This window comes from Balaenoptera physalus (genome assembly GCF_965194825.1).
Source record: "Balaenoptera physalus genome assembly, chromosome: 10".
In the NCBI taxonomy this organism is placed as follows: Eukaryota; Metazoa; Chordata; class Mammalia; order Artiodactyla; family Balaenopteridae; genus Balaenoptera; species Balaenoptera physalus.
In genome coordinates, this window is record NC_138889.1 from 86,847,699 (window position 1) to 86,918,521 (window position 70,823).

The window sequence follows — 70,823 nt, forward strand, 5'->3', positions numbered from 1 at the left end:
CCATAGTAGTTAATAAATATAAAGAACTTGAGTGATAGAAAACTTAGACAAAGAAGTAGATGGTCTCTGTTTAAACAATTAAAGTTCGCACTGTGAAATTATGTCAATAGACATAATTCAGGATTGAAATTCAAACCGACAGCTACATTCATGCTAGGACACTGGGGGAAAACATGTATTGAAGCTTGGTGAGAGATTTTTACAAAACATCGGTCTGAGACAAAGTATAAAAAAGCTAACTCAGATTTCCATTGCATCAGGTAAAACCCTTTGTTAATTATGAACATTGGTAGGTGTGTACATTTATAACAATATAAACATGTCTTTGTGGATATATTGAACTCGTTTTCATATGAAATACTAGTTTTTTGAATCATAGTTCCATATTCTCAAAGCTTTTGACAAATAGTAGACAAAAAGTAAAAGTTAGAAAAGTAACTTGCATATTTAAGTAAAGAGTCTCAGTTTTTAAAAAAGCTGTTGAACATCTATTAGGAGAAACTGAATTTTCAAGATACATTTCCAAATATATTAGACTATCTTGAAGCAGTTATATCTAGCATTTTTGAGCAGTTTGCTTTTAATATACCACAAATTATACTTTATTTGTTCTTGACAACATTGCAGAAAACAAAGCCTAGGTTTTTAAAACTGTCCAACCGATATGATGAATGTCAGTCACTTAAAAAAAACCCACTGTAGCATAAACACATACTGTATACAGCTTTTATTCAGAAATAGAATAATTGAATCAATGACAGTGATTTGCCAGGATGTCAAATCTCTCCATCATATCCTGTCACTACCAGTATTTTTTGTGATCAAAATCAAAAAGACAACTATTTTGTCACCTGCTATTTCATTAGTACTAAAAATCAGGTTTCTCCTTCTATTTTTTTAGAATGTCTGGTTTATTTTTTTCACTTCTTTTAATTCGAAAGACACAAATTCTTCCCCATTTTCTTTTCAAAATAAAGTTTAAGAATTGATCTGTCAGTTAAAATTAAAGGGCTTTCATATTAAGCAAAGGTGCTTTTAAAATTTAAAGCAACTTCAAAAAATCAATTTAGTCCATAGATAATAAATAATATGCAGATACTCCACAAAAGCTTTGCTATGTCCTTTGAAAGCATTATGAACAATGTGAATAAGCTCAAGTGAATATTTTAGTCAGGTTATTATTTTAATAAGGCTAACCTTTTTCTTACCGTGTTGTGATTCGTTTTATACAAACACACAACGGAACAATTACATAGCATTTGACTCTGAAAAGGAAATGTGAGGTCATCGGATATGAAAATTGCTTGTCAAAAATACTTAGTAGGTCATTGATTTACTACCCTAGCTACCATGTCTATAAAATTAACAGCCAATTACTAGTTAGTATATGCTTTGCAAATAAATACTATAAAAATTGAATGTGCATATTTGAACCCTTATTTTAAATATAAAAGAAACTTTTAAAACTCAGTGAAAGTGCATTTTGAACAATAATAGTACCTGGGCTTTCCAAAAATCAGATTCAAGTGCTTTGTTGGTCTGATTCACTAGGCAAACTTTGTAAAAAATAAGCTACTGGAGAGGGATGTATATTTTTGTTTTGCTCTGATAAAAACCCACTCTAAAAATGTGTTTTCTTTCCTTCTGGAAACATCAATTGTCCATATGCTAATAACTTACTACATAAAAATACTGGTCCTCAATAATGCTACTGTAGGTATACAAACCATTTTGGTATCAAAGATTTTAAGTAACAATGCCAAACAGTGTTTGAAACGTCCTCATATCTTTTAAATGTTTCTAAAACTTCTAAACCCTCTATGGTATTTATTTCTTACGCTAGATTTGCCTTTCTTTAACATGAGGTAAATATTTTGACTGCTAGAGTCTGCTCAGGTGCTGGGGTTGTAAGACCTTCCGAATTTCTTTTTAGTAGCCACCAATTTCCACTTTTCTCTGCCATTTATTCTTTATCTCCACCTCCAGGACCTGCAAATACTAACAAACACTAGACAAAATAAAAGTACTTCAAAAGGAAGCAACACTGCAATCAATTCCCTATCTTTTAAAGAATCAACACACGAATGCGCATACAAAACAAAAGTAGGGGGAGAGCCCTATTCATTTGTTTAAGCCCATTATGAATGTCATTTCTAAAGCATCATGTTAATGCTTTCCAAAGATAGTCACCATCAACACCACCAAATTTAAGCAATTCTAACCCTAAGTATTTACACTTTGAACTTCAAAACTGAGCAGTGAAGTCATTCAGAACCGAGGCAAAAAAAAAAAAAATTTTTTTTATCAATAATAAAAAACAGATGAGGTTTATTCTTGAGGAACAGAAAAGGGAAGAATTTGTGTTTGTTTGGCCTTGGTGAGCCAAGCGTTATACAAAGAAGAAAACCCTTTTAAAACAAAAAAAAAAATCTCATTAACATTAAGGCCCAGAGCAAAAAGAAATAAGCAGAAGAATATGGACACCATTCTACGATGACAAAAATTCACCAAACAAAGCTGAATCTTAGAATAATACTGTATGAATGACTCCTAGGAAGCCTAGTTATGACTTTTTTTTAAAGGAGGAAGAAATGATTATGTGAGCCATGTCAAGAAGCAGCTGCTTCCCATTTAAGACAAGGCACAGCTTTGGGGTGGGGAGGAGGGATATTCTGGGAATTCATTATAGTAAAACGCATTTGTTTACTTGGAGTAATTTGAATGTTTCTTACTCAACCGTTCAGCTCGAATTCTGTTCACCTGGTCTCCCTAAGTCAGTCAAGTTTGGAGAAAAATCATAGGCTGTAAGTCTCACGATTCTACCAAGGACATCACAAATAGATGGCCACCATCCTGGAAGATGGCGTCAAAGCATCCCTGAAGAGTTTCCATTCATAAATATATAAATATACCTATCAATAAATAAATAAACAAGAATTAGTTCAAGAATGAGTAAAAGGCCACCTCGGGGCAGTGCTTCCACACAGTATCTGCCGTACTGTCCCCAAGGGCATGCCTGGAGCTCCATTCAAAAGGACAGCGCGTCTCCCTAGGGTGAGGGCACAAGGCAGAAGGCAAGGCAGCTGACCCATCCTGCTGGATCAGAGGGCACCTGCAGCTGAGTGGCCGCTTCAGACTAAACCAGGCTGCTGAGCCACCGCGCCCTGGCAAGCCTGACCCTCAGAGGACACGTGTACGTGCCTAAGTGCACACAGGCAGCTGGCTCCTCTGCGGCCACAGCACTCCCCTCCTCCCGGCCTCAGCTCCTGCACCCAAATGCCACACCCGGCGCTCCTAAGTCTCTCCTCTCTGCACAACAGAGCCGTGGGCCAGGACTGGCTGCCTGACCCTGGCCCAAATCAGAGTCACTTGGAAACCGCCCCTTCTTGCAGGGGAGAAGTGAGCCAGCCAGCGGCTGCCACACTCACACATAGCCTTCCTCTGACAGTTCCCTGGGCACATGGCCCTCAAGGAATGTAGGCTGCAAAATGTTAAGAGGTAGAAATATCTGCACGGGCGACTGTACCGATAGTGCGTACGTGCGTGCACTGCCGAAGTGTGCACGCGTGCAGCACAGGCTCACAGTCTATCAAACTACATGCACACGTATAAAAACTGCAGTCAGCATGTCTCAGTGTGCAGGCAACTCTGGTGGAATATTAATATGCAGCATGCCAGACAATTATTTGTTCACAAGTAATTCTTTAACTAGAAAATAGTAGATGTTAAACTAGAAGGTTATTTTTTAAAGCCTCCAATTAATTTCTCTATTTCTGATCATTTGCCTTTGGGGATTTAAAACAAAACAAAAAAGGAGCAGAGTACAATTCAGTGGAAGTGTGTCTTTGTCCCCAGAGGGTTTTGCCTGTGCAGGCATTTTAATCTAGATTGCCAGCCCCCCAGCCTTTGACTGAAGCTTGCAGAAGAAACTTCTCCATATTGACTTATATGTTACACAGAACAGACAGAAATAAAAGTCTCAGACAGGCCTTTTTCACCCAACAAAGGCTTATTTTTTCCCATCCTTTGCTTGGGCTCAAGCACCCCTGCCCTGCGTGCCGCCACTTTAAACATGATCAGATCTGTGCTTCATTGCAAATAACAACTGACCAACAATGGGCCCTGCTTCATAGATTTGGGAATGTTTGGCTTAAGCTGCCAATGACTGAAGGCCTTTAACTCCCACCGGCCAGTCACAGTCTGCTTTGTTGTTGTCTGTTGATGTGTCTGTGCTCATTATTCCTTGACATGCAACATCCCCCCTCCAGCCTCCACCCATCCACAGCCGCACAGAAAGCTAGATTCAAATGGGAACAGCTGTAGTGGTTCAATGGGAAGTGATGCCCCCTGTGCAAAGGGGAGGGAGACAGAAAAGGGAGAGGGCCTATTTGAGAAAGGCAGCAGCTTTCAGGGAGTCTTGTATAAGAAACCTACTTTTGAATATAGTTCAGTGAAATCGCTGTTGAGACAGGCTGACAATGGAAATCTGCCCAGATTGAAAATGCCAGCCCTGAATCAAAAGACAATTCCTAGTTAATAGGTTGTTGCATTTTAAAATTATTTCTCGACTTTGAGCTTTTGAATTAAACAGCTAACTGGGAGATGCTACCATTTTGTATATGTACTCTGGGTATCAATGGGCACAGGTCTACACACAGCTTTAAGTGGAATTTCTTTCTAACAACACATTTGCGATTTATGACACCTATAAGAATTATTTCTTTAAGGATCATCGGGATTTAAAATAGAGTATGTATGAAAGTAACCATTCGTTTAGAATGTTAATCTAACAAGGAAACAAAATTTGTAACACCACACTATAAGGTTAAAAAGAAAATAGTATAATAAAGGAAATACAAAGGCTTTGGCATGGTTTTTACAATCAACAATGGTTAATTTTGATATGTAGTTGTGAACAACTTCAAAACACTTAAGTTTAAAACTCTTGCAAGCACTTTTAATTGATTAGGAATGAATTCTAGATGCACAAAATGATTGGACTGTGAACAGTAATACAACTACATCTAAGAACAATTAACTTTTGCTGGCCAAAGAAGAAACTTATGATTGCAGGAAAATGTGTATAAAACATCTATAGAGTATTCTTGTCAAATATAAATGAAATTAACTTTATTATAGAAATCATTCTGAGGATTTCTAGGGAAGACAAATACTTACATTTTGACATAAAACAAATTGGATTATATCGAAGACACACTCTACCTTTTAGCTATCAACTTTTTTCTTCCTTGAATTTATATCTTACCCTTTTTTTGCACATAAACTTCATCTGTTAACAACCTTTGGAAAACCAACAGATATTTCTTACATAAATCTAGTGCATGTTGTTCCAGGTTTAATTATATGCAAAGGAATGATACAAACGTGGAACATCAGTCCATAAACTATGAACAGATGGGTAGAAGTATTCGATATATCTTGATAAAACTCAAATTCGTGGCAAAGCTTGTTGATCATGATTTCCTTTTTTTTTAAAACAACTTCATGACCAACAGAGATCAAACATCCATCCAGTCTACGTTGTTCTTTTTTTCATTATAACATACAAATGCCCATTTACAAATAATACACCAAAATGAATAAAAGTTTGGATACCAAAATGAAGATTTGTTCCAACTGATATCGTGCCTTCTGTATACAAAGGTCCTTGTTTCAAGTCCATTCCCCAGTGGTTCAACACAGGACACAATTGCAGAACTGAAGTGCTTCTAACAGCCATTTTTCTTTCCTTCCTGAACGTCCAACTGCTGTGTCCACATAGTCATTGACTGAATTAACACAATATATCCTTTCCTTTTGTTTGTTTGTTTTTTGATTGTTTGTTTTTTTTACTGTAATCTTGGCCAATATTGAGACATATCAGGTTCACTTCCAGGAACTTGAACTGGAACTGACACACCAGGGGAAATGAGTCCTAGAAGTGGATGAAAGAAATAGCCATGTAGATATTCCCTTCGAGAGACAGGCATGGAGTACGAATTTATAGGTTAAAAAAAAGTCTCTAGTACTTTCTAACATTTAACTGAATCTAAAAAAGAAAAAACTTTTCAAGTCCTATAAACAAAAGTAGCACCTTCAGAAACCAGAAAGCATGTTTACACACATCTACTGAATCCCAAAGCCCCCCATGCTCCCCCCCAAAAAAACTCCATTTGTTTGTATGTTTGGAACTTTAGCAATAAAACCATCCTGGAAAACCAGAGTGGTACTTCTTCAGTTGCAATGAAAGGCATGGAGGAACTAGGAGGGAAGTGAGAAGTCTTCCAATAAACTCAGGGGGCCTTCACTGTTAAACTTTGGCTAATATAATAATTTCTCCTTAGAAAAGTTACATTTTCAGGCCTTGTCTTCATATACAGCTTCTGCAATCAAATTCAGGAAAAACAACTTCTTTTTTTGTCAGTATGGCATCAAGTTACTAACTAGCTTGACTGAATTCCCCTTTTAATCAGTCTTCCCCAAGGAAGCGAGCAACAGAGAGTTAAATACACCATCACACAAGGCCAGGAGGTTCTTTTTAAGTAAACTTTGAGTGAAGGGAGATCACCTGGCAAAAGAAGCTGCAAAGGCCACCTCTGTGCAGCCTGTGGAGAGCAGCGGCTCACCTGTGGAAGTGGTGCCCGAGGTGCCCATTGGCTGACTGTTCATGTGTGTCTGCATATGTGGGGGGGTGTAGGTGTCGTAACTCCGCCCATTCACCGAAGGGCTGGTGGGCAGCATGCAGGAGTACGCGGAGGTCTGGCTGGGGACTGGGGGCTGGGAGGAGAAAGGTGAACTTGTGGTTACTGAGAGACACTTTGCATAGCCACACCCCCAGCTCCCTCCCCCCGCAGGAACTCTGCCAGCAAGTCTGATCGTTAGACACCCGCAAGTAAAGCGCCGGAATTCCACGTGGTAACACTAAGATCGGGCTTCCAACCAGTCCTTCCATTGTCCACTGCTGGAGTAAAGTTGCCTACACACCACACTTTTTGAAGTACCAAAAATTCAGACCATTGTCCAGCTAGACGGTTGGCACTATCCATAAAATTAATAGGATTTTTGTCCATTTTCATCTTGGACCTCTGCTGGCACCTTTAGAGAAACTATAACATGAGGACTTCCATAAAGACACACCCTCTGTCTCGCAAATTCAATCCATTTGAGAATCCAGCGACACCTCCACGCCTCAAACCCTGTATCTCAAGCTGTGAGGCAGAGGACAGTGGCAGGAACTCTCTGTAAAGTTTGGTTTAGGGACCTTGAAAGCCTTTCATGGTTGGACTTACGGATTTAAAGATTCTTGAAGAGGCAGATCAGTGATGATCTCAGGTTAAAGTAGTCAGAAGTGTCAGTAAATACCTAGCCCCATCTGGAGAATTAGCTGTGACTTTCTTACAGACAACAAAACTGAGATTAGGTTTTATCCACAAAACTGTGTTGCTACCCTCGAAGTGTTTAGAATCATGGCATTGAAAAGATAAACCTTTATCCTGACTAAGTAAATACACAAGGCTGAGACAAAACACCTCATGAGCTCTCATGGGGCTATGCTGGGGCAGCAGGCTTGAGATGAATTAATAGAAGCATATTGTCAGGAACAGGGGAGATGATAGTACTGCTCTGATCTGCAAACTATAGAAATGTTTAACATTCCAAGATCCACATCCTCAGAGAGGGTGATACATTAGAGAAGGTTCAGAGGAGGACACCCACCCTTTGTAAAATGGTTGAAGATTTTGGTCAACAGGATAAACTGATGGACAGACAGGCCAGCCCTCACCCCCCCACCTCCAAAATTCAAAGAGTAATTTTCTCTGAATAGTAGAATTGTTGATATTTTAATTTTCTTTATGCTTTATGAATATATATATATATATATATATATATATGGTTTGAATGATATTATAAGTTGTATAATTTTTAAAAGTCAGCATTTGAAATAAATTGACCCACACCAGTCTAAGTGGAAACAACTCTAACAGAATAGCAGCATCTATTTCATTGTTTCTAATTGTTTTCTCATATACAATTTTTTTGTCTTCATAGAAACCTAGATGTTGCTACAGTTTACAAAACTGAACAAGACTCTGTGGCCTTATTAAAGTCTGAGGATGACTGCTAACATCGGGTTCAAAGAGGCAAGCAGGCCTTCAGGGCCCTGCCAGAATTTCAGCTTGCATTTTCTTCTAATTCCCAAAATGACTTCCTCCAGGCAACTTCGACTTCTAGAAAATTCCAAGGCAGTTGTAGCAACCACAACTAATGGGCTGTTAATCCCTTAATTTACATTAATTGCTCTACGGCCAATAATATCCAGATGCAATAAAAATAGACGTGTGAATAATTCCTCTGAAGTTGCTTATCTAGCTGCTCCTGTATTAGTCTTAAGACTGGGAAACACTTATTTTGGTGTGATTTGGGTTAGAAAAATCCAGCAGAAGATGTTCAGTGGAGAATAAACGATTTGTGCAACCCCAAATTTGTTTCCATCAGGGGCTCATGCTGGCCAATCTCACACTATCTGGCATCTCTAATTGCTGCACAAATAGGACAGGAGTCCTGGGGAAGTCACTGCAGAAGGCTCACCAGAAGACCAATTATTTTTCCCCATCAAGAATCCCTCTAGTTCCAGAGTTCTAGTACACCCCACCTGCCTTAGACAACTTCCATCATAAAGGGTTAACCTAGTACAGGGCCCAGCACACGTAGGGGCTGATAAATATTTGGGACGGAACTGAGAGTAGGAGCAGGTTGTTATACCAAGTGAATAGCATCAGCCTTTCCAGGCAGCTGGGAATGCCACAACCCCATCACATCATTCACAGCAAAGACACACTAAATTTCTAGCAAATGCCTTCTATTCCTTTTTTTTATTCTAATATACAGAAAGAAAACTAGCTTTCCTCCATGTTAAGCGTATCGCACCATGCAAATATGAATCCCAATTCTGGTCCTTTTTTTCATCCTCACTAGTTTATCAGAAACATCCTAAATAACAACCACAGTGCACATAAAGACTATGCACTTATTAATATGAACACATGAATATAAACCCAAGTGTTATATATACTAACCTCTTACTATGTAATAACTTGCCAACATTATTTTCATTTTCTGGTACAAGTTTCTGGTCCCCAAAACATGCCCCATTCTCACCCAACATTATCAAACCAACATTCCCTATGAGCAAAAATTAACTTGACGGCACATCAGGTTTTTATTTTATTAAAGGCATGAATCAATTAATCAATCAACTAAAAGACTCGATTGACTGTTTTCATCTCAGACTTGACTGATCAAGCCAATCACTATACTGAGAAAGGCTCCCAAGGGTACACACAGGGCCAGTGAGGTCTGCAGGCCCCAACCCATTCCTCACTTCTTCTCCCAGGGACCCGTTAAGCAGGCAGCCGCCAGCCTCACTTACTTGCATAGGCAGGTTATTTGCCATGGTGAAGCTGGGCATGGGCGGCAAAGCACTGTATGTGTTTGTGAGGGCTGTGTCTGTTCGGCCCAACATGGAGCCAGACGTGAAGGAGGAAACTGCAGGGAGAGGACACAACAGACAGTCATTGTGAGAGTCAGAGCCAAGGGCAAACAGGTTGAAACACATTTGTTAGTAGTATTAATGTTTCAAATTACCAGGCGTGGTGGGTTGTGGGATTGGTTGGTAGACACTGGTGCTGAAACTACTGCTGATCGGAATATGACTAGGTGTGTTGCTGGCCTGTCTTCTCTGATTCCTCAGCTTTTCTTCTCTTCTCCATTTGGCCCTTCGATTAGAAAACCAGACCTGGAAATCAGATGGAACAGGTTAGCCCTGAGCCTGCTCCCAGCTCCACCCCATCCCAGACTCATCCACTGTCCTCCTCCCCCAGCCCCCAGAGGCGAGTGGAGGCAAAGCATTTAGCAAACTGAATCTGTTACTGTTTATACAAACAAATGGTGCTCCTTAGAAGCACCTGTGTCTCTAGAAAAGGCAAATGGTATGAATCACAAAACATGAACACACAGTCCCTGGGTACCTGTATTCTCGCTTCAGGTAGATCTATTTTGGCCGCTAGTCTTTCTCGGGCAAACACATCTGGATAATGGGTTCTCTCAAACTCTGAAAGAGTAAGTTGCATTTTTCTGTGTTGTGCCAGAACTATACAAAATGTGTCAACCAAACCCTGGATCAATCTGGTTTCCACCTCCCGACTTCTATCACCTCCAACCAATTCCCTTTAAAATGCTACTACTACTAGATTGATTGTACTTGGAAGAACTATCCCATCAGAACCAAGTTCTATTCTCTTTGAAATGACATTCATTCTTCTGTGGCCTGAATTAGCCAAATCATCATTTTTTCTTCATGAGAAGTCAGACTTTTCATCTGTGAATCACACTGGTACATGAAAAGAAGAAAGAAAATACACACACACACTGAAAAGATGCCCAGGAAAAGGAAAAAAAAAAGGACAGAAAGAAAAAAGAAACCTTTTCAGGCCTCTGTGCAAGGGCCTTGGCTAAATTTAGCTCTTTGTACTGAAGATGTGGCATTTACTTTGATTTACTGCTTCTCTACTTTGAAAAACTCCATCACCTTTCTCCAGGGCCTCAATTTGCTCTTGGGTAAAGGATGTTCTATTTCTTTGCAGCTTCCGCTTCAGCTGAAGTCGCATTTGGGCCTCATCTGAATCTTCTCCATTGGAACTGATGGAGTTGGTATTCTCTCCCCCTCCTTCCTGTTGCTGGCAGCCATCTGGAACAAAAAGAATAGGACAGTAAGAGAAATTTGGAATGACTTGGAGTCTCCAAAAGCGGCGTCATACAGCCATAAACTCCAAAAGCAATCTCATCTGAAAGTCTCACCAAAACATTCCCAAGGTAACTGTCAGCCTTCTTTTAATAAAAGACATTAGTGACATATGTTACCTGACCACCATTTTCTTTCTGTTTTTATCAAGACGAGACTGTACAATTTAGATACTTTTGGAATGGCATTTCTTTGAATGACAAAATGAGTGCTGAAGTTTCCAATTAAAATGATCTTTTATAACTAACCTTGACCCTCCAAATGCCTCGCTCAGTTCCCTTTCCTTAGAGAATTTATTTACCTATGGCTGTGTTGGGAAAATAGAAGAGTGATGTTCAAGATTTCAGCTGATCTATAATCAGTAATTCCTATCTAATCAATTAGACGTTGATAGGTTTGTAGAAAATGCTATTAAGAAACCAAACCAAGCTTGTAATCTTTAAAAAAATATTTATCTAGTTTTTATTTGAATTCTGCACAGTCAATTTCATTTTAAAGGTTGTGAATTTAGAAGTGCTCGCATTGTTCTGCAGTTTTATTCAACTATTGTATGAGTGCGCTTTGCCTTGACACCTATTACGAGCACAGCTGTAATTATATCATCACCAAGAACAGGCTATAATTGCTGAAAATGGAATTTTATATTTAGATAAAAGGACTGTCCATTCTTTGTAATGTGTTGCACCAGAGAAAAGTAAGATTTCTTTTAAATTTTTAACGTGTAATTTTAAAAAAGAAATAGTAGAGAGTTCACTAACTAGCTAAACATGCTATGCTGCAGCTGAATCCTTGGCATATCATTTAAGTGGTACATTTTTAATTAGGGCATTTCCACCACTTTTAATGTAATTTCTATCTTTAAACAGGGGAAAGTTTTATTGTTTTCCTTTGCTGCTTGGAGGGCAAGATGTGCACTTAGGCTAGCTGTCTCCTCGTGCGCCTTGCTGGAGAAGCCACGGCCTGGCAAGGGAAGGACTCAGCCTTGGCTGGGCCTCCAGGGCCACTGCCTGCTGGCTGGGTCCTTGGTCTTGGGTCCTGAGGCCCCCAAGGGATACCGCAGGGGCTGGCCCCCCCATCCTAGAAACTTGGCCCTTGGGGGAGGGGCCTCTAGGGGCTCCTTGGTGGGAATAGACTTGGCCAGGAATATCATTTATAACCAGGAGACAATAGGCAGTGCCTTCAAAGAGTTCAGGGAATTGTGACAGGATCTAGTGGGATCTTTTCAGGAACTTTGAAATGTTTTAAAACCCCAACTTTCTCCCCCATTTAAACAGGCGGATTCATCAGTACTGGCCACCATATGGGCCCTTGGAGATCTATTGAGATGACCACCAACACTTGAATAGCGAGGGGCTGCTTTTCAGCGCTGCACAATGCCCCGCGAGTAAGGGAAACTATTAAACTCCTGGGGCAGGAGCGTTGGCAAACTTTCGTGGGCAGAATTTTGAGGCCACAATGAGTGCGGACAACAAAAGGATTCTCTTGAGGCGTGCAGCGGGCCACATTGTGTTACAAGAAGCCCAGTCAACAGACTTTTCAGTGAAGTGTGTTAACCCCTCTGCTCTGCTATCATTAATCACTGTCCCAAGAGCAGGCGCCTCCATGCTATTTAGGGCGCTTAGCTGGGGGTTGGAGGGTGGATGGGAGGCCAGGGCAGGGGGTGGGGGGGACGCAGGGCCGGTGGATGAGGTCCGGGGCGCGGGGGGGAGTGAGCCGGGGAGGCAGGGAGGATGGAGACCACGGGGGAGGGAGACAGGAGAGGAGGGGGCGGAGGCCTGGTGGAGGGGTTTGGGGGAGTAGGAGAGAGGAGGGGCATGGAAAGGTGGAGGAAGAAAGAGGACTCCCAAGAGACAGAGGCCAGAAAGGTATAAGAAGGACAGAAAAGAGTGCTGAGAGGAAAAAGAGACAAGAGGGTCGAAAGAGACGGGGAGAGAAAGAGAAAAAGGGAGATGAGGGAGAGAGAGACTATTAGTAAATGGGCCGTGGCTCTGCTTTGGGTCGTCTTGCGCTACATCAGAAAGCTGGGGGGTCGGGGAGGGCTACTTAGCTGAGGGAGAGCCGCTCACTCACGTGTGCCGGCACCAGTGTCTGTGCTAATTTACTGCCCCGAGTTTCCGGGTGACTTTTCAAAGTGTTTTTCAGGGAATGAAATGAAGAGCCCCTTTTATTTTCGGATTCGGTCAATGAGGAAGACTTTAGAAATAGACTTTTTGGGCCAACTAGAAAGACCCATCAGTTATTGCTTTGGGAAAGCACAAACAAAAACCTGCGATCATCAGAGGTTTAGGGAAGGGGGCGCTGAGAACACAATCCCATCTCGCGGGGGTGGTCACTCACGCCTTCTAGGAGGCCCCACCCCAGTCCTTTTTCTGGCACATTCGATCTCGCCAAACAAAGCTACCCGGGTCTGCCTCAGAAGACCCCCGCAGATAGCATTCTCTGCTCCCGTTTGCTTCGCTGACGTTTTCCTAATTTTAAAACATGGACATTTGCGCACGCTCTCCCTCTCCCTTTCTTCCTCCCCCCACCCCCCACTCTCTCTCTCTCTCTCTCTCTCCCTCTCTCTGTCTCCCTCTCTCTTTCTCTCTGTCTCCCTCTCTCTCTCTCTCAGCAACGGAGGCGCAACGCTGACTTGAACTGACATTTAAGAGGAGGAAAGTCAACGAGGATGAGAAGAGCTCGATTTTAAACCTCTTTGAGGAGGAAAAAAAAACCAGCCGTGGAATTAGAGGCGGGTCAGGAGAAACCCGTGGCTGCAGGATCCCTCCAAGACCCTGAAGAGCGAGCGCGCTCCATCGCAAGTTTGTTTGTTTGCTCCTCTAAAAATAGCAACTGTTCGCAGCCACGCAGTGCCGGCGAGGTCACTCTTAGACTGGGTGCCCCCCTTTTTCTCTTTAGTGGATTTACCTTCCACTCTTAAAGCTTTTAGCAAAATAGAACTAGAAGTTGGATCTCGAATTCCCCACATGATAAACCTAAGTGGCAGACAATTAAGATATCTTCTTTAAAAGGCGCCCCCTCCGAGCGCAAAGAAGGGGCCTTCAATGGGCGCCGTCCACCTTCCAGCCTAATCCGCGAGAAGGCGAGTGAAAGCGCCTCCCATTATCCCAGCCCCAGGACCATCTGACGCTCGGGATAGGATTTGTTTCCTGGAAGAAGGAGAGGAGAGAAAGAAAAAAAAAAAAAAAAAGACGCTGGGAAATAAAATCATTCCTTAGTTTCTTAGTGTCTTAATCAGTGATGCGGAAAACAAGCAAGAAAAGATAGCAACTCGGTTGCGGCACCTTTTCAGCTCTGGAGCGCGGATCAAAACATTGTAGCATCTGTTGAAAAAGAGACTGACTAAATCCTATAGAGGGCCTGGGTATTACGGGGCTGGTGGGGGGAGCGGGAGGAGATAAGAAAAAGTGTCTCTGTGATCCCTAAAACCACCAAAGCGCTGGAGAATCGGGGCTGGATAGAGCTGTCTCTTGTTGTTGTCAGCCCAAGTCGGCACAATTTTATTCACCGCCGCATGGCGTTGATCAGATGGAAACCAGATTTGTCTCCCTCTGAGACCTAACCTCGCCTTATGCTTTCGGAGTAATGGGCTCTTTAAAACCGCAAACCGGCTTCCTGGGCCGGCAAAGGGGGCGAGGGAGGGAGGGGGGCCTTCTTAGCGGCCGAGAGAACCGAGGATTCCCGGTGCGTCAGCCGCGGCCGCCGGCGCCCAGTGGTCCCCACGCCCGGGACTCTGCGCTCACCTGGCGCGACCGTCCACCCCACGCCGTGGGGACCAGGCACTGGCGTGGGTTTTCTGTGGCGTGAAGGGGGAACTGGCAGTTGTTGAGCCAGAATGCTCTGGCAACTCGGCGCCTGAAAGTTCAAAGCTCCTGAACTAGCGCCACCTCCCGCCCCAACGCTCACCACCAAGTCCTTGCGGTTAGGCTCTCGCTTCCCGCCCTCACGCTCCCCGCGACGAAAAGCCGCCCCAATCGGGCGCCGCCTCTGGTGGCAGCAGAGGGGCGGGCAAAGCTGCTGCCCTCGGCTTCGGTCCGGTCCGGGCTCCGGGGAGGAGGAGTGGGTGTCCTTGCTCCAGGCCCCGAGCAAACGTGAGCCCTCGCGCCCAGGGCTCAGCCCTCCCAGGCCCGGCCACTGTGTCCCACGCCCGCCCCGAGACCTCTGGACCCGCCGGCCAGACTCGGCGGGGTGGGGTCACCGGGACCACAGATTGCGGGGGGCCGGGGCAGACAACGGGAGCGCGTCACTCGGGTGTGCCCGGTGTGCGCACGTGGGAAGCCTACGGTTTCAAGGGTCAGGTGAGGGTATGGTGGTCACTCCGTCGTCCTCCCCAGAAGCCGGAGGGGGCCGGGGCCTGCGGTCAGGGCGGAGGCAGCGCCTCCTCGGGTGCGGCCTCGCGCCCCGGGAGGCCGCTGTTCGGCCTGATCCGGCGAGGGAGCGGGCGGGCGGGTCGCCCGGGGGAGCCGGGGCCCTGCGCGTCGGGAGGCCTCGGCCGGCCGAGCGGCCGCGCTGGGAAACACCGAGCCAGCGCTTTGCTCCCTATCTTCCCAGTGTCCGTCCTATATTGTTTTCTGCTCTTAAAACTGACATGTCTAATTGGCAATTGGTGCCGAATCGTGTCCAGAGGTCTCTTGTGGAACATTTCTACAGCTGTCTCCTTCAACTAGACGCTTATTCATGTCGCCTTAATGAGAAACAAAACGTTCTCTAATGAGCAATTACAGAGCGACAGGATTGTTCCCATAACAAATTCTTGCGAGTGACAGAAGCATCCTTTGTACCAGATATTTCGCATACTGTTACCGATTTTCCCTTCTCTAGCCCGGCTCGGTGGAGGCGCGGGGCACCCAGAGCGGGTCCGAGAGCGCACGGATGCAGGGGCAGCCCAGCCAGCTTCCCCTCGCCGCCTCCCAGGCCGGGAGCCCCCAGGCTTCGTCGTGCTCCGGGGAGTGAGACGCCACGTCCCATTATCCCGCATATTATCTCCTTGTCACGAGGACAACAAATACCGATTAATCTTCGGAGTAAACTGTTTCCTATTCTTGACCAAGCTACCTCCGGTGTGTGTAGGGGAGGGGGAGAGCCAACAGACCAGACCCCACCCCCATCTGCTCCTCTTCCTCCATCCCTTCTCACAGATCCAAGGACGGTCCAGATCCTATCTTTCCTCCCAGCCCCAGAGTCGCTCCCGGCACACCAAAGTCTGGTTCACAGTATCCTCACCCCACCCTTCCACGCAGTCGCCACCCACAAAGAGAACTGGGGACCCAAGGGATGGAAGGGGTCAGAGCAGGGAGGGTAGGGTTGTTTAGTTGGGAAAACCACCACTTCCAATGCCCCATCCTCAACTTGGCCCTGCATCTCACTGCTCACCCTCTCATATACACCCTACTCATAGTCACATAATTTGTCAATTACGGCAAGAAGCAAAACGATACAATTATGTTTATCTTGCAGTCTGTCAGTGTGTTAACTTGTCACACTTCTACAGCAAGGGGGCTCTCCGTGCATTTTAATGGCACATTTGAATAGGGCACCACGCAGCTAGCTCATACACACACGCACATACTCCTGCCCATAACACACACTCGAGCGCACATGCACACACACACACACACACACACACACCAGCCACATTCATACTACCTAACATACACAACCCTCGAATTCCCAGGCCAACCAGATAGTTCAACAAACACCACCTAGATACAGCGCAAGTCGATATGTCCCAAGCCTTTGAAGAGTTCCTCCACTACATTCTCTAAGCACAAAAGCCCGGAGAGGGAAAAAGTTGGAGAAGAGGATGAGCAAGGGGCTGCACATATGGAGAATTTGAGGATGCGTGTTTGGGTTTTTACCTTGAGTAGGTTGCCCTGGCACCGATGTCCCCGGATACCAACCCGGGCGGGTGCCCCAGCTTCCGGTCTGCCCGTTCAACATCCTTAGTTTATCATACATGCCGTCTGCACCCATCTGTTGCTTTTCGCTAGCCAGGTTGCGAAGAACTCTGTTTATTGATGACACCTGCAAATCAAATCAAGATCAAACCAAATGGTAGAGTCTCCTGAAGACACAGTTGCCCTAAGTCCCCATCTGAGCGCACCCACCACTTAAAGAATGACCCTTAATACATTAAGAAAAAAAAATTCCCAGCCATCCTAGGACAGTGGGTGGATTTGCAGAGACATCATGGAAAGAATGCCAGCCATCACCTTGGGCATGGAAACTCAGTTGTGTAGAGAGTTGGAAGACTAGGGAGGGGTCCTTCACTGTTGCGCAGTGTCTCTGGTGACCTAACTCACATGCCTGCCTTTTTGTTGTTAAAGACTTCCCCCCCAAAATATTGAGACTTGGCCTAGAGCTTTCTTTCACTTTTATTTGTTTTATATTAGGGCAGAAATGGATGTTTGATGCCTGAAAGAAGGTTCAAACAGGTAGATTTGGCGGAAGCTCGAATCTGGTTTTCATTTGCATTTTCCTTCTAGATTCCAGTGCCTTTCTCCAGGTGCCTCCGCTCTCTACTCTGCCGCATGCAAGTGAGGTGCATAACCCCCCACACTTGACTTCCATTTTCCAGAAGGTCAAAAAAAAAGGTCAGGGTGCTCCTCTCAAGACCCCCAGGTGCAGAGGAGACAAATGTGGAGCACGGAGGAGAGAAAGAGAGAAAGACACTGGCAGGGAGAAGAGTAGGGGGAGGTAAAGTGATGGTAAAGAGGGAAGAGTGTGGCGCTTAGGGCAGGGAGAGGGAATGTTCTCAGTGAACTTACACTTGGTATGTTATCGTTGGTACAGACCCCCTCGGACAGTAATCTGTCTCGGATTTCCCAAGCAAAGATGGACGGGCACTCCCGCTTATACTGGGCTATTTTGCTTACAACTTCTGGAGTCGCTACTCTCGGTTTACTACCACCGATTGCCCTGGGTCTGATGGAGCCAGTCTCGTAATACCTGCCCAGAATTTTACTCACACATCCGTTGGACACCTGCATAGGGGAAGTGGACAGAAAACCACATTATTAATAATTTCAAGACAAAAATAAAATTGTTTAAGTATGCATTAAACAATGACAAGCTTACGTTTTGATTGTCCAGCACTTGGACTTTTGCATCTGCATGGGTCTATAACACAAAAATATACCTTCAATGGTATGAGAACTTACTGTAGAGAGCTTTTTTCTTAAAATTACATTTGTAGCCCTAAAAACTACAAATAGGATGATACTTTCAAACAGTTTGAACTAAAAAAAAACTAATTTAAAAGTTTTAAAAACTGTTTTTGTAAATAAATGCTGCTTGAAGATGCATCAAAACGAAGTCAGATTGTTTTGTGCTGACCTTGCTTAAAGTGGTGTTATGTTGTAATGAGTGAAGGGGAAATAGAAACTGAATTTTTAGTTATTTTTCCTTTAAAAATATGCCCAATTGAGTAAATGTGAGTTAGGGAGGGAGGTAAATAGCATTCGTCTTTTAAAATCAATATATATATTTTTCATAAATATGAAGAAATCAAACAAATATCTCAAACTCTGAGGTAAGCATGGAATGAGGGAGAGGGCAATGAGATTATGTGGATTTATAGAACTCATTTTATTATAGTTCATAAACTGTTACCACAATGAATGTTTTTGCCAAATGAAAAAAGAAAGTTTTTTTTTTTTTTTAAATTCACACCCAATTTTCTTCTTAAGCAGATGAATTGTCTTATGTGACTGACCCAGGTTGGAAGAGATCGGGAAGGATGGTGGAAGGAAAGGGGAAAGCAGAAGGCATGGGAGTGGGGTGGGGACTGGAGTGGGGGTGAGGGTAGGTGGGTCCATAATTAGCAGCCTTTACAGTAAGAAATGAAGAGAGGGCGTTGAGAGTGGAGGGCCGCGGGGGGCGGCGAGTGGGGCGGCGCCGGGAGGATCACCTGCAGAATTCGGGAAATGTCGCACGGCCGGGCCCCGCTGTGAGCTAGCTCTACGATCTTCTGCCGGGTGGAGTCCGGCAGTGGCCGCCCGTTGACAAAGACACCACCGAGCTGATTCACTCCGCTGTGACCTGAGGAAAGGGAGAGGAGAGCAGAGCAGAGCGGAGAGGAGAGGAAGAAGAGTAAAGAGAAAGAGGAGGGAGGAGGAGGAGGAGGAAGAAAAGAAGGAGGAAGAAGGAGGAGAAGAAAAGGAAGAAGAAAGAAGAAAGAAAAGACAACCACAATGCATCCTCAGCTCCTTGCCAACCCTGGCCAACCTCAGCGATCAGGTCCCTGCTATCGATCAAAAATGACAACAGGACCTCGCAGCCATTCCTGGCATCGGGCAGCCCAGCCCAAACACAGCCGAGCTCCTGCCCACCAGACTGCAGAAGCACCATGCAGACACACACTGACAAGCAAGAGCACACACACCTCACTGCCGCCTTCACTCCAGCAGAGCCCCCAGCCCACCGCTGCCCTCCATAAACACCCCAGCCAGTCTCTGAACCCGCAAGGTGCAAATCATCAGCTCAAAAAATATCCTCCCAAAGATCCCCTCTGAGTGTCAAGAAAAACCACGAGTCCTACAGAACCCACACTGAATCTCCAAGGTCTCTGCATTGTTAGAACTGTGATAGCAAATCCTATAGCTCTCCAGTGCTCCCTCAGACACTAGAGTCCAGAAACGTTTGTTGTCACACTCCAAACTCTGGTGAAGACAACACACAAGCACCGGGATTTAAAAAAAAAAAAAAAAAAAAAAAAAAAAAAAAAAGGAGAAGAAAAGGGGAGAGAGTAGAGAAGAACCAGAACAGCAAATCTGTGGCTAGTGAATCACAACCTGGGTTTCAGCACCTCCACTGAAGGCTTCCTCAAGCCTCAGAGCCCCAGATCGGCTCCAACCACAAAGTAGTCTGGCTGCTGCAGTGGGGCGGAGATCTGGGAGTCTGTTCGCACCGGCCACAGCTCCGCTTTACTTCCGCTGCTAAACTCGGCCCTCCCCACAGCCAAGGACAGATACTAGCAAAAATCAAAAAGTGAAAAGAAAAGGAAGAGACCACACCACAGTGTCCCCCATCCCTCCTTTATCTGGTTATCTCACAACCTCACCCCATTGTCTAATCATAGAGAATAGGGAGTCAGCACCTCTGTAGCCCCCTCCCCAGAAACCACAGGCACACAAATAAAGCCAATTGCCAATTCCCACTTCCTTAAAAATCTCCAACCTGCAGCCCCGACTCTAGAGAGCAGCCCTTCCAGGAGAAGATGTGGCTCCCCGCTCAGCTCTCCTCTCCTCTCTTCTCCTTGGAGCCTCTGATAAATTGACTCCAGAAAGCTGAGCTTCTTAGCAATAAATAAGCTCCAAATATAGAAGAGGGGGGAAAATATGATGAGCCTCTCTGACATTTGTCTTTAAAATAAAACTAGCTGCACGTCAAGTTTGAGCTTAATTTCTGGAAATAGGCGGAAGTCGCTCCGGATCATGCATGGAAGGCTAATTGAAAAGATCAGTCGGGGCGCTTGTGGCAGCCTTGTCACTTTGTGACAGTGCTCCGCTCCGGGAAATTGCATCGTCACGACAAACGGGACCGTGATAAAACGACCCTTTCCGTCCCTATTTGTAGATCACTCAGACGAGATTGAACTGCACTCGTTTCCCCTTCGAGGGGAGCCGCGTTTTCAGGGTAGCCGAAGGCTTGGGGCGGGGGGGGGGGCCCTCACTGAGGGGGGTGCTGGAGCCTCAACTCGATGAGAAGTGACAGGCGTTTGGGGTATCTAGGCTCCCGCCCGGGCCCAGCGTGAGCAGGGACATCGCGGGGACACCGCTTCTCCAACAGAGCAAGGCCTAGATCGCGCTTCCGTTTTCTCCTAAATTCCCTTTATTGCCTTCCTTTGCCTCGAAAGAGCTTCCACCGCTCCAGATACGGAGCCTCCCCTTTGGGCAAAGGGAGCCTTCCGGGAAAAAGAAAGGCTGTCCCAGAGAAAGACTTTCTAAACTTCACGCGCTGCCTGAGCAGTTCCCAATCTAGGAATGCCAAGGCGTGTGAGGCCGCCTAACCCTAGACCTCCCTCCTTCTCCCCGCATTGCAAAAAACAACCTGCCCGCCACCTCCACAGCGACCGCCGGCGGGTGCTCGCCCAGGGCCAGGTCGCCTCTGCCAGCATCGAAATGGCAGCGAGGAAGCGCAGCTATAAGTTCCCCTTCAGAGGTTAAGCCTCAATCATTGTGTCCCTTCCCTAGGGACGGCTGGCGCTCTCGCCCAGTGGCGATGATTATGCGCCTAGAATTCGACCGCGAAGCATCTAATAGGAAAACATATGGTGTCAATTTGGATGCTCTGCGCCTCGCGCACACCCGGGAGCGAGCGGCACAAAGCCCTGCAGGCCGGCCCGCGACCCCGCGCGCCCCTCGGGGCCCGCCAGCCAGGCCGCAGCGGCAAACCCACAGCGCCGGGCGCGCCGGGGGCCGGCCCTCCCGAGAGCCTGCGGCTGGGGACCCTGTGCTGTAGGGGGAGAACCCAGCATCCAGGAAGGGTGGACAGAAGCCTAAGCCTCGCCAAGGAGGGTTCCTACCAGGCCAAGTCCCAGGGCCTGGCAGGTTTCTGCACAACTAATCCGCCTTAAAGCTCGCCACCTTTGCGCCCTCTCCTGCGCTTTACGCCCACCAGCCGCGGAAGCACCAGGGGACGACTAGCGGCTCCAGGACAGATGGATCAGGCGCTAGGGACCCTCCTCAGTCTGCAGGTCGGCAAGGGAAGGTTTCTAGAAGGCTTAGGCCTTCGGGCACTCCATACGGCTGAGCCCTTAAACCTCGTCCAGACTGCGCACCTCAACCCTGGCCTAGTTTCGCTGGGCCTCCACGCTCCCAGGCCCGGTCTCCAGATTCGTCCTGCCACACACCAGCACTCACGGACCGAGCAGGAAAGTGGGCCGGGGGCCCAAAGGGCCTAGGCAGAGGGAGGATGGGAAGTGCAAGAGCCTGGAAATCAAAGGCACAGCAGGCCGGAATGACCAGGACACACACAGCAGCTATCGGGGCAGGGCTTCTCCAACTCCTGGGCTCCATCCCCACTCTCTTCCCAGACCCAGTAAACCTGCTCTCGCTGGCGCCCTGTAACAGTCCCATGGGGCCAGTGTACCACCTCCACCCCACCGCAGGCCTGGGTGCCCCGCTCCGCTGGCCTTCCAGGGCCCTAGCCAGGGTGGGGAGGGGAGGAGCTGCCCTTAGAGTGACTGGGGGAGGGGAGGAGAGCCCCCACCCCGCCCGGACGGCGGAGACATTCAGTCTTCGCTAAACCCAAGGGGCCTACTTCTCGCGCTGCGACTGGAAGCCTCCGCCCCGCCCTGCTCAGCCCAGCCCCCCTCTCTGGGGTCAGAGCCCGGGCAGGGGCGGGGAGGGGGTGTGAGTTACAGGATTTGGGGGGATGGGGTTTCTCTACCGCAGCTTCGCAAACTCTTGCGGGCTGTTCTGAGGGGCCCAGCCCCTGTTCTTCCAGGAGGGAGAACAGAGCAAACGCCCTCCCCTCTAGGGTTGCCGGGCTAGGAGAGGGGCGCAGCTGCCTCGGGTCCCTCAGCCTTGCGCCCGCGGTCTGGCCAGCGTGGACTCCGTGAGGCTCCACGCCCTCCCCCGACCCGCGCTCGGGTCCGCGCCTCCCCAGCCCGAAGTCCAAAAAGACCAGAGGCACTTACTGTTCTGCATGCTGGCGCAGGCTGGGGGCCGCGGTATCCCACGGGGCTCGAATATGGGGCTCTGTTAGCAAGAATATAGGCATTAATCCTGGGCCAGCACCAGGTAGGCCTACCTCCCTGCAGAGGACGTCCTGGAGCCAGGACAGGAGAAAGCCCCCTCTTTAAGGAAATGATCCACTCAGTCGGTTGCGGCGATGGGAGGGTCATCCAGCTCTGCCCTCCAGTGCATGCAAAATCTACCCTTTGGGCTACAAATACACCAATACTCCCAATCTGTTCCCCCCAAATCTCTTAGTAGTTAACCCTTTAATCAGGAGAATCGATGACCTGATTTTGAATTTTTTCTTCCATCTGAACAACAATGAACGAGCATTCTGACTCTTTCAGGTTTTGGAACCCAAAGCAGCCAACGTAGAACTTGCCTGAAATCTGGGATGTCTGTCCACTCTCACAATAAAAGGTCTCACACATCTGCACACCCCTAGTTAAAGTCTTCGCCCTAAGACAAACCAGAAGGAGAGAAAGGTATGTCAAACTGTGGCTCAAAAGCGTAGGCCCATGGGCTCTCTGATCCACACTCTAAGAAAAAAAAAAATGCATCTAGGTCTCAAACTGCCATAAAACCCTAAATCCCAGAGTTACACCCACATTTCCAGCAGCCTATCCTGCAGAAGTCCCCACGTTTTGCTAGTAGCTGCCCTGGCCTGGCTTGGGAGATTTGGAGAAAGAATCTGACAAATTGGGGCCCCATTTTGCAAAAATATCAAGAACCAGGGAAAGGAAGAGGCGAGAACAAGAGAAACAGCAGGGTTAGGAGTAGAGGCCAAGAGCTGGGGGGGGGGGGCAGGGGGAGGGGGAGAGGACTTATACCTGAAGTTTAGATGTGAGGGAAAGGGGACCTTGGAACTTCAGGGTGCCTGAGGGTGCAGGTTGGGGCCTACTGGGAGGGCTTCGGAGCCATTACTCCTTCCTTCAAGAATTTCACCACCCCAGTTGCCCCAAGGCCCCAAGAACCCAACTCTTTGGTTACCCCTTTATCCTTCACTCTCCCCCTCAAAGCTTCCCAGTCAGACCCCCTCTCTACTCACTTCTCAGCCTTTCTGGGACTTTGAAGGTGGCAAGCCTAACTTTTTCCCCCCAAACGTCACTTATTGTGATTAACTTCTCTTTTGGTGTTTAGATCTTCCCCCCTTTTACTGTACTGTGACACACGCTGTCTACCTCGCCTCACTGCTTTAAAAAGTATGAACAGGAGGGGGTGAGCGTGGTCGACAAAGCCTACAGAGAGTGAACAATGGCTTCTATTCTCCAGCTCTCCCCAAATCCAAAGAGCAAAACCGAGTCTCCCTAACCAGCAACACAGCTTCCAACCAAAGGTACCAACAACCCACCAACTCACAAAGGGAGCAGAGGGACACTTCTTGCTTTGTAATTCCTGACCCAGTGCTGTCCCCCAAGGTTACCACCTCCTCCATCACCTCCCTCCCTGCCTTCCCTTAAGAAGAAGGTTCTTGGGGGGGGGGTTGGAATAGAAAAGTAATTTCTTGTTATAAATATCTGGAGGTAATTGTGTTACTGGTGTGAGTTGTTAGGGGCTGTAAAAAGATACAACGGCACCGTGGGGAGCTCAATTGGGAAGAGAGAGTTACAATAAAGAACCCATTCAAAAGGTTTGCAAAAAAAAAAAAAAAAAAGTAAAATCATTAAATAGTCACAGCATCATTTTCCCTGTTTAAAAACAAAACTAAAAGTTTTTTCTTGTTTTGCCTATTATGATTATTAATTTTGCCTGCCTGCAAGCAAAGAATCCCAAGAAACACATTTTTTTTCTCTTAAAGGCCATTCATGGTCTAATTTATTAACTACCTGGGAGGCAGCTTAAATCCATAAAAATAAACTTAAGAGGAGGACTTTCCCCCAGCTTCCCAAAGCAGCTTGGTAAATATTGGCGAAGACAGAGGGCTACCTAGTTACCCTTAGCTGGGATGGCTCCCAAAGCCTTCCTCCTGTTTCTCAGTCCCCAAGACCAAGTCAAGCCAAGGACAGGCAGAAAACTCAACTTTGCACAGAATGCCCAACTCCCCCCCACCCCCCCCCCCGCCTCCCCAAAGTGGGATTCTGAAACTGCACGTAGTAGCTGGTGGGGAGAGGTGGACTGCAATTCTCCCAGAAGGGTAAAACTTCCTAAACCCATACTGTAACCCACACTGTACTCAACCACAACCGAATGCCCCCAGCCCAGCCGGTACATTCTTGGAGCCATTTTTAAAAAATCACTAGCTGATTCCAGAGAGGCCTAGCCGATTAATTTTCCAAGCAGCTGGGAAGGTGGAAGCATTTCAAATCCCGGTTCTGCTCCTTTCCCACCCCCCTCTCAACTAAGAAGCTATCTCATTACTTAAGTAATCGTTAACACTTAGTGCAAAAGCAACCCGGGAAGCAGGGCATCCGACACCCGGAAGCAGTCGCCTGCGGAGAGACTAGACTCCCTCCACCTCAGCCGCAGCCAAAGCTCCCCCAGCTCAGCCCAGGGCTTCCTATGGCCCCAGCTGGGTCAGAGACCCACTCTGGAAAGGAAAGAGTCTCCAAACACCTCAGAGTCGCCCTGCCTTGGTCCACTAGGCCACTGAGCCACTGCCTCCCTATCCCTGATCCAACCTCAGCTTTTAATGCTGCTGTTGTTTTAATTACTTAATTCTCAAAATTCATCTCCAAACTTCTTAGCTAGGGTGAAGGGGAGAGCTCACCTTCGGCGCCCCCCCCCCCGGCCCCCAGCCAGAGAGTAATTACCAATTAAGATGACAAAGTTTTACTCTCTAGGGCCAAATAAGATAACGACTAATCAAATTGCCTTCAGACATTTGCAAAGGTCACCGGCTATAAAAAATGTAATGTCAACGGCAACAACTATTATTTCTCCTCCGTAAACTCGCCAGGCTTTCAAGCTCTATGCTTTTCATCTCATTTTCTGCTCCCACTCCCCTCTTCAAATCTTCCCAAGTTCGAGTTAAACGTCCAATATGGCTCAGGGAGCTTCGGATCATATGTGAAAAAAGAAACCACCGTTCACTTTGTTTTTAAACTTTCTAGAAATCACTCATGACTGGAGGGCCGGGTTTTAGCACTCAAAAAAGAAAGCATTTCCACTTGAAATTCAACTCCATTTCCCCCCAATTACACTTGCTAAAATTCAGGGCTATTATTGTGCAGGGAGACTGAGAAAATCTGCACAAGGAAAGAGGCAACAACTTTATGAACTTTGAAAAGACACTTTTCCTCCTGGGGTCTTAGAATCGAAAAGCTCTCAAATTACTCAGACTAATTAGCTGGGAGAGGACGTGATCAGACGAAGGGGAAAGCCAATGCTTTCATATTGATTTTCTTAAAGGCCTCACAAAGGAAAAAATTCAGGAGCTTTGAATTTAAAAAAAAAAAAATCCACCTTTCCACCTCGAAACTTGTTGAAATGGCAACACCGGGTGCAGCTTTGTCAGAGGAAGACAAGGAAAAATACCCACCGAGCGCTGGGGGCCGGAGGACAGGGAGGACCCCAGCTTTCGCAGGGCGAGGGCGAAGGTTGGGGGAAGCCTGGGGAGCAGAGAGTTTTCAAGTTCCGAGCTCTGCGCTCAAGTTGGGGGCCAGAGCCTGGGGTCCTGATGGAAGCTGACAATCCTCCTGCTCGGCTCGGAGCTCCCTCGGAGCGCGCGTTCGACCGCCTCGGCCTGGCAGCTTCCTTCCCGGTTCCCGCTCCCTCGCTCTTTCTCTCCGCATCCGGCGTGGGGTTGCCGTGCCGACTGACTGCTCGGGCTGGCGGCGGGCGCGGTGGCCCTGGGCGCTCGAGCGCCAGCGGATTCCTCGGTGCCCGGGAGAGCGCCGCACAAAGCCGGAGAGCGGGCGGCGGCGCGGCGAGCCGGCTCCTTCGGCGCTCCCTCGGCGCGCGGCCCTCTGCGCGATCGCTGGGCCCGCGGCTGGACAAAGCGGCCGGCGGCGACCAGTCTCTGCAGCCGTTCCCGGGCCTGCGGCACCGCAAAGCCTCTTCGTCCTCTGCTGCCGGCCGGGAGCATTTGGCGACGTTGTGGCCGGGAGCCGCGGCGGCTGCGTCGCCCGGAGCCTCGGTTCTTCCTGCGATCTCAACCCGCGCTGGCGCTGGCGCTGGCGCTGGCGCTGGGGTTGAGCCGGCCGGCCGCCGCGAGCCCTGCGCCGCTCCCGCTCGCCGGCTGTCGCCCTCCGACGCGGGCTTTCGCTGGAAGTAGAAAGTTTGGGCTCCTGCGTGGAAACTTCTCCAGTCCAACTCTCCCGGCGTAGCAGTGGGGGAGGGGACCGGCGAGAGGGAGGAAGGAAGGGGGGGAGTATGGGGGAGACCTGCCTGAATATTGCAATAAAAATGAAGCGAGAAGAAAGAAGCGGACTCACCTTTCTGAGGCATCCTCTCTCGTCAAAGCTCCTGTCAAGAGTTTTGTTTGGTTGGGTTTTTTTTGTTTGTTTGTTTGTTTTCTCTTGTTGCTTAAAGACCACAACGGTTTGAAATGACGGTATTTTAAAGGAGTTGCTGGCGAGAGTTTACTCCAAGGACGCTGCTGGTTTGGTATGTGAGAGCAATTCTCAGATCCCTGGGAAGGAGACAGAGATTGACAATAAAATGGGCTGTCAGCGGCTGGAGAGTGAGAGATAAAGAGTGTGGGTGAGGGAAGTGGCTGCAGCCAGCACACCTATGCTGATTGGTGATGGCTCAAGTGTGTTAATGTGTGTGTGCCGGCGCCCGGCCTCGCATCCACCGCTCCTCACTGGCCCATTAGCGAAGCCTGACCTCTGTCATCATCCTCCAGCAAAACACTTCCTCCTGCGCCTGAACCAGAGCGGGAAATGAGGCCGAGCCACGGTTCGCTTTTCAAACCCACTAATCACTCCGCAACATGCAAATGCACGGATCGCTCCCACACAAAATATTGCTTTATGCAAAGCAGCGCCGGGGCCTCGAGCCAGCCGATTGGATGCTCCCTCTCCCCGCCTGGTGCAATTGGTCCGTTTGTTTGAATATGAATACACTTGTTTTCGGCCCCGCCGGTGTGTCCGGGCCGCTCTCCCCGGCGCTGGGCCCCCGCGCCTGGGTTCTGGGGCTGGCGCTCCAGACATCTCTAGGCTCGGAGCGCTCCGGGAATCAGCGCGGGCCGCACTGTGGCCGCGAACTTGAGGGGTCGAGTGAAGGCCGCTGAGCTGGGGGGCGCGCCCCCCACACCATTAAGCTGGGCGCGGGACTCTCAGCTCATGGATGGAGCAAGTTTCTGTAGTTCTGCGCGTCCCTTTCTTGCCAACTCCAGCGCAGCTTGGCCTGCTGCCCCGCCTCCGCCCGCCCTCCCCTCCCGCCCCTACCCCTACCCCATCTCCGCCTGGGCGCTGGGACGCGGAACGCAGCAGTGGCCGCGCCCTAGCCCACCTGGCCGCCGAGAAGAAGAAGAGAAAAGGGGCATGAGCGTCACTGGGTCCTGGCAGCCACACTCCCGCGGAGGCCGAGGCGAAGCTTAGGCCGAGAGGAGGCCGCCCGGTTGGGAACTTGGCGAGGCCGGGCGGCCTTCCCAGTCCAGGCCTCCCGGGCCTGCCCATTCCCCCACCCTCTCTCCCCCGGCCCTTTCTTCTGTTCTTTCTTCTTTCGGAAGGCGCGGTGCGCAGTGGAGCGGAGGCACAGCCGGGGCTGGAGAGGCCCGAGCAAACACGCCACTTACTTTGTGTACAGAGGGTTCTTGTGAAAAGCCTGAAGAGTCCTCACCAAACACTCACCAACTTCTCCCACGTGCCATTTGTTGACTAAGTGCGGCTGCTTTTCCAGGCGCCCGCCCGAGAGGAGGGGACGCGAGGGGGAGATAAGAAGGGAGGCGGGGGTGGAGGCCTGGAGTGGAGGGAGACTACCAATGCTGGGAGAGAGAGAGCGCGCGTTCGCCATTGATGTCGGTGTGTCAGCATGTATCCGTGTGTGCCACCCGTTATCTTGTGTGGTGTGTGAGTCTCTCCGCACCAAGATTCCCTCTCCTGGGTCTGCTCAGTCCACGGAGGCAACTCCCCTTCAGCTGTTGCCAGAAAACCGGGGAGGAAAGTAAGTAAATGGCTTTTCTCTTCTGACCACACACCAGAAGTCCATTTGTTGAATGCCGGACGATTAGGACACACCTCAGTACACTCCAAAGGCTCCCCTCGGTGCCCGCAGTTAAGGTGACGGGGAGGGAGCGGCTGCCTAGTCCTGCAAAATGCCGAGCTCTCTCGGAGCTTGCAGGCCGTGAGGCAAGGAAAGGGGAAGGTTTGGGATGGGGCACACACCCCAGGACCCGGCAAAGGAGAATGGGGTTGGAAGAGCTGAAGCAGGGAGGCTGAGAGGAAGCCACCGCCGGGTATACTTGACTCCTCTTGACTTGTGCAAAGTGCTAAAAGTCAGAGCTCATCAGTAAAGTCTGTGCAACCTGAACTCACAGATGACCCGCGGCGCGGCGGCTGCCCCTGGGACCGTGTGGATGCTGCAGGCTGTGTTGGGCCGCCGCAGGGCCTAGTGTGGGTCTCATGCTCTCCTCCCCAACCCAGACCCACTAACGCGGCCGCCAAGGAGCCGGGCAGAGCTCCAGTGAGCGGAGGCCTCCCCTGTCCGGGTCAGGTTTGCGGTAGCACAACCCGATTACCATCTCGGCCTGAGGAAAGCCCTTCCCGCGGCCCAGGAGTACTCAGCGCCGGGAGAAAACCCAGACTAAAGAGGCTAAGGAGGTGGCGCCTCCTGAGCAAGACTTCGTAGGACCGCGACTTTCAGTGAGGCAAAGGGCCCATCCCAGACCAGCGAGAGCCTGCATCCTTTTTCTGTCCACTTTTACTTCTCAACAATCATTAAAGAAGCTCGAACTCAAGTCTACTGAGCATAAGCGGAGGTGGGGAGCGGGGTGGGGGGAAGGAATCCCAGAGACTGTCCGAACTGGAGACGAATATCATTTTTACAACCTCTCAATTAGCGACCGAGTGGATTAGCACCTTCTTAAGCTTTGCCTCGGAGAGAAGCAGCCGTAATCTTGTTGCTGTTTCCCCCCAGGGCCCTGGCTCTTTGAATCAGCTCCTTTTCCCACCCCACCCCACCCCCAATCCCACCTCACCTCGGAGAAAAGTTTTAACAACAAAAAATCGTAAGAGGTTGAGGAGCGGGAGTGAATGCCACTGACGTCACTGGGTGAAGGTGGGAGCTCAGAAAAGGACTCTTGGAAACCCCTCTGCACAAACAAGAAACAAAAAGGACTTGGCAGCTTCCAATGTGTCAATATTTGGGGGGTGGGGGAGCTCAGCCCGGAGGGAGGCAGAGTTTTCAAAGTTTAAGGAGAGCCGGCTGGAGAGGAAGATTTCCTGTTCTCTCTGGACTAGTCTCACGGAGGATGGGGGTGCCGTTCCACCTCGTGGGTCGCCTCGCGCCCTCTGCCAAGTACCTGTTCTGGGGGTGACGCGGCCGATTGGGGGACTGGGACGGAGGTGCAGCGCGCGAGGGCCAGAGGTGTGCGCAAATTTGAGACAGTTCGCAGGTCGCCATTTTAATTGCGGCTTCCCACACCACCGAGGCCCACTTGCCGCCCTCCGGGAGGGGGGAGGAGGGGGGTTGCACCTTCCGTTTCTTTCTCGCCTTTTCCCGTCTCTCCCCAGGTCCCCCCCCCCTCCGACCCCCACCCACCCTTGGCGCCCGAGGAGGACTTCTCTCCGGCCTGTTCCCTCAGGGGCTGCCCGGGTCATCCCACCCGGTAGGGGGAGGCTGTCTTTGCCGAAGGAGTCACGCTGGGGCATCGCCGCTCGCCCAAGAGTGCCCGGAGCCTCTGGCCAATACTGGTGCGTAAGTGTGAGGTCGGGCAGCATCTCACCCCCAGCGATCCCTGGCATTCGCCTGTGCCCGCTCTGCAGATTTCCCGCGCGAAGGCGGCCTCTGGCGAGGCAAAGATGTGCCCAGCTCTTGGGGGATGTACGTTTGGTTCCCGGCTTCGGAACCAAGAGTTTTCCACCCGGTGTTGTGACACCTCTGAACTACAGCTTTACACCGCGAAGCAGAGGAGCGGTGCTGGTGTGCTGGGAAGGGTGGAGACGAGCATTTCTTTCAAGGAGGAAAATCTCCGCAAACACCTGCGTCACTTTGCATAGCCTCAAACGGCTCTCTCTCCCCCAGGCCCTGGGAAGGTGGGTTCCCTGGATAGCGGAGCTGACGAAACGGGTCAGACGAGCACCAAAGGCAAAGGCGCCCACCCCTGTTGCCCAGTTCCGGGTGCCTCCTCCACTGGGGGCCTTTCCCCCTCTCTTTTCTCCAGCAATCTGCGGGTTCCCAGCTCACCCGGCAGCCTCGCCGAGCCCAGAGCTCAGGGAAGCCGAGGGGAGCCGGGAGCCGGCCAGGTGGCGCCTCCAGACTGCGGCCACGCTAGGCTGGGGAAAGACGCGGTGCCCTCGCCCTTCCTCGCCTCCTGCCAAATGGCAGGTGTGTCACGGCACTCTCTGGGTTCGATTCTCTTCCATTCACTTTAGGCGGCAAGCGTCTCTTTCTCTTCCCTCTCCCCCCCCACCAAATACTTTTTTAAAAAAACATTGTCCAACTGTGTCTCCCAGCAAAGAGGTCCCTGCAGCCCAGCAGGTCGGACTCTCAAGCCTTTGCTTCCCGGACCCTGTATGCTGTTGTCCAGATAGGGACCAGGTTTAAAACTCTTGATGTGTAGGACACTTGCAAGTAACGGCACTCTCCGACTTTTGCAAATATGATTCCTAGGAAAGTTTGCTTTCCATTTCATCACCCAGGACAGTTCTCCATCTCTCATTTCCCTGTAACCTCCGCCCTCAAAAGGCAAGAGTTCAGCTTCAAATGAAAAGCAAGCCAAGACCACCTCAGTCCCTTCTCCCTGGAGATCCCCTCTCTAAATAGCTGCCTGTTTTAAAGGCCAGGGACCGAGTCCTGCAATTTGTCCTGGATTGGAGCAGGGAACACGCGGGCTGGGAACTGGGAGCTTTGCTGGGGGATTTGAGGCAGGGGAAGGAGGAGGGAGCAAATGTCATGGCTGGCTCATTCGAGCAGCCAGGAAACAGGAGCTAAGCGTATCCTGACGGGCTTTTAAAATGACATTGATTGGGACAAGCTGTTCCCCACCCCAGTAAGAGTTAATCTGCCTGTTAATCAAGGCACTAAGGGGCTCAATGCGAATTTTATTAGCGATTGGAGAACAGAGGCGGCAGCGAAGGATCAAAAGCCGGGATCCCAGATATTTGTCAGCCCGGTCACCAAAAAAGAAAAGTATTATCAATTAGAAAACAATTCGATGCTTTTCATCACTTCCTAACTCAGTCTCACAGATGGTGACTTACAGACCTGACTAGCGGGGAAAACCGAAGCCCGGGAGCAGCCAGCGGCGAGAGGCGGGGGAGGAGCTGCGGGTTGGCTCTGCCGAGTTCGGCCGGCGTGAGTTTAGGAATCCTCAGCCTGGGGCCCTGAAGCCTCAGATTCATTCCTCCCGAGAGCAGAGAGAATGATAAATAAAACAATAAATATCACTACCGATATCGACATCCATCCCTCCGGGTCAACTTCCCACTGCTCTGGCCGGGCTCCTGCGCCGGGTGGCGTCTGGCCCCCGCGCGCGCGCGCGGCAGCGGGGCGGGCCGGAAAGTTTGCACAGCTAGAGGGACTCTCCTTCCATCTCTCCCGCGCTGCCCCCTTCTGCCCCGGAGGGGCGTTAGGTTCCCTTCAGTTTTCCTTTCAAATTCTAAAATAAATAAACAAACGTCCAGACCCTGGGGAAATTTGAATAGTAACTCATTCAATAATCCAAATTATATGAGAGGGCCTAAGAAAAAACAAACAAACAAAAACAAAAAACAAAAAAACAAGCCAACCGCATACGTCCTCCGATCAAGGAAGGCGTGGGATTGAGAAGGCGACAGAGGAGGTCACCGGCTCGCCCTGGGCGCGGGGCGAGGACTCTGGTCAGAGGTAATTATGTCACTGCGTTTTCTCGCCGTGACAGCCGAATAAACACAATCTCCAATAAACATCTCTAATGAGGGAGGAGGCCCGAGCATGGCTGGGTTTGATTTATGACTGGAGGAGAAGGTCCGCTTCCCACTGCGAAGCGGGCAACCTGCTCGTCGCCCAGCTCTGGAGAAAGGAACCCGCGGAGGAGAGGACCCACGCCCAGGTAAGGCGCGTGGTCGCGTGGCCACTTCTTTCCTTCCCCTGTTTCCCGGACAAGGTGGCTAGGGGGCGGCCACTGCTCGGAGTTGGGCGGTGGTCCTGAGCACCTGTCACAGGTGCCTGAGATACAGAGGTCCTCCGAAGGTGCCCCCAGAAGGTTTAGAGAGGGGACGCCAGGAGCACGAGCGGGAGTGTGGGGCGAGCCCGGGCCTGACCGAGAGGCCTCCCCAACCTCGCAGGCGGGTGCTCCCGTGCCCTGCGTAAGCCTTCCTGGCGTCTCCGGCTGCTTGGGGCTGGACTCCCGGAACTTTTGCCCAGTGGAACCACGAGGTAGTTTGGGGTCGTCTCTTCCCTGACCCACTTTGGAGAAACTTCTGGCGCCCGGATTGGATCGTCCGGGGGGCATGAGAGTAGCTGGGCGCTGCTCTCCCCGGCACTCAGAGGCCCGACTACCCTGGCGCCCACAAGCTTCACACCGAGGCAGCGAGCGCGGCGCCCGCGGTAACACGAGCCCGCGTTCTAGTTCAGTGAGAATCGCTAATTATTAGGTCTTCCGAAGTGAAGCTCAAATCACACGCTGGGTGCTTTACGCGCTGCCCAGCTCTGCGGGCAGCATTCTTTCGTCCTCCTCTCCTTTCTGAGAAACGAACTCCTATCGCTAAGACTGTTTCAGTGCAACCATCTACACTTTGCAACCGCGGGAAACTTTTGCTGCACTTCGCCCGACCTGCGGCGGGGCGTTTCTACGCTCTCCAGGCTCGGGTGGGGACCTCTGCATGCGTGAATGTCGCGAACTGCTATTCGGGGGAGTTCCGGGTGCAAACTGCCTCCCCCCCCCCAGCATTTCTCACGATCGCAATAAGCTTCTGCAGACAGTAGCAGCAGATCCCTCTCTCTTTCCCCATCCCCCGCTCACCTCCCCCAGCTCAGCACCCACTGGAAGTCCACTCAGGAGACTGGAACATTTTGCCACTTTTGCAGAAAAGCACGCCCGGCAAAGACAAGACAACTTCCCCCCCCCCCCGCCCCAATCTTATCCTGCCCTCAGTAACTCCCCTCCATCTTTGTCTCCTTTTAAAAGCAAAAATCAAGCCCCTGGGCTACTTGGGGGGGGGCTTGGTTTGGGGACACCCGACGTGGGCAGCGGAGAGGCGGCGCGGGTCCCGAGCCGGGCCCGGGCCGGAGCCCGGGCGGTTACCTGCGAGCAGAGGGCGGGAAGGCAGGTGAGCTTGGCGGCGCCGGTTCCCACACTTCTCACCGCCGCTCGGCAGGAGAAGTGGCAGATCTGACAGCCGCGTTCTACGCGAGGACCTGCCCCAGAGTTTAAATGTCAATGATAAGAAAAGAGGGTGCTCGGGCAGGCGCTAACTTTCCTTAATATCCATGCCAGGGAGATCCCCATTGGCTGCCCGACCCGCGTGACGTCATGGCGGCCAGAGTTGGGCTCAGCTCCGCTCAGACTAGAGCTCTTGCCGGGCGGGAGCCTCCCTCCCCATCCCGAGTCCTGCCCGCTCCGTGCCCTGCCACGGCCTTCCTGGGCCCAGCCCTTGGCTGCCCACGGGCAACCTGTCCTGGCCCGCCCCGCCCTCCTTTAGGCCGTAGAGTCAACCCCAAGGAAACTAGTCCTCCTGAGCTCGCTCTTCTTTCCCGCCTGGTGCGCGAGTCCCTTTCCCCAGGCTGGGCAGCTGCCTTTCCGGGTGCCCACCCGATCCCCTCTTCAGATCCTCCGAGGAAGTCACTTCATCAGAGAGACCGGAGGTGGCGCTGGGTTGAGAGGGAGACTTGGCAGGAATCGTTCTCAGGAGGAGTTCGAGGAGAGATGGGTACCCCAATCTGGCCATCGCGCCTACATGTCACCAGCTGGGTATAGACGGGGTCTCAGGAAGAGGACGGACAATCCCCTCCCTCAGGCTAAGCCAAAGTCCTCGCCAGGCCCGCTGGGTTCTCAGGAGAAGAGCCAGAAACGGAGCCTGCCCGAGATCCCCTCACCCTCTAGGGTTCCAGTCACGTAGAAAACGTAGGTGATTTTATTAATCTTTGACTTGGGGGTTAACTGTTGACTTTGTGGCCTAGAGGAGTAAAATAGGAAAGTCCCAGATTCTGAGGTCAAGATTCCCCTTCTCAGAGCCGAGGAAACAACAGAAATTGAGGCGGGGTTGGGAGGATACTGACCTGGTGGTCTGTGCTTGTTTTCCCTTCACCCGCTGTGGAATGGGAGACAGCTTAGTCGAGCTGGGACTGGCTGTCTTGTGACGGGGACTTAGACCCTCATTGTCATTCTCGTGTCTCCCTCCCTCCTCTCAAACAGGGGAGGGGGTTTCTCAGTGTCCAATCCCTTCCTTCTCTGCTTCCTTCCGGGTCTCGAACTTGGAAGTGACAGAGGTCCGGCCCGGAGGGGCAGTGGGCGCTTGAGGAGGTGGCAGCAGGGGAAGTGGTGGGGCTTGGATTTGCCTTTAGGCAGCTCGTGGGAGGCCTAGCCCTGGTAGACCTGGGCGTGTGTGTGTTGAGGCTAGGAGGGGGACGCCTAGGCCAGAGGATGACCCCAGGGCCAGTTCCTTGGGTGCGGGCGACAAAGGGAGAGCGGAGCACAGATGGCGCCGAGGCGTGAGAGGTCGAGCGGTTCCCGCTCCCGCCCCCGGCACACCTGGATAGGTGTGTGACTTCGCAACCGGCCGGGAGGCGGCTCCAGGCAGCCCGCCTGCAGCCTCCTCTAGATCTGGCCAGCTCTCCGGATTTGATTTCTTCTTTTTTTTTCTTGCTCAGCCCGTCGAGGGTAGGGTAGCGATGGAAAAGGGAAATGGGAGCCTGTGGCGGAGAGGTCTCAGCGTGGTGTTTTACTTATTTACAAACGTTTCCCACACTTCCTCGCCATCCCAACCCCCTGGTCTTCCCGTGTCAGGGACAAGGAGCATGCATCCCCCCATCGGCCACTCTAATCTGGGCCAGAACCCAACTGTGGTCCGGTCTCCCAAGCCCGGCTGGGCCTGGGAGTGGCGCTCAGGGAGGAGTTTGCTCCGGTTTCTCCGCTGCCCTCGGCCACCTCCCGTGACCTAGTTTCTAGGTAAGCTCCTAGCTCACCTCCAGGATCTGGTCCAGACCCCGGCCCCAGATGTCCTGAGGTCTCCCCCGCCCCATGGTCTCCCTTGGAGTTTGGACTGCTGCGGGTAGGCCCCGGGCCTGAGAAGGCCTTCGGACCTCCCTAGTTTCTGTCAGCGGCTCGCTCCCCACCCGCCCCCTCTGTGCCGACCGGAGGCCGCCAGGAAGGCTGCTCCGGGCTTGTTTGGAGTCCGGGCCATTAAGTGTGCGCGGATCCCTGCAACCCAGCAGGGTGCTCGAGAGCGACGCTGGAAACCCCAAGGCCGCCGCCTTCTTATCTGCCTGTCAATAAAGGGCGCGCTCCGGCCGCGCTGGAGCACGGGGCGGTGGAGGCGAGGCCGGACTAGGTCCTTCCGAGCTCCCGGCCAACGCACAAGCCGCTCTCCATTTGCCCCGGGCACAGAAGGCAGGGCGGGAGGAAGCTGGCACTGAGGTGGCCACCGGGGAGGATGCAAGTTGAGCCGCTGCCGCAGCTCGGTACCCCGGCTAGCTTGTGACCCGGGAGCACTCCGGAGATCTTCCCAGAACCCGGGAGCCGGGGCTCCCCTTCAAGCCCGCCACCGGCCTTGTGGGCAGCTCGTCCGGGCGCAGCTCCTCGTGGTGCCCAGTCCGCGAGGCCCGGCCTTGCCCAACCTAGGCAGAGGCAGACTCTGTAGGCCGCACCGGCCGGCAGCGCCGGCAGAAGGGCACGACGGGCGGCCTGGGGGCGTCATTGATGACTTGCAGTCCGGGGATGCGGAGTGAGACCTGAGGCGGGCTGCACGTGGGGTGCAAATGGCCAGAAACGGAAAAGGAACCCCTCTCCTTCCAGGCTTCCTCCCAGCTCAGGCTAGCCCAGACTGAAATTCTCCGACACCCAGGGCAGTCCCAGGCTCTGATTCCCCACGGCAGCAGCGAGCGAGCTTTGCAGCCGCCGGGTCCGCGGGGGGTGCGGTGGGGGGAAGTTCCCTGGTCACCCCTGGCCTGTGACTGCGGGGAAGCCCAGAGCTTCCCTTCCAGCCGAGGCGGGGAGGAGGATGGGGTTAAGGGGCCTGAGATAACGGGTAGGAGTGGAGGAAGGGAGCGAGGGGAACGATTACAGAGCGAGGCTTGCTTGGAAGGAGACTGGGGGAGAAGATAGAGAGCCCGTTCTTGGCTTGAACGGTAGCTGAGATCTGTTTTTCTTGTCCAAGGTACGTTTCTCTCTCTCTCTTCCCCCCCTCCCTTAACTACTTTATGCAAATAAAGCGGCTTCCAGATTGGCAGAGGCCCTCCCGCCGGACCTGTGATACAGGGTGTGTGGGAATTGATTGTCTTTTCACTGAGAATGGGCCCTGAGTCTCCTAAACAATTGAAAAGTAGAAATGGATTTTTCCACTTTAGTATTTTAATTTCATTTTACTATGTCTGGACGATAATGCATCCTGTTAACTTCTGTTTCTACTTATTATTCCTGGGTGGGTGCTAGTTCATAAAGAGGTTTAATAAAGCTTTTCTGTATAAAAATTAATAGAGGGAGAGGGAAAAACCTGACTAATCGAGGAAAAATACTGTGTATAGTGTGTGTCATTTCAAATAGCTGTACGAGCCAGGAGTCCATATATTATCTCAGGAATTAAATTTACTGGGTGGTACATGTGGCTCTTGCTTCCCTCCCTTCCACTTCCTCCCCTGTAAATGGAAAGCTTTTTAAACAAGATTTTCATTTAAAATAAAAACTGGAGGAATGTTTGTGGATCTGAGTGTCAAAAAGGGAAATAGTTAGCATAGATAATATTTGCTATCTCTTTACCCAGGTGTAAAAGACTGCATACGGGCACAATTATGTGCAATACTGTGGTTTCTCTGCTATTCAATTATTTTCCTGCTCTTATTCAAAGAAATACTTAGTTTCTTCTCTCTTCCGTCAGTTCTACCCCCACCATAATGTTTTCTTGGACATTTGAGAAAAATCTCCCAATCCTTCCAGTTTGCTTTCCCACTAAGAAAATCTCTATTACAACCAATTCAAGAAAACTCTGCTTTTCTTTTCCTTTTAAATATTTTTATGTTTAGTCAGTCTGTGGCACCATGTTTGATTTCTTTCTCTCCCTTGTCGTGGTGGAGACTGAGACATTAGCTGAATTCCCTGGGGGTGATTGGATGCAATTCGCTGAAAGTAGACAGGCACGTCCTGGATGTTAGAAATTCACTTTTTCTCAACGTGACAAGGCTGCCTTCGATCTACAATTGTATTTGAATGGGCAATGAGCGGAAAGATCTCTCATCATTAAGCCTGCTTCTACTTTAGCAAAATAACGAGAGCCTTCATTTGCACACAAATGCTCATAAAACTCAGATTCCCTGCAACTCTTTAATAAAAAGGGATGGCTGTGTAATTTAAACTGGAGGTGAGAATCCAGAGAGAGAGAGAGAGAGAGATGGGGGTTTCAAAGGGATCCCCTCCCTTCCCCCAAAAGGTCCATGTGATCGAGTTGACTTTTTTTTTTTTAACTTTAAATCTTAAATAAGATGTGAGTTGTAACAAGAGGATTGGCACTTACTCCGTGACCCTTATAATTGGATTAAATATAGACTGAGACATACAAAAACACACTAAGATTGACACCTGCCAACTGGACTTCCTTATGATTGATTGTGATGCTTCGTGCTGGCAACAATAATGAAATAAATTGTACGGATAAAACAGCACATTTGTCATTTCCGTGCCATGAGTGAGGAAGTCAATGAGTTAGGCAAGCTGTTAGCTGACAGGCGTGAGCGGGAGGCAAGCTAAAGAGATAAATAAGGATTCCAGGCATTGACAGGACAAATTATAACTTGTCACAACCTTTTTAAATTCAGAAGTTTTCAATTAACATATATATTGCTGTTACATATAAGATAAGGGGGTGCCGACGTAAACACGCGTGATGCTCAAGGACACCCCCCCCCCACCCAGCGCCAAGGGCTTGGGCGTCCGGGTCTCTCCAACTGTGATTGCAAGTGAGCCCTGGAGGGCACCCTCGGGCCTCGGTGCCCAGCTTGTCCGAGGGCACCGCCAGGCTTGTTAAGGTGGCTGAAGCTGTGTTAGGCTGAGGGGTGGCTCCTTCTTTTGCTCGGACCCGCAAATTGTGACTCCAGTACCCTTTCTTCACTGAAGTAGAGCACCCAGTCCAAGGGAGAGCCCAGACAAGGCCTGCACCTAGGTCTGGCAGGAGGAGCCCCACTCTCTGCCTTACTTAGTTGCCATGTAGAAAGTATGAGATAGAGGGCAGAGATGCCTTCTCCCTTTAGCACTCCATAGTCTTGCCCTCAGGAGAGCATCTGAGCTCCTGGTCTTGAGGTATCAGCAATGGCCACGTCCTGGGGCCAGGCCTAGGCCCCTGAACCCTGGTGTGGCCTGAGGCTGCTCCTGAGCTCTAGACTCCTGCTCTAATTGTGCAGCCCAGCGTCACCTGGGTGGAGGCCACAAGCCCAGCTCTTTTAGCCCTATCCAGGACGAGGGGCTGCTTTCCCCTATTCATCTCTCAGCTTTGGTATAGTTTCAGGAGCTGCGTGTTGGCCCATGGATGGGGAGGAGCCTGGGGGCAGGACCCTGGGGGGCCTGAGGCCATTCAAGAAGGGTTAGTGAGGTTTAGGAGGAGTAAAGCTCAGGTACCGGGCAGGGCACCTAGTTAGGGGCGGCCTTGGGATTTCTGATGGAGTCTAGGGTCTGTGGATGGAGACGAATGTGGGTAAAGTTTGAGGTGAGTTTGACAAGTGTGTAGGCGAATGTAAACTCCTTAATTGTCTCCACCCCAAAGGAGGCTGACTTCTTAGTTTTAAAGATCAGTCCCACCTAAGCTAGAATCTGGACTTCAGGTGTCTATCGGTATTCCCGGTATTCTCCGCACCTAGGTCCCGGCCCCACACCAAACTCCAGCTGGAACTTTGGAAAGTTAGCGGCGGGAAGTGAGCATCCTCAGGAGCAGAAGCGGGGCCTGGGCGGGAGACTAGGCTACAGAACAGGGCCTCATCCTCGCCCAGCCCTGGAGCTCGAGGCCGCTGGAAGCGGGTCAGGTCCAGTTCCAGGAGGGCCGGAGAGGCCCAGCCCGGGAGGGCTTCGAGCTTCTACCCCAGGCCGTGGTCCGCCTCCGCTGCCTGCGCTCCGCTCCAGCCAGAGTCTCGCAGCGTGGTGCCCGGAGCCCTCGCCCTTGTCCTGGTCCTCGTGGCGAAGAGCCCAGACTTGCTGTCGAGGCCACTACCTGTCATCACAAAACACTTTCCGAAAAAGCGCGTCCAACCCAAGCTCCAGCGTCGTAACCTCCGGCGCCCGCCACCGAGTGAAACACCTCGAAGCCCTGAATCTTTCCAAAGAAGGAGACCGAGAAGAAGGGGAGGGAGGAAAAGGAAGGCAAAAAACAAGTTACAAGGAATTAGCTGGAAGCTGCCGCATTCCCCAGCGACCGCAGCCATTAACATTATAATCTCAAACGCCATTTTTTATGTAACACTATTGTTAGTAAATCAACTCCTCAGGTCCTCTGAGACGCTGACCCCTGGCAATTCAGTGAAAGTGTAATTATCTCTCCGAATCTTGGACAGATTTAAGAGATTACATTTCAACTAAATCTATATCAATGCTAATTCCCTCTCTTCCCCCCCAGCCTGCAGGTGCTAGGCACGGGAAATGGCGTCAGGCCCCAGCAGAACCGCTTCACAAAGAAGAGAAGGCTTGCTGCGTACAGGGCCAAAAGAAATGAAGGCACACATAAAATTACACCTTTTTTTTTTTTTTTTTTTTTTTGCTACAAAACCTGGTTCTTATATAGCAAAGTTAAACAAAGCAGCTATGCTAAATTAGCGTTACATAAAGGCGAGTTTAATGCTCGGTTACAGTCAACTGGTGTATCTCTGATGGCTAATTGTCTATCAAAATTAAAGAGAAAAGAACAAATGATTCGTTATAAGAAGGTGTTAAAAGCTTCAACAAAAGGACATTTCACAAATATAATATCGGCAGCTCAGGGATTGCCCGCGGGGTTGTTCAGGCCCCAGCCCTGCGCAGCTATGAAAAGTGGGGTGCGCAGTGCTATTTGCCTGGCAAGAGCTCATTTCCTCCCAAATGAGTATAATAAAAACCCGAGAGGCGATATTAGTGTAAAGATCGGGATTAGTCCTAATCGGCGCGATGGACGTGGGCTTCAAAGGCGACCCCTACTCTCTCTTCCCGGACTAGGGGCGGAGGGCGCTTTGCCATCCCCCGAGGACACCACATCCAACTCGCCAATGCCTCACGTTCAGGGACAAGAGAGAGCGAGGACGCGCTCGGGGTAGTTTCAACAAAGGAGAGTAGGCTCCGCGGGTCCTGCCTCTTCCCTGCCTTCTCCGGGTTGTTAGAAGACCGTACCGGGCTCTCTCGGGGATCTCCGAGGCGCGGGCACGTGCCTTTCTGATGCACAGTGCTGGCCTCCGGGGGCGCAGGCTGCTGCAGTCAGCCCACCCTTCTAGGCTGGGGAGGACACAGAATATACTACGGTGGCCCCCTTCCCCAAGGCAAAACCGGGTCTAGAGCTCCAGGCATATTTGTTGTTCAAAGTTAACTAAACCTGAAAGCAACCAAAATGCACGCGCCAGGCTCACTGAGGCCAATTCCGGACTGCGCCGTAGCCGGCCCGCAGCGCCGGAGAAGCGGCGAGGGCCGCCCGGGCTCGCTCACTCCGCCGGAGTCTCTGTAAGAGAATCTGAGGCTGGGGAATAAAAGCCGAAACCAAATCAGGCAGCAAGAGCAACAAACCGTCTGGAAAATGGACCCACAGAGCCGCAAGAATCTACTTTTTTTTTTTTTTAAACCGTTGACAACTTGTGTCCTAAAGAAAGTGTATTGAAGATAATTGAAATGATTACAATTCATTGCTGCCTGACTTTGAATATGAACAGTCACATAACGACATCCCCGCTGTACAACAACAATTTAATTTCCATTATCCGACCTCAGGATCCTAGCGCCAGCCGCCGGGGCAACGCGGCTCTAAATGCAGAAATCTTGGCTGCTGCCTGCATCATTCATTTCGGGGACGTGGGGGTGGGATAGGGGTGGAGAATGGATTTCTTCTTTCCTCCCCCCGAATCTTGTTCTGAAAATCCCAGGGACCAGTGGACACTGAGGAGCCGACAGCTGAGACAATCGCCGTCAAGGGCCCACCTTTGCCCGAAGGGGCTGCGGGCGATGGCAGGGCTTGTTGTCCCCAGGAGTTCTAGGACCCGCACGGGACAGGGCCCCCAATTCTCACCCTAAACCCACCGGATCTAGGGAGGGCCTAAACTGGAACCCTCTCTCCAGGTTTCCCTCTTGGGGGCTGCCGCCTTTCCCTCTTCCTTTCCCCTTCTTTCCAGCCCTCGTGTCCTTTCCTTCTTTCAGCTTCTAAGTTCCCAGGCTCGCGCGTGGAGCCGGGCGGGGTCGGCTGCAGGGGCTCCCTGGCGGATTTGGAAGTTGCTTCGGCCTTGAACTTGCCCCAGCTTCGCCCGCAGCCACCCACACTTCACGACCCCAGGGAAAGAGCGAAGGAAGGCAGGGTCTCTTTGCACCGCGGGGACGCTGGCTCTCACCTTGGGGCGCGGCCTTCGCCGAGCCTCTGGGCTAGAGCCGGGGGGAGGGGGTGGGGTCCGGGCCGAGGCCTACGCAGTGCGCAAGCGTCGCTCGGGCCCGCCACCCCCTCCCCAGGCGCAGGGTCCTGGGGACAGACCCTACTCCCCTCTCCGCGAAACTACCGCCTCTAAAAAAAAAGACCATCTGGTAATTGTCTTTCTTTAGATCTTCCCTTAATTATGCTTTTAATTAAAGATGGTTCAAGGCACCGGACCACATGAAGGGCAGTAATTACAAATTACATTACAAACCCGACAGATGTAGCGGGATCTGCTGGGAGAAAGGTACCGGAATAAAAATTTGACCAAACTTTGGGATAAATTAATCGGCGGCTTGGAGAACAGAAGCACAGTTCTGATTATGTAGGCTCCAGCCAGGATTTAAGTTTTGTGTCATGATTGTTTTCATATTTCTTTGACGTCTATTGATTTGGAGGCAGCTGCAAGCCTTTGTCACAGGAGAGAAGAGCAGTCACAATATATTAGCTTGATGGCATAACTCGAACTGGAGAGGCGAGGGGAGCCGGAGTGACGGGGGCGCACGTGACCCCGCCCGGGGCCTCCTGGCCCAACCCTTACATTAACTTGTTCTAACAGGAATAATGGAGAATTACTACTAATGTTTGGTCAGAAGGTGCTTTTCTGTCTAGAAACGGGGGGAGGGGGCAGGAGTGGCGCGGCCGGGGCCGGGCATGCCGGGGTGTCTCCGCGCCCCCTCCTCGCCGGCCAGGCGCAGCCCTGCGGCGGGCGATCCTAGGCCGCGCACCACGGCGGCTTCAGACTCCGCTTCTGGACTCCCAGCTCCGCGACCACGTCGAGGGGCGCCGGGATGGGAGAAGTTCCGCGGCACCCGGGCTTGGCCCGGGAGGCGCCAGGCCAGGTCCCCATCTCGGCCTCTCTTGGGGGCTTCCTGCAGGCGGCGTCGGGGCAGGAGGAGCGTGGGCCGGGAAGGCGACCGCCAGGCGGATGCCCGGCCTCACCTGGCGTGCGCGGCCGCCCGCCCGCTCGCCCGCGGCGGGCTTGGAGCGTGACGCGGATTGCGAAAACAGAAGGGGGGGAGTTGGGTCATTTCCTTCGCTAATCATCGCCCCCGCCTGCTCCTTCCTCCACTCGCACCCATCCCCGCCGCCACCCAGCCTTGGACACGCTTCCAAGCCAGAGTCTGACTCACTTTGAGCCAGTGGCTGCGCTCTATGGAAAAAATATACGTGCCCATCACTCACCCATCTATTTACAGCGCCGGTGCAGTGCCCAGGGGAACGCGCACGGACAATTAAACACGCCCACTTATGGCTTTCTATCACCCACGTGCTTTCAGAAATTGATACAACCCTAATTTTGACGCAAAACTCTACTAATACACCTTGCCAGAGAAGAACGTTCACTGAAAAGGTGCGTTATCCACGCCTGATTTAAACGAAGAGAACAGGACTGTCGCTGGAGAAGACCCAGCGGCCTGACACTTTTTCTCGCTTCGGGGGAAGGAAAGTTTTTCTTTTGATTCGTCCTCTCACTTTGTTTCTCTTTTCCTTGGCGTTACAGTTTCTGAGAGGAATGTAAATATTTTGACTAGACCTCTGCAGGGGCCTTTTAAACACTAGGCACAATCATCCGTGGAATACTGTAGTTCATAGTTTCGAAACTTGGGTGTCAGAGTCTCCCTTGCCCAGGAAGCCCATAGAAATAGCGGCGACCTCTCGACTCCCTATTTGTATAATGAAATGAAGTATTCCCTAGTGTTTGTCCAAATTTTAAGGACGTTTCCTATCACTGCTACTTTCCAGTTATTTGCAGGGAAGAAAATTCGAGTCTAATAGGACTTTGATGGAGTTGTGACGAGATCAAATTTTACCTTGCTTCCCTCTTACCTCCTTTACCTCTCCTGCTGTGGCGCATGTACATGAAGTGTGCAAAAATGGAAGTAATTTTTGAAAGCATTAAACCCCTGTTTAGCTCCTCTGTGTATTTGAAGTGGGGATTTCTTTCTTTTCCTATTTTAGTATTTGATACAAAGCAGGTATGTTGAAACAGAATGCAAGATTCAGAGAAACTAAAATGAGGAGGAAAATAGTGCTAAGGAATTTCCCTAGCTCTGTATATAATACAAATAATGTAATGAATGTCTTTTCATTCAAAATGAAGCAAAAATTGCCAGGAGGCATAATGTATCATCTGTTTTTCACAAGATGTGTTTTCACGTGTTTTTCAAAAAATATATACCAAACATTCCCCATTATCAATCTACCTATGATTTTAAAGTCTGAAAATATTTCCAAACACAGATATGGTATAAAAACATAGATTTCAACTTTGTTTTTGTTGTTGTTAAAGCTAATCTTATTCTTGATTTTTAAATACCCAAACTGTTAATGTCAGTTGTGGCCATTTTAGGGCCTGGATGCTCTAGGAGGACAACCAATAATGTGTTTATTTATTTATCATCTTATTCTCTTATAGTTCAATGAATATCTTACACAAAACATTTTGGGCAACCTTAAGCCCTTTTTAAAATCAAATATTCTGTATTTGTAGCAAATAAAACGGAAAATTTTTGTTTTTTACAGCAAATTTATGTTAATGAAATAAAGCATAATACTGAGAATTTAGTAAGGCTTACGCAATGCTGACAAAAATACTTGAAAGCAGAAAAAAAATAATGTTAAAACTGCCTATAATACTGCTTGTGGTCCTAATTTTTTTTGTGTGTATAAGGAATCTGAGTTTTTCAGTGAATAGTATTCTGTTATTTCATTCTATATTGCCGTAAGAATACTCACCTGTGCTCTGTTTGCCTTGCTGTGTTCTCATAGCTTATGTGTGCACTATGATTTCAATAAAGAGAAATTACTGCTTAAAAGAATAAAGAATGGTTACTTTATGTCTCATTGTTCTTTCTTTACAATGCGCTCCAAAGTCTTTTTTTTTTTTACAAATCCCATTGCAGCTATTTCCCCTCAATTCCATGATGAAAGTAAACGGCAAATGCCATTCAATTTAGTGGAACTCAAGCACAGGGAATATAAAGATTTTGTTCAAAGCCTCCCTCAAATCTATTTTGGGACTTGGAAACAGAACTGGGCTGGAGGCAACATCAGTACACATCTCTGACTCCAAATGCTGCTACTTGAAGCAGGTAGCTTTGGGATTCATTTTGGAAACAGAAGACATCCATGGAAATATGTGTTCCTCAGAGACTGACAAGCTATGGTGGACTTCAGGAGGAATCAAAAAAAAAAAAAAAAACATGCTCTCACCTGCCTCCGAGTTGCAGGCAAAGAAGAGTTTCCTCTCACCTTGCCTGCATTACTTTTCTGTATTTGGCAGCTGAACCAGAGAGCAGCCTGCAACCTCTTGCCTTTGGGGACTTCTTGTGGCTTTGCCACATTCCCTGGAGAAGCTCAGAATCCTGGAATCGATGGAGGGATTAAAGAGAGCCACAACCATCATTCCCCCTCTAATCCATCTGGGGCTGATGCAGTATTGATAAAAACCTTTCTGTTGCCCGACAGTTTCAGACCACTCAAATGAGAACAAATAATAGGAATTTGGTTGTGGAGGCAGGGATAAAAGTAGAGGCAATTAGTATAGTCTTCTGGGTTGAACGGATTGGTTTCTATTCCAAAATCATGGACCCAAGTACACAAAATTAAACACTTCCCACTCATTTCTTTCAAAGTGATTTCTTCTCTTTCGAATATTGCAGTGTATTTGGATTGGGGCATTGACACATTCGTTTACGAAGAAATCTTACAGTGTTGCTGGGACAAGACTGTTCTCAGTTGCTTCAATTTGGAAGCTTCAGTTTGCTTGCCTCTCTCTGCTTGAAGCTACTCTGTTCGGTAATAAAGAAGCCCATTTGCATTAGCTAACAAGAATCATGGACAAGATAGACACAATGCTGATTAAACAAGGACTCATATCCCATTTTGAAAGCTCCCTGATAACCAAAGCCACAATCGCATCAGTAGGTCAAGCAAAAATCTGAAGATAAAATCGATGTTAGTTTTCTGTCTTGGTGACAGGCAGAGAATCACCAAGAATCATATCCAATAACTCTGTTATCAAGTACCTCACTGTCGTCAATGAATTCAGTTATGCTGTGGGTCAAATCATGCCCCCACCTCCATGATGATGTCTATAGCATCCCTCACATTGACACAGACTTGCCCAGAACAATATGCTAACAATTATAGCTGTCCGACAACCGAATGGTCTGCTTTGTAAGGTGAGGTGTGTGGAGACACTGGGAATGTTCAAGTAAAATCTGGGTTGTAGTGAAGGTTAAATTTGCATGAACAATGGTTGGAAAAACTGACCTATTCCCCAAACTCCTGTTCAGGGTCAGCTATGTTAGGATCCTTCAAGGAACATTTATTTATCTACTGGTTAATACGTTAAATAGTTTTAATCTGATTACTTTTTGAATATGATTATTTATTCATGTGGTTTAGAATTCTAAAGGTTCAAAAAATATTTTGTGCAAATTCTCCTTCTTGGGACTTCCCTGGTGGCGCAGTGGTTAAGAATCTGCCAGCCAATGCAGGGAACAGGCGCTCGATCCCTGGTCCGGGAAGATCCCACATGCCGCAGAGCAACTAAGCCCGTGTGCCACAACGACCGAGCCCACGCGCTGCAACTACTGAAGTCCACGTGCCTAGAGCCCGTGCTCCGCAACAAGAGAAGCCACCGCAATGAGAAGCCCGCGCACCGCAACAAAGAGTAGCTCCCACTCACCACAACTAGAGAAAGCCCAGGCACAGCAACGAAGACCCAACACAACCAAAAAAAAAAAAACCTCCCTCTTACCCTGTCACTCAATCACCCAATTTTTAACTGTTGGAGGCAACCAATATTACCAGTTTCTTGTGTATAGAGGAGCTTAAAAACAGAGAATCCCAGGGACTACTTAATGAGACTTGGAAAGAAGGGGCTTAACACCTGTTTTGTTGCTGTTGTTGGTTTTTTTTGTGTTTTGCCACACCAGCGAGGCTTGTGGGATCTTAGTTTCCTGACCAGGGATCGAACCCAAACCCCTGGCAGTGGAAGCGCAAAGTCCTAGTCACTGGACCACCAGGGAATTCCCATTACCATCAGTTTTTAAAACATTTCCAGATAATTCTGTTGGATTGGGCACAATGGTCTTACTTGATTTCTAGACTACTTTCAAACACTGAGATTTTATGGAAACCTCTAATGTAATAGTATTCATTCCATACATTTCCATAATCTGTGCAAAGTATTTTCGAAACGAGTATACTTTTTGATTCTCCTTGCAACCCTGTGAAATAAGTATTATTTTCCTGTTCTCTTCCCATTTTACTGGAGATAAAAACTGCATCTCAGGGTTTAAGTGACTGGATCAAGGTAACTCAGCTAGTAAATAGCAGTCAGGTAGCATTACTTAAGGCTACTCCAGGACCTGTAAACACTTTTGCTTTGAGAGCATACCCCACATCATATCAAACAATAAAATATACCCACATTTTAATATTATTATTTGATATAAACTTTTCTGAAAGAATCTTGAATTTTGTTAGGAATGTATTATTCATTTTGCTTTGTTTTCATGATCATATATAACGTATTATTTGAGTTGCAGCATGTTAACTGTTTGTCATGTAAACATAAATTAATGCTGACTTTGCAGTTTGTTTTTTCATATTTTGGAGCTACTAATATTTTGGAGGGGGTGGCTAAATTCAAACATCTTTTCAAACCCCCTGAAAAACTTGTATGTTTTAGATTCTATACTTGAGGTGTCTGTATTAATTAGGATAAGTTTAAGCTTCTGTAATTCAGTGCATTAAAGAACATAAAAGTTTATTCCTCTCTCATCTAACAGTTTGAGGTGTGTGTTTCTGGACAGCAGGGAGCTCTGCTTTATATGATTATTCAGACTTCTAGGGTCCTCTATCCCCTAGGCCATAGCATTTGTTTACAAGGCTCACAGGTTTCTTCAGGTTCTGTCTCATGGGAACTGAAAAAAGGATGCAGGAAGAAGGCCATGGTCTGTAAGTCTACCTTGGAAGTGGTGCACATTCCCTCTTCTTGCATTCCTTTGTCCAGAACTTAGTCACATGTCACAATAAACTACACATAGAACTGGGAAATGTAACAACCCACATGCAAAGAAGGAAAGGATAGTGAATTACTGCAAACAACCAGCAGTATTTACAACAATGCACAATGTAGTCAGGTAACTGACAATAATCCAGGTAAGAGCTAATGATCGTAGCAATGAAGGTTGTGGGAAGTGATTGGATTCTGGATATATTTAAATTTTTTTCCTGATGGATTGGATTGGGTTGTGAGAGAAAGAGGAGTCAAGGTTTCAGCCTGAGAAATTGAAAGAATGGATTTGCAACTCATTGAGAAGAGGAAGACTGGGGCAGAGGCAGTGAGGTGGGGGTTATGGAGAAAAATAACTAATTTTGTATTAGGTATATTGAGTTTGAGATGCCTATTAGACATCCAAGTGGAAACATCACATAAGAGTTGGATTTATGAGCCTGGCATTCAGGGGATATGTCCAGGCTGGTGAATTTGGTAATATTTAACAAAGAGATAATTTTTTAAACTATGAGATTAAATGAAATTAGAGAAATAGTCAATGCAGACAGAGAAGGGGTCTAAGGATCAAGCTCTGGGCCATATCAATGTTTAGAGTTCTGGGAGTTGAGGAGAAATCAGCAAAGGAAATTGAGCAGAGCAAGTTGGAAGGCAGGAGGAGAGCCGAAAAGAGTGATACACAGGAGGCCAAGTAGAGAAAGCACGTTAAGAAAGAGAGAGTGATCAGCTGGTATTCAATTACAGTGTCAAATGCTATGAATGGGTCAGGTTGGGTAAGGATAGAGAACTGACTGTGGGAGTTATCAATGTGGAGGTCTCTCAGGGCCTTGTCATGAACTGTTGGGTAACGTGGATAGTGGGAAAAAAATCTTGTTGGAGTGAGATCAAAACATAGTGAGAGGAGAGAAATTTGAAGCAGTACAGTACATACAACTATTTTAGTGATTTTTGTTGCAAAAGGGAGCAGGAAAATGAGGCAATAGGTAGAGGTCAAGATCTATGTTTAGGGAGTTCTCTGGTGGCCTAGTGGTTAGGATTCTGGGCTTTTCCTGCCAAGGCCTGGGTTCAAGGCCCAAAAAAAAGATCTATCTTTAGAGATGGGAGAAAACAATCGACATGTTTGCATTCTGATGATCCTATCTTGCACTACAGAGGGAAAAATCAATGATGCAAGGGAGAGAGAGGAGAATTCTCTTAGTGTCCATGAGAAAGCAGGAAGAAATAGGATATGGTGCATAAATGGAGGTGTTGGTCTGATTGAGAGCATGGATGGTCAATCCATAAAAATTGAGGAAAGCAGAGCTGATAGACTCAGATACAGTGGGGTGGAGCTTCTCGTCTGATTTTCTCAGTGAAAATCAGTAAGTCAGGTCATCACCTTAGAGCAAGGATGGAGGAGGAGGCATTGTGGGTTTGAGGTACGAGGGGGAAATTGTGAAAGTCATCTAGACTCTAGAGAATGGGTGCATGAAGTGGCTGGAGACTTGTATATGGTTTCTGGGCATCTCTGGGGGCCCAGTCAGCCTCATTGGTGTATATTTTTCTCTAGGCACAGTCAGCTCAGGTGCAGCACAGGTAGAGTTGGATTTGGCCATGGTTGGGCTTTTGCAAGGATAGTATGAAGAAAGGAGAGAGAGGGGCAAGTGCATTACTTATGTGTGCAAGGAGGTGATTCCATGGAGACTAAGCTGGGTAGGAAAGGAAATGAAGACACAAAGGAGTGAAGGCCAGTGAAGAGGTGGTAGGATTAAGGAATTTTCGATCTTAGTGGGTCAATGAATTGTCAAAGTGATGGAGTGGGATGGAAAGATAGGAGGTGATGGTTGGAGGATGGGATGAAATAGAAATGATGGAGGGGTGAAATCAATGTCAACATCAAGACCATGAGAGTGAGTGGTTGGAGCAGAAGAGGTCGAGGAACTGAAAGGCCAGGGCACCGAAAAGATCATAGGTATTGAAATTCTCAAGAATTAGGGTAGGACCGGTGCTAGAGAAAAGGATGGTGAGATCGGAGCTAAAGTCTTCAAGGACTGAGAGGGAGAGAGCTGGGTGTCTATAGACTTCAGCTGCCAGTTCAGGAGAGTAGGTGCTATCGTCTGATGGCAGGAGGCTCAAAGCTGGGGCATTTCATGGAGGAGGGAGGCTAATGTGAAAGTACCAGAGAGAACAGATCCTGAAGTCTCATGCCCTCACGGGGCATGGAGAGAAGCAGCTACCACCTGAGGGAGCTACAGAGGAAGAGCCAAGAGTCAGAAGAAGAAAGTGAAGGGGTCCTTCAGAAAAGAGGCTGCAGGTGATTGTGTCGAGGACAGACCTGAGGGCGCAGTGGAAGGAGATGGGGCTGCTTAGGACATGGACTCAGTCGCATGGGATCCTGAACCTCCTGCATCCTAATCCCTCTGGAAATGCTGAGACTTGACGACTTCTAATTTACTACCTCCCTCCAGGACCCTCCTCTCTTGTTTCTACAGGACCACCCTCTCTGGCCATTCCAAATACTTCCCATCCTCCCTGGCTTCTCTTTCATTTTCAGGCTTTCCATTTACCTTCCCATTTCTTTCCTCCCTCCCTCCATCCCTCCCTAACTCCCTTCCTTCCTTCCTTTCCTTTTTCCTCTCTTGCCCTCTCCTTTTGTTCTCCTTCCTTACTTAGAGAACATAGGGTGTAAAATAGCAGAAAGAGAAAAAAAGAAGAAATGACAAGTGGCCCCATCAGCTGTTAGCACTTGGCAGACAAGTGTAGTGTCTGGTGTAGTGTCCCCAAGAGGATGCCCAGGGAGAGGCTTTACTCCCTCCTCCTTTGCCTCTGTGTTCCTGGACACTTATGTTCTCCTCATGTTGACAGGCCCAAAAGAGGGAGAAAAAAGTCTCTCAGGAGTGTCTATCAATGGCCAAGTTTGGTCCAGTACGTTCCGAACTTACTAGACAACCTCATCTATATAAGCTACAGTAGGAAGCTCCAGGGGCCACACGAAAGATGCAGAGAGTATACTCTTGCTTCTCAAGAACATAGAGGAGGAGGGCAGCCTTCAGAAACAGGCGATGGGAGTGTACAGCGCTGCCCAACCAGGGCGCAGTTCCCACCATCATCATCCTCTGACTTCAAAGACCTGTTCCAAATGCCCTGTTCCAGCCAGTCACTGAGTTATCAAAGGTCACCCATAATTCCTGAGGTGGAGAGAGTTTTTGGCTTATGGGCTTATCTGCCTTTCACTATAATTCCTGAATGGTAGACTTACAAGAGACTTTGAGAGCATCTTTAGAGAATATATTGTTTGAATAGATACAACGTCATTTGGGCGTTATTTTTACCCCTGAGGAAAACAAGAGTGAAAGCACCGAGAGAGTTGCAGTGATTTTTCTCAAGGCCACTCAGAGAGTAGATAAGGGGACTGTCTCCGGAGCCTTCTAACACCACATTCAGCCCACCTTTCCCTATCACGGGCTGCTTCCCCTAAACTGAAGACACTGTAGGAATCAATCAGATAAACTGAGAAATTTGCTCATAGCCCAGTGGCTAGAGAGGGCTGGAACTTGGATGGAGATCCGGTCTCCCGAGGCAATGCCCTCTGCCTTCTGGTCCAAGTACTTCCATCCTTGCCCTCCACTGTGGGCTCAGCCCCACCCCAGCCTTGGGGACTGATTAGGCTCAAAGACAAAAGAAGCAGAATGTGACTGGGATCCAGGGTTCACAGCTCAGCAGCAATCTTGCTCTGATCTCATATCTAGGGTCAGTAACAAGTGGCTGCTTACTTTGCCACGCTGTGACGAAGCCCCTTCCTCGAAACTCATCATATGACCATCAGAGCCTGAGGCGCTACCTTGACTTCTCCCCAGCACTCATATCCTCAGGGCTGGGAGGAGCTAAGGCGACACAGAGTCAGTGTCACCTTGAACAGAACGTCAACATGAACTACTAAGTGAACAGACAGGTTTGGCCCCTTTAAAAAATGTATCATTAAAGAAATGAGAGTAAACATCATAAGGAAAAATTTCAGATTTAAACAATACAGAAATTTATAAAGTAGGAAGTGAATTTCTTCTTCTATTTCAATCCTAACCACATCCTTTTAAAAAGAATTCTTGGGAATTCCTTGGCAGTCCAGTGGTTAGGACTCCATGCCCTCAGTGCTGAGGTCCAGGGTTCAATCCCTGGTCAGGGAACTAAGATCTCACAAGCCTTGTGGCACAGCCAAAAACAAAATTCTTATTGACTGTTAAATAATCCTTATTAACTATTTCAAATTCTTTTCAATGCTAGCCATTTACATATACATATATCTATGCTCATTTGTGGAAATAAAGTGTTCCCCCCCCCCAAGGGGATCATTTAACAGGGATATCTTTCCAAGTCATTGCCACAGTATTTCATTTTTAACAGCCACACGATATTCCACAGTGTTATTTAAATGGTCCCACAATGATGGACATTTAGGTTGTTTGGAACTTTTTCCATTGTAAGCAATGCTGCAATACGCTTCCCTGTATATATATCATTGTGCTAGAAGTTTGGAAGCTAGACTCCTAGAAACAAAGTTGCCACACTGCACGTGCATTTAAAAATTTAATAGACACAGCCAAATTGTCCTTCTCCCCAAATCATGGACCAGTCTACACTCCCACCAGTAGTGTGTGTGTGAGTGTGTGCATGTGTGCGTGTGTGTCTTTCCCCACACCCTACCCAGTAATTTGCTTCCTCTGGAGGTCTGCAAAAAAGCAATCTGTCAGACAGCGGAAGAGGCAAATGAGAATCTGTGCACAGTGAATACACCTGACACCCTGTTGAATCCCAGAGCTTGTTCTGCTGATCTGGCTGCCTAAGGGGGGTCCCCCCTCTCTCTTGGCTCCACGGGGAGCCCGGCTGAGGAATGGTTGATGAGGAGCACTGGGACACTCTCCTTCAGTTTGATTTAAAGTCTGCCCCTCAGTCCACTGCTATTCAGGGACGACATGCTCTGATGGCTGATAATATGCTCTATTTGTATTCTAGCTGGGTATAGTATTAGAGCCAAGTGTTTATTCATTTCCATTGGGCAAAGTCTGTAGGCACCGGTTGCTCACCTTGATCTTTAATTGTAATCACAAAATCAAAGCCCCGCTGTCATCTCAAAGACTCACTCAGACTCCTAACTTTAGAAGGTCTATTAGCCTTCATTCCAAGTGTGTAGAACAGGTGGATGCCTCCGTTACAGGGCTCCCTCCCCATTGCCTTCTCCCCTGATTTAAAATAAAGTGCAAAGGAAGAGAAAGCAGTGCTTGCTGAAGCTCAAGACTTTTTTTAAAATTTTATTTATTTATTTACTTATGGCTGTGTTGGGTCTTCGTTTCTGTGCGAGGGCTTTCTCTAGTTGCGGCAAGCGGGGGCCACTCTTCATCGCGGTGCGCGGGCCTCTCACTATCGCGGCCTCTCCTGTTGCGGAGCAGGGGCTCCAGACGCGCAGGCTCAGTAATTGTGGCTCACGGGCCCAGTTGCTCCGCGGCATGTGGGATCCTCCCGGACCAGGGCTCGAACCCGTGTCCCCTGCATTGGCAGGCAGACTCTCAACCGCTGCGCCACCAGGGAAGCCCTGAAGCTCAAAACTTTTAAAGCACCAATAATTTGCATGAAGTTTGGTGCCTACTTTTGTTTTTAAGACCACTTAATAGACTTCATCTCTTAAACCAAAACCACAGATGAATCTTTCCAGACTAAGTCTTTGGAAGAGAATGCCTACAAATTTATTCAGAGGACTTCAAGCAGTAAAAATAATGTGCAGTTCATTTTAATGGGTAATAAAAGGCCCCAAGAAAATGAACCTTTCCATACATGTAGCAGATGATTTTCAGAGGAGATTCACTTATTCCCTTATATTTTTTAAAAAAACCTTTAGGTTTTGTGAAATTGACACATTTATAGTAAATAATCAAATAATGCAGAAAAATACAATGAAAAAAGTTTAAAAAATAACATATGAAACCCTACAACACAACGAGAATCACCTTAACATTTTAGTGAAACACATTTCTAGAAACAATCTGATTTTATATGGACCCTATTCTTGTAAAATGCTTTTTTCCACTTAAAAGTATTAATTGCCATTTTCTTGTGTTTATTATTTTGGACATTGATCAACATTTTATTCTGTGATGCAACACAATTTACTCAGTCAGTTCTCTAATGATTCCATAGCAAATTATGAGTGTTTATTTCCCCACAAGGTAGCAGACATTGAATACTAACATTAATGTGTACCTTTGCTAACGTGATAGGTGAAAAGAAACAGATTTTGATTTGCATTACTTTTAAAACATTGAGGTAAAATTGGCAAAAACATTCTATGTTTCAGGTGTACAACATTATAATTTGATATTTGAATACACTTCAAAGTGATCACCAGCAAAATCTAGTTAACATCCCTCACCATACAACTGACCCCCTTCACCCATTTCACCCACCCATCAACCCCCTTCTCCTCTGCTAACCACCAATCTGTTCTCTGTACCTATGAGTTTGTTTTTGTTTTGTTTGCTTTGTTTGCTTTGTTTTTAGATTCTGCATATAAATAAGATCGTATGGTATTTGTCTTTCTCCATCTGACTTATTTCACTTAGCATAATACTCTCAAGTTCCATTTGTGTTGTCACAAATGGCAAGATTTTCTTCTTTTTTTTGTCTGTGTAGTATTCCATTGTATATATATACCACATCTTCTTTATCCATTCACCCATCAGTGGACACTCAGGTTGTTCCCCTATCTGAGCTATGGTAAACAATGCTGCAATGAACATAGTGGGGCATACATCTTTTCCATTTAGTGTTTTTGTATTTTTTGGATAAATACCTAGAAGTAGAATAGCTGGATCATTTGGTAGTTCTGTTTTTTATTTTTTGAGGAATCTCCACACTGTTTTCCATAGTGATTGCATCAATTTACATTCCCACCAACAGTGTATAAGTGTTCCCTTTTCTCCACATCCTCTCCAGTACTTGTTATTTCTTGTCTTTGTGTTAATAGCCATTCAACAAGTGTGAGGTGATATCTCTTTGTGGTTTTGATTTGCATTTCCCTGATGATTAGTGATGTTGAACATCTTTTCATATGTCTGTTGGCCATCTGAATGTCATCTTTGGCAAAATGTCTGTGCAGATCCTCTGCCCAATTTTAAATCAGGTTATTTATGTTATTTTGTTGTTGGGTTGAATTTGCATTTCTTTATTAATGAAGTTTGACACTTTTTCATATATTTAATGACCAGTTTGTATTCTGTGCTCAGTAAAAATTGGAGTATTTATCAAGAATAGTAACCATGTCACATACATGTTGCATATATTTTCCCATTTGTTTTATAATTTTGTTTTAATTTTAATTACATTTAATTAATTATATATTTGCGTTTCGCTTTAAAAGTGAAAAATGTACTTTTAAAGGGAAAATGATACACGGATCATAATGATACCAAGAGCTTTGACTGAAGAAAAAGTGGGGATAGGTGGCATCCTTGATGGAGGATGCAGAAGGATTCACTTGGCACTTACTCTGCCAGAGGCTCTGAAGATATTCTAACACTATTTGCTTATGCATTTTCCAAAAGTAAGGAAAGAAAACTCAGCTGGAAAAATCTAAGTATAATAAACTTATTTTTCATTCCTTTTTCCAAAGTTTCATGAATTGCTCAAACCACTTAAGGCTGGGGTTGTTTTGAGGAAGAGTTTGGGTGGTTATAGCACCAGGGCTGCCGAAACTAAAACATAATTGGATGGGTTCTCTTTTACTCTCATTTGGTTTCTTTTCCTTTTCCTTCAGAAGGCTTCATATCTAAAATCTGCCTAAAGATCAAACGTGTGGTCCTTTGTATAAGGAATTGACCTAGATTTAGCTTTACTTGACAATAAGAGATTAAAGACAAGGAACCAAACCAAAAATAAAACAAGCTTGGAAAACATTATCTCAGATTTTGATGTGCTTGCTTTACAGTGCTTAATGGATAGTGGGGTCTGAATAGGAAATCTTTATTCACTTGGGCTCAAACTACTTTCAAAATTATGGAGAAGATATGTTGTCTACTCAAGAGAATACTCTACTTTCAAGGATCTTAACAATTCAATTTTCTAGAAACAAATAAAAATTGTATAAATTTGGGGGGACATTTACTATGGGACAGTGTTCTTAGTGGTTTATATGAAAATTTAGATCTATATATCTTAAAACATTTTTTAAATTGAAGTACAGTTGATTTACAACATTGTATTATTTTCTGGTGTACAGCAAAGCGATTCAGATATATATATTCTTTTTCAGATTATTTTTCATTGTAGTTTATTACAAGATATTGAATATAGTTCCCTGTGCCATACAGTAGAACCTTCTTGTTTACCTATTTTATATATAGTAGTTTGTATTTGCTAATCCCAAACTGCTAATCTTCCCCTCCCCCTGCCTTTCCCCTTTGGTAACCATAATTTCATTTTCTATGTCTTTGAGCCTGTTTCTGTTTTGAAAATAAGTTCATTTGTATCATTTTTTTAGACTCCACATATAAGGGGTATCATATATTTGTCTTTGTCTGACTTACTTCACTTAGTATGATAATCTCTAGGTCCATCCATGTTGCTGCAAATGGCATTATTTCATTCTTTTTTATGACTGAGTAATATTCCATTGTGTGTGTGTGTATGTGTGTGTGTGTGTGTGTGTGTATGACCTTTTTAACCTATTCATCTGTTAATGGATACTTATATATTTTTTTTAAATTTTTTTAAATTTATTCATTTATTTATTTATTCATTCATTTATGGCTGTGTTGGGTCTTCGTTTCTGTGTGAGGGCTTTCTCTAGTTGTGGCAAGTGGGGGCCACTCTTCATCGCGGTGCGCGGGCCTCTTACTATGGCGGCCTCTCTCGCTGCGGAGCACAGGCTCCAGACGCGCAGGCTCAGCAATTGTGGCTCAAGGGCCTAGTTGCTCCGCGGCATGGGGGATCCTCCCAGACCAGGGCTTGAACCCGTGTCCCCTGCATTGGCAGGCAGATTCTCAACCACTGCGCCACCAGGGAAGCCCCTGGATACTTATATTGCTTCCATGTCTTGGCCATTGTAGTGCTGCTATGAACATTGAGGTGCATGTATCTTTTCTAATTAAAGTTTTTGTCTTTTCTGGATATATACCCAGGAGTGGGATTGCTGGATCATATGGTAACTCTATATATCTTTATATCTAAATCTATGCTTAATATGTTTGATATGCCCTGCTTCCCCCTGAAATTTTCCCCTTCTTCCCCATGCCCCAGGCTTGAAAGAGCAAACTGAGGAAATTGTAGAGTGGTCTGGGAGTTTCATCTCAGAAGAGGTATTATCCTTTGCATAAATATTGCAGCCTCTTCTCAGGAGGGTTGGAACAAACCAGGAGAATATAAGGCATGGATCACTCCACTATATGGGAATCGGTGAAAGGGACTTCTCCTTCAGTCAATATCAAAGCAAGATTGTGCTCTTAATTCTTAATCTCATTTATTTAAGAAAAAAACCAGTTTAAAAATATTACTTTTATTTTTTAATAAGTAATCCATACACATAGTAGAAAATTTACAATGTACCAAATGGCATATACTGAAAGATAAGTTTCCTCTCCTTTCCTGTACCACCCGGTCCCCCTCCCAAGAGGCAACCATCATTGTCTTGTGTATCTATCTAGAGATTTTCTATGCACTCATACAATTACTCATGCACACACACGTGCTCTCTCTGAAGCACTTAGAATGTTAACATCTTACATAGCCATAGCACATTCATGGAAAGAGAAATTAACATTGATACAATACTAGTAAGTAAACTACAGGCTTTATTCCGATTTCACCAGTTTTTCCATTAATGTCCTTTTTCTGTTTCGGACTCCAATCTGGAATACCATATTACATTTAATTATCAAGTCTTCTTGGTCTCCCTCTATCTAGGATTTTTTCCTCTTTTCTTTTTTCTTGTCTTTTGTGACTTTGACACTTTTGAGAAGGAGTGGTCAGCTATTTTGTGAACGTCCCTCAGTTTGAGTTTATCTGATATTTTTTCATGATTTCTAAAGTTACGGATTTGGGGGAAGTATACCATGGGGGACACAAAATGTTGACATTTCTTATTACAGAAATGTTAACCTTGATCACTTAGGTAAGGTGGTATCTCTGCAAAGTTAGCATGTAAAGTTACAGTTTTTTCCTTTCCATTCAGTAGGGGCAAGTCATTAAGTTGTGCTCACATTCAAAGGGCGAGGAGGGAAGGTCTACTTCCTGGAGAGAGAAGAATCAAATAATTTGTGGACACCCATTAAAACCACCACAGTAATTTATTTGTGGGGGAGATCATTTGAGTCTATGCTACTATTCAGTTTCTTTTAAAAACTTCACGCACTAATTTTAGCATTCATCAGGGTTCTTGCCTGCCCTGCAGCAATCATTATTGTGGTATTCCTGGATTCCTTTTTGCACAAAGAATGCAAATCCTTGCTCATAAACTCATTTGAAATTTGATATTTAATTTTCTAACCAACCGAAGGCATTGTCCCTGTGGCAAAGAGTATTCGTTTGGGCGGAGTGAGAATGAGGGTTTTTTGGAGGGTGTTGTGGTTTTTCTCCCCTTTTTCTAGCCTTAACTTTGAAGTCAAACCATAGTCCTTAATTTACAAGAACAGGTCTCAAATTTTCAGCTCAGATATTTCTTAAAATTAAGACAGGAGAGTTAAAAGAACGAGGAAAGGTGCTATCCGCAAAATGGGGTGATTAAACAGGCAAAAATTAGAAAGACACAGAGAAATTTTTGAGTCTTCAGTTTCATCAACGAATCTTATGATTTCTGGAATCTTAGATGTTGCTTAAAAGACAAAGTCCTTATCCCTCACCTATTTTCTCTCCGGCAGCAGGAAGCACATTTCACAGTCAATTCTCCCAAGAGAGACGAGGATGGTGAGAGAATGGAGGGGCAGTAACTATATAAACGGTAAAGCTCCTTCAGAGAGTAGAGATTGGTATTATTATTATTATTCTAACTGCTCAATACAAAAAAGCAAAAACTTGGCAACATAATATTGCCTTGTTTCTTGGAAGAAAAGTGGGGAATAACTTTGTCCCCATCTGCTAGGGACACCAAAAACAGGACGACTCTTTACTGAGTGTGTAATCTCGGTGGGAAGTGGGATAGAATGAGGTGGAAGCCCACCAGAAATAATCCTGAGTTCTATGTTTTAAAAAACAACAGGAGCTTTGGAAGAGCTTCAAAATCAAGAGAAGAAAACCACTGTGGTATCTGAACACTGAACTGGAATTATTAAATATTCAGAGGATGAAAAACATGCAGATAGGAAGTGATTCAAAGGATCAGGAGAAAGGTTATTCTGTGACTAAAAAAAATTTTTTTTAAAGAAATCTTTTCATAACAAATACCTCGTAACAGTACCGTGGAACCTTGACTCTTGACTCTGGGCTGCAACTTGCATTCCAGATGACTTGTAAAGCAATGATTTATTGGTCCCGGAGCCAGTGAGCTTGGGAGCAGTTCAATAAGACAGTGTGGTCTGTGGGTCCTGAATCATTATTCTACCTGGCAACCTTATGACAGCTGCTGAATCTTGGAGGGGGCCAAGAGGAAATGATGTTGATTTGTAGAGGGAGTAGAATTGTTTGTCAATGAAAATATAATTTTGCTTCTTTCAGGCACATACATCTATAGAAAACCAGATCAGCCTGTACTGACAATTTAACGTAGACCAAAATCTGGAAAAAGGAACATTGCTTTGCATTTTCTTAAGACCTTGTACTTGTTGTTAAAAGTTTCACCACAGTTCTATTGATATACTTTCTATAAGATAATATGGTGCAAACGTCTCCTTTATAGTTTATAATCTTCTCCGAAATGTCAGTAAATTAGTGCTCTGTTGTTGAATGTGATGCACGGTGTACTTATATATCTTTAAAGGAATAGTTCTGTATTTTGTAAGTAATCATAATACCTCCGTATGTATACATATGTGATGTGACACATATACACATAACAATCGTGTGTTTAAGCACATTTTGAAAGATGAGGAAACTGAGACTCAGAGACTTTAGGTGACTTGGGTAAAGTTAACCAGATAATAACAGAGCTAGTAGCCAAAGACTGGAACGTGGCCCCTCGCCCAGTCTTTCCACTGCATTGGCTCCTCTGGATAGAGAGTCTTGTGCAGCGAGCCTCCAATGACCCACTGAACAATAGAAGAAGTGCCTGCATTGCAGAGTTAAGCAGGATCAATCAAAAGCAACTCTATTTTCTCTACATTAAGCATCAAAAAATTAAAAGTCATTCAGGCTTGAATCTCAGATAGACCGGTAATAAGCTGTGATCGCTCTTCGGTAGAGCCCCCCAGGAAGATGCGCTCAGCTCTGGGGGACAGACACATGAATAGTCAAACCCCATCAAAAAATCATTCTGCCCAGGACTGGGGATGGGGTTCCTTGGAGAAAGTAGGGGTGATGCTCCAATAGACTCCAGAGTCCAGAGGTTCAAAACCAGAGCAGGGAGAGCCTTGTGTGGGGCACAGAACCTTGGGAGGAGATTTCAACCAGCAGAGAATGTAATTACCTGAGTAAGAAGTGGGCTGCAATTTACCTTCTCCAAGGGTGCACAGTCTCTGGTTACTAAAAAGGCATTTGCTTTCAGTACAATGAACGGAGTTCAGTACAATAAATGGATTGTCTCATCCTTGTAGTGGATTTTAAAATCTAAATGTTGTGACTTGGACTACAATATTTTTCAATCCTGCTATTAGGGATACACACACACACATATATTAATGGTCTTATATACAACAAGTTAATGTTGGACAGAATACTTGATCAAGGCACCAATTGCATTTGCATTAATCCTGATGTCTGAAGTTGCTTGTTGGAGAAATAATGACAAGATTTAAGCAATTCCAATCAGATACAACCCTTATGAAAAATAATATTTGGTGGATAGACTGAATGATGTAATCAAACTCTAGTAATTATTAATACCCACATGTTCAGTGTCTGAAATACTGGTCTTCCAAGTATTTCCAAAAGTACAAAAGAACTTGTATTTATTGAAGACCTTTATTGAAGATGAATCCAAGATACTGATAAGGCACATGCCTTATTAAAATGTGAATATTTAATATTCCACATGAATGAATAAACTACCGCTCAGGGGTCAGCTAAGTGAGTGCCAGGGGCCTGGGCAATAATTCTGGGGCCTGAAAGTCAGTATCTCACCCTGTGCCACGTGTCTAGATAGCCTTTGCTTATGGCCCCTGGTTTTAGATTCCTTCCCATTATGGAGTTGCGATTCCCTAGGAGGTTGCCAGGAAAATCCCTGAGTGCCAGTCCCGGGCTGGATAACTCCCTGACTGGGCTTCCTTGGGAAGCAGAAGAGCAGAGGGGAGCTAACCCCTCTGTTAGGATTCATGGGGTACTCAGATTCCCCTCCCTCCAAGACTAAAGGAGCTGGGGACCAGTCAACTCACCTCTGAGTCCTTGCTTTCTCCTCTTGCACAAAGCAGGCATTTAAATATTTAAGAATGTAAGACGTTATTGGAGGAAAATGTAGCACTGGATATTTCTGAGAAATTAGAGTAGTTCTAAAACAGGTCAGTGGATGAGAAGATAATTTCCCTGTAAAGGGCGAGTGCATCCTCTACAGTATTCGTGATATTTCGCTCTGAGCCTTTCCTTGAGTCCTCATCACCATGGTTTATTGAGTGTTCATGGTCAGCCCCAAGTGAGGTGCAGGGTAGGCCTTAGGACCTCTGCTCAGAACTGAGGCCTGTGGTCTGCTTGCTGACTGGCGGTCCTAGGAATGTTCTGTGCAGAATTGCACAGTGCCCTGTGGCGTGAGACCACTCACATCACCAGCCTAAAATGCCATTCAGGGCAAACACAACTCCACACTGCTGGCCTGGGTGCATTTGGAAGGAGGGAAAATGGGGCTCAAACGTTAAAGCTCTCATTAAATACAATATTATGGAGAAAACTCCAGAAAAACTCATTTTCAACAAGGTTTTATGTTAAAGTCCTTTTTTTTTTTTTCCTGCTTCCCAAGACTTGCCCAAATGCATTTCAGAAAACTTGGAGAGATTTTTGCCTATCACCCTAATATAGTAGAACATCAGTTTCCTTGTCTTCTGCAGATAATGACAGACAGCTAGCTGTGTTTCCAATCGGCTCTGATTCTGCATTTTGGGCAGCATAAAGGAAAACATCTCGTTCCTTTTATAGAAAAGCAATCCCCTGAGGTTGGCCCTTAAAAGCTGTTTTCATCCATTGATGTTGCTGCAGCCAAATTCTCCAACTCCCAAACTACCATTATGCATTTTCTCTCGGACAGGGAATTTTAGGATCATCCCTCCTGACCCCATAATGAAGCCATTTATTTCTCCCTGAGGTGGAAGATTCATTTATTTTTTTCCTTGTTTCTTCTTGGCAATTATCTCTATTGCTACCCATAATCTGCCCAGTCGTTTTCGATAACATCCTGTGATTACAGCCAATTGGCTCATGTTGAAAGCTGAAGAAAAGTTAACCAGGCACAGAAACATCACTCGGGTTAAAGAAGGCCAACTTTCAGTAGGCTTGTGCTTGAGAGATTTTTGATGGGGAAGGATGGATGTTAACCTGACACTGACATTCAGTTAACAAAAATAAGTCAATGCTCAAAATAGGGCTGAGTATCATATGGTAGTTCCTTACGGCAGAGCAAAGGACAAATCTGCCTGCAGATGAGGTCAAAGAATGTCTTGCTGATTTGCAAATATTGTCCCAATTAATACACTAGGCAGCATTTCAGAAGACAAGGAACTAGGGAATCTTAATAAAGATGATGATAATAATAATAGTAACAGTAGTAGTAGCCACTGCTTATTTAGCTGAGTCATTTGCATTTATTAACTCACTTTATTCTCTCCACAACCCTTTCACAGGAAGGCTATGTGATTTTCTCAAGGTCATCCAGCTAGGAAGTAGCAGAGTGCGGATCTGAACTTGACTCTGCATGCTTGAGTTATTTTATGCCCAGCCCTGTGCTTGGCATTGGTGGGGAATATGAGAGAAGCCCAGACAACTTTTCTTGCCCTTGAGTTAACAGTCTGGCTGGGGATAGATAATACACCAGAAATTCTTAAAGAGCAATGACCAATCATCTACAATTAAATGCCTTAGTACTTAATCCCCTGTTCCTAGTCAACAGTTTTTTTTATATTAGATAGTCCCTGTTCAAATTACTAGTGTGGTTTCTGTCTCACAATTGGATCAATGCCAAGAGACACACACACCCATAGGCGCTCAGAGACGATGAGAGGCATTAAGGGGGCAAAGTATGAAGGCTGGAGCCACTGCTTTTTAGCTGTAAAACCTCCGGCAAGTCACTTACCCTCTCAGTCTGTTTCTTCATCTGAAAGATATGACTAATATATCTTTTTTTCTTTTTAGCATTTTAAAAATCTTCATTTATTTATTTTTTAACATCTTTATTGGAGTATAATTGCTTTACAATGGTGTGTTAGTTTCTGCTTTATAACAAAGTGAATCAGTTATACATATACATATATCCCCATATCCCCTCCCTCTTATGTCTCCCTCCCACCCTCCCTATCCCACCCCTCTAGGTGGACACAAAGCACCGAGCTGATCTCCCTGTGCTATGTGGCTGCTTCCCACTAGCTATCTGTTTTACATTTGGTAGTGTATATATGTCCATGCCACTCTCTCACTTCGTCCCAGCTTACCCTTCCCCCTCCCTGTGTCCTCAAGTCCATTCTCTACATCTGCGTCTTTATTCCTGTCCTGCCCCTAGGTTCTTCATAACCATTTTTTTTTTAAGATTCCATATATATGTGTTAGCATACGGTATTTGTTTTTCTCTTCCTGACTTACTTCACTCTGTATGATAGTCCCTAGGTCCATCCACTTTACTACAAAAAACTCAATTTCGTTTCTTTTTTTGGCTGAGTAATATTCCCTTGTATATATGTGCCACATCTTTATCCACTCATCTGTCGATGGACACTTAGGTTGCTTCCATGTCCTGGCTATTGTAAATAGAGCTGCAATGAACATTGTGGTACATGACTCTTTTTGAATTATGGTTTTCTCAGGGTATATGCCCAGTAGTGGGATTGCTGGGTCGTATGGTAGTTCTGTTTTTAGTTTTTTAAGGAAGCCCCATACTGTTCTCCATAGTGGCTGTATCAATTTACATTCCCATCAACAGTGCAAGAGGGTTCCCTTTTCTCCACACTCTCTCCAGCATTTATTGTTTGTAGATTTTTTGATGATGGGCATTCTGACCGGTGTGAGGTGATACCTCATTGCAGTTTTTATTTGCATTTCTCTAATGATTAGTGATGTTGAGCATCCTTTCATGTGTTTGCTGGCAATATGTATATCTTCTTTGGAGAAATGTCTGTTTAGGTCTTCTGCCCATTTTTGGATTGGGTTGTTTGTTTTTTTGGCATTGAGCTGCTTGTATGTTTTGGAGATTAATCCTTTGTCAGTTGCTTCGTTTGCAAATATTTTCTCCCATTCTGAAGGTCGTCTTTTCGTCTTGTTTATTGTTTCCTTTGCTGTGCAAAAGCTTTTAAGTTTCATTAGGTCCTATTTGTTTATTTTTGTTTTTATTTCCATTTCTCTAGGAGGTGGGTCAAAAAGGATCTTGCTGTGATTTATGTTATAGAGTGTTCTGCCTATGTTTTCCTCTAAGAGTTTGATAGTGTCTGGCCTTGCATTTAGGTCTTTAATCCATTTTGAGTTTATTTTTGAGTATGGTATTAGGAAGTGTTCTAATTTCATTCTTATGAAATTAGAACACTTCCTAACCACTTATTGAAGAGGCTGTATGTTCTCCATTGTATATTCTTGCCTCCTTTGTCAAAGATAAGGTGACCATATGAGCATGAGTTTACCTCTGGGCTTTCTATCCTGTTGCATTGATCTATATTTCTGTTTTTGTGTCAGTACCATACTGTCTTGATTACTGTAGCTTTGTAGTACAATCTGAAGTCAGGGCGCCTGATTTCTCCAGCTCCGTTTTTCTTTCTCAGGATTGCTTTGGCTATTCGGGGTCTTTTGTGTTTCCATACAAAGTGTGAAATTTTTTGTTCTAGTTCTGTGAAAAATGCCAGTGGTAGTTTGATAGGGATCGCACTGAATCTGTAGATTGCTTTGGGTAGTATAGTCATTTTCATAATGTTGATTCTTCCAATCCAAGAACATGGTATATCTCTCCATCTGTTTGTATCATTATTAATTTCTTTCATCAGTGTCTTATAGTTTTCTGCATACAGGTCTTTTGTCTCCTTAGGTAGGCTTATTCGTAGGTATTTCATTCTTTTTGTTGCAATGGTAAATGGGAGTGTTTCCTTAATTTCTCTTTCAGATTTTTCATCCTTAGTGTACAGGAATGCAAGAAATTTCTGTGCATTAATTTTGTATCCTGCTACTTTACCAAATTCATTGCTTAGCTCTAGTAGTTTTCTGGTAGCATTAAAAGACGTGACTGATATCTACTTCAAAGGAAAGTTGGCCAAAAAAGTGAAATAGTGTGAGGAAAGCAGTTTGCACACGATAAGGTCTCCCATAACGACAACAACAAAGACAACATCAGGAGTGACAGAAAGGCTCAGAAACAGTGCTATTAAAATTCGAGTCAATTATAAATAAGAGGTATACTACCACTACCACTTGTTTTCAGTACAAATCTTTATTTTCAAGCAGTTTTTTGGACCAGTGAACCTGCCTATTCTTTCAACTCTTGTATGTCTCCTTTGACAATGCTAAATACCATGTGATGGGGTGCTTTGTCATTGTTGTATGATTTTGTGAGTGCTTCATACTTCTGACCAGATGATACATTTCTGAAGGAAGGAAATGACAAATCTTATTTCTTGGCTCTTAGCTTTCATTTTTTAAAATTGAATTATTGTTGATTTACAATATTGTGTTAGTTCCAGGTGTATAGCATAGTGATTTGTTTTTGTTTTTGTTTTTGCAGATTATATTCCATTATAGGCTATTACAAGATATTGGGTATAATTCCCTGTGCTATACAGTAAACCTTTGTCCAGTTCTTAGCTCTCCTGGATATCAATTGTAATGCTTTGTGCACATCAATTCACATGCAGTGAGTGATTTTTATTAATAGTGTGCTTTTTTGAGAAAGGACCCCTTTCTCAAATATCTTCCCCATTATGGTGCCACACTGAGTAAATACCACCATTTTCATGTTTTTGGATAAATACTATTCCTTTTAGATATTCTTTTAAAGATGGATTTATTCCTCTAAGGACCAGCATGTGAAGACACTATTTATCATTCATACCTTAGAGTCAATTAATATAATCTCTCAGGTAATTTAGAAACAGGAAACGAGCAGACAGCAGGTAACACGTGGGGAGAAAGAATGTGCTGAAAGTTAGGGGAGGAGAGTGAGAAGGAGCAGGTGTAGAACAGCCTTAGTTTTCTCATTCTGATCAGAGCCAGTGCTGCCCATTGGATACACACAAAAAATATTCTCTTATTTTGCAGATCTAGTCATTGTAGTAGAAAACAATCCACAGATTTGGGAGACAATGTGATAGAGAGGTTTAAATCAGACTCTGTAATTAGCTAGATCTAGGTTTGTGATTCAGCTCTATCATTAACTAGCTGTATGAGGTTAGGCAAATAATTTTACCTCTCTGATCCTCAGTTTCCTCATCTGTGAAATGGGGATGTTGATGTTACCTACATATAAAATTTCAGTAAGGATTTGAAGAGATAATGCACAGAATCTAGCATGCAGTAAATGCCATTAACTATTGTTGTTAATGTTACGTATCACCCAGAGTCAGGCTAATGGAAAAAATTATCTCATTGTGGTATTATGACTCATTACAATCACAGGATTAAAAACTACATTGGTCAGCCTATAATGGAGGTATTAGATGTGGAACATTTTGCTAGAAATCTTGTCACTAAAATATATTTTAAAATTTTATTTAAGTATATTTGATTTACAATGTTGTGCTAATTTCTTCTGTACAGCAAAGTGACTCAGTTATATATATATATTCTTTTTTCATATTCTTTTCCATGATGGTTTGTCACAGGATATTGAACAGAGTTCCCTGTGCTATACAGTAGGACCTTGTTGTTTATCCATCCTATATTTAATAGTTTGCCTCTGCTAACCCCAAACTCCCAATCTTTCCCTCCCCTACCTCCCACCTTCTTGGCAACCACAAGTGTGTTCTATATATTTGTGAGTCTGTTTTTGTTTTATAGATATGTTGATTTGTATCATATTTTAGATTCCACATGTAAGTGATATCATATGGTATTTGTCTTTCTGTTAAGTCACTAAAATATTTTTTAAATAAACTTTTAATCTTGGAATAAGTTTAAATTTACAGGAAATTTGCCAAGGTAGTATAGAAAGCTCCCATATAACTTTAAGAGCACCTCCTAATGTTTTTTGTTTTTGTTTTTGTTTTAATTAATTAATTTATTTATTTTTGGCTGTATTGGGTCTTCAGTGTTGCGCACGGGCTTTCTCTAGTTGTGGTGAGCAGCAGCTACTCTTCGTTGCAGTGCGCGGGCTTCTCATTGCGGTGGCTTCTCTTGTTGCGGAGCACAGGATCTAAGAGCGCGGGCTTCAGTAGTTGTGGCACGTGGGCTCAGTAGTTGTGGCTTGCGGGCTCTAGAGCACAGGCTCAGTAGTTGTGGCACATAGGCTTAGTTACTCTGTGGCATGTGGGATCTTCCCGGACCAGGGCTTGAACCCATGTCCCCTGCATTGGTAGGTGGATTCTTAACCACTGCACCACCAGGGAAGTCCCACGTCTCCTAATGTTAACACACTGAAAATATTTTTTTAAATGTGTTTAGGTATAACAAAATTCTCATTCTAATAGATCTAGTTCTTTTCTTTTGTCCATGTCCCTTTTTTTTAGTATTTTTAAAATTAATTAATTTATTTTATTTTTGGTTGCTTTGGGTCTTCGTTGCTGCATGTGGGCTTTTTCTAGTTGCAGTGAGCAGGGGCTACTCTTTGTTGTGGTGCACAGGCTTCTCATAGCGGTGGCTTCTCTTGTTGCAGAGCATGGGCTCTAGGCGTGAGGGTTTCAGTAGTTGTGGCATGTGGGCTCAGTAGTTGTGGCTCGCAGGCTCTAGAGTGCAGGCTCAGTAGTTGTGGTGCACAGGCTTAGTTGCTCCACAGCATGTGGGATCTTTCCAGACCAGGGCTCTAACTCGTGTCCCCTGCATTGGCAGGCGGATTCTTAACCACTGCACCACCAGCGAAGTCCCTTTCTAGTTTTTGTTTACTGATACTAGTGTGGTGGATGGAATGGTTGTTTTCATGTCTTCACTACCCATGGTATTTTCAACATCCATACGCTTGCCATAGCCTCAAAGTGTAATAGAAGCATGAATATATATGTGTATGTGTGTATACACACACACACACACACACATATATATTCATATATTTGAACTATCTACAAAGGATTTGGAGTGAGGTTTTGGTATTATTTTCTTTTCATTGAGTCCTTTATTTAGAGCACTGTTTCTCAATCCTGGCTATACATAGATCATCTGATGCCAAGATCCCACCCACAGAAGTAACAATTTAATCATCTGGGTTGAGGCCCAGTTTGCTTGTTTGTTTTAAGTCCCTAAGGTAGTTGTGATGTGCAGCCATGTTTGAGAACCGCTGCTTTAGAGTATATTTTGAAATTCTAAATGTGTAGTTTCACACCCAGTTTCTCTTTCTGCGTCAGGGTGTTTCAATGGGCCCGTCCATTTCCGCATGCGGTGCTGATGGCCCTGTCATTACAAAGACTGGCAACTGCACTATATGAAACCTTATATCACCTGCACTATATGAAACCGTCTATCACCTGCACTATATGAAACCTTCACATAGTGTTGCAAAGGTTGAAAAGCAGGGAATGCAGTCCCTTTGGAAATTGACACCCTCCTGGAAGAAGAGGGAACTATAGTATGAAAAAGGAGAATAAATGTACGTGGGTACATTTATTCTATAATCTACCACTTCTAGTGTTATAATATTTAATTCAATGTAGTCAGGGTAGACTTCCTGGTCCACCTGTGCACTCTGGCTTTCAACTTCCTTGAGGAAATACTTCTGGGGGAAACAAAGGGCAGTTGATTGTCTTAGTCATGCAGAGAAACCTCCCACCTGTTCAGATACCTGCCCAGGTGAGAGGATGTGGTTTAGAAAAATAACTAGTGGATAAGTTACTCCTTTTACATAGCATGTGAAAGCAACCCAAGGGAAGAATCATAGGAATGTGTGCACATGCGTCAAATCACCGGCTTGTTGGAATCTGATCTTTCCTTTTTTTAACTAGGAGGTAACAGGAGGTTGATTTGGGTTTTTGACTTTCCTCATTTCACATCTCCTACCTTTTTTCCTTCAGGCTTTTCCAGGTTTGAATTTCAAGGTGATATTTTGCCTTTTTTTCAGGGTTACCTTTTTCCATCCTTGTTTCTACTCCCTCACTAGTGGTGTCATTAAGTGTCAGTCCAGCTCTGCCTTCGACCAGTGTTGTTTCACTCTCTGAACCTTAAATTTCTCATTTCGTTTTCCAAGTCTGTAAGGTGGAACTCATGCTACTGTCCATATCAGAGGATTATTAGGAAGATTAAATGAATGCCTGTATAAGGGCTTTGTAAGTAGAAATCTATTCCCAATCTGGACTGCTTACTTGCCAAGCTTATGGGAAGGATGGGAAGCTGTTAAAATACTAAATCTCAACCTTTATTCTGTACCTTTGAAACTAACAGAGACTTCAGGTGACACAACAAAGAACAATTTTATGCCAATATTGAAAAGACCAATATACCCAGCTTATTTTAAATGTTACAGAAATTATAAACCAATGTGAACGTTTAAAAAATTTCCAGAATATGGAAATTTTTTTTCATTCAGAATTTGATGATTATTTCAGAATTGGAGTAAAAATAAAATTCCTATGAATATACTCATTTTCAAAATTGGGTTAATAAGAACAAGAGAATAAACTCTTTTGCATTAGTTTCTAGATTCTTTACCATATGCCCCAACTTTTCTATCACATAAGGAGTTATGACCTATAGAGGTGTTTGTGAAAGGCACATGCCAACAAAAAGCATTTTTGAATGTTCAAATGCTATTGGCAAAGGTCAACTACCACCAGTCCCCTTCCTGTCTTCTTCTACGCTTCTTTGGGCTAGGATCCTTCAAGGTCAATTTACAGTAGGCAAGATCTACCTGGTGATAGTAGGTAATGCTTATTGAATACTTCCCATGTTCTAGCGACTGCACTTTGTCAGTTTATGTCATTCAAACCCCATAATAAGACCATAAGGCAAATATGGCAGGCTGAAAAATGAACATGTGAATATTCCCCTATGTGGCATAAAAGGATCTTGGCAGACAGGAAGATTATCTAGCTCGGCCT

The 70,823-nt window shown here is 46.6% G+C and overlaps 2 protein-coding genes and 1 long non-coding RNA gene across 7 annotated transcripts in view; 2 read left to right on the forward strand and 1 right to left on the reverse strand.

Annotated features, from left to right (window-relative positions):
- ELP4 (elongator acetyltransferase complex subunit 4) overlaps nt 1–1,419 on the forward strand; it is a 225,871-nt gene extending 224,452 nt beyond the window's left edge. The window contains exon 10 of the mRNA XM_082476676.1: nt 1–1,419. This exon is cut by the window's left edge and continues 702 nt beyond it. The gene's annotated coding sequence lies outside the window, so the exon portion shown is untranslated.
- Nucleotides 1,420–5,544: 4,125 nt separating this feature from the next.
- Nucleotides 5,545–32,068, reverse strand: PAX6 (paired box 6). 5 transcript variants are annotated; one of them, XM_082476680.1, is made up of 14 exons: nt 27,152–27,354; nt 26,856–27,052; nt 22,865–22,941; nt 22,443–22,503; nt 18,711–18,841; nt 17,879–17,920; nt 17,569–17,784; nt 16,660–16,825; nt 10,589–10,747; nt 10,029–10,111; nt 9,646–9,796; nt 9,431–9,546; nt 6,627–6,777; nt 5,545–5,935 (listed from the first exon to the last, which is right to left on the reverse strand). In XM_082476680.1, exons 4-14 carry the CDS (start codon nt 22,450–22,452, stop codon nt 5,850–5,852), a joined length of 1,311 nt encoding a protein of 436 aa, XP_082332806.1. In that variant the 5' UTR covers nt 22,453–22,503; nt 22,865–22,941; nt 26,856–27,052; nt 27,152–27,354; the 3' UTR covers nt 5,545–5,849. The 5 variants fall into 5 exon arrangements, with proteins under 5 accessions (XP_082332806.1, XP_082332807.1, XP_082332808.1 ...); XM_082476681.1 differs by lacking the exons at nt 17,879–17,920; nt 27,152–27,354 and adding an exon at nt 31,978–32,068; XM_082476682.1 differs by lacking the exons at nt 26,856–27,052; nt 27,152–27,354 and having other exon boundaries at nt 17,770–17,784; nt 22,865–22,946.
- A 419-nt stretch (nt 32,069–32,487) lies between these two features.
- On the forward strand, nt 32,488–45,164 carry LOC309667805. Its single transcript, XR_014267969.1, has 2 exons — nt 32,488–32,617; nt 40,317–45,164. It is a non-coding gene; the product is annotated as an uncharacterized lncRNA (long non-coding RNA).
- Nucleotides 45,165–70,823: the final 25,659 nt, after the last annotated feature.

Bases quoted from the DNA above. Each gene is read 5' to 3' on its own strand.
- PAX6 (XM_082476684.1), bottom strand. From the start codon at position 20,159: ATGTCAGAGAGGCTCATCATATTTTCCCCCCTCTTCTATATTTGGAGC. The intron at 18,842-19,978 runs GTTGGAGATTTT...CCCTTTCCTCAG, and splicing joins CTCTAGAGTCGGGGCTGCAG to GTCACAGCGGAGTGAATCAG. The intron at 10,748-16,659 runs GTAAAAACCCAA...TTTTTGTTCCAG, and splicing joins GCCAGGGCAACCTACTCAAG to ATGGCTGCCAGCAACAGGAA.